General features: G+C 41.7%; 3 protein-coding genes and 1 long non-coding RNA gene across 4 annotated transcripts; 1 reads left to right on the top strand and 3 right to left on the bottom strand.

The window, feature by feature from the left end:
• Window positions 1-10,073: 10,073 nt before the first annotated feature.
• LOC146706646 (mixed lineage kinase domain-like protein) lies at window positions 10,074-22,780 on the bottom strand. Its single transcript, XM_085464839.1, has 11 exons — window positions 22,608-22,780; window positions 21,397-21,835; window positions 19,486-19,584; window positions 18,213-18,390; window positions 17,795-17,895; window positions 16,589-16,724; window positions 16,327-16,411; window positions 16,093-16,244; window positions 13,565-13,614; window positions 12,909-13,049; window positions 10,074-12,807 (listed from the first exon to the last, which is right to left on the bottom strand). Exons 2-11 carry the CDS (start codon window positions 21,827-21,829, stop codon window positions 12,758-12,760), a joined length of 1,425 nt encoding a protein of 474 aa, XP_085320965.1. The 5' UTR covers window positions 21,830-21,835; window positions 22,608-22,780; the 3' UTR covers window positions 10,074-12,757.
• A 6,250-nt stretch (window positions 22,781-29,030) lies between these two features.
• Window positions 29,031-34,836, bottom strand: LOC146706645 (uncharacterized). Its single transcript, XM_085464838.1, has 3 exons — window positions 34,765-34,836; window positions 31,826-31,927; window positions 29,031-31,223 (listed from the first exon to the last, which is right to left on the bottom strand). The coding sequence occupies exon 3, from the start codon at window positions 31,215-31,217 to the stop codon at window positions 30,231-30,233; it is 987 nt and encodes a 328-aa protein (XP_085320964.1). The 5' UTR covers window positions 31,218-31,223; window positions 31,826-31,927; window positions 34,765-34,836; the 3' UTR covers window positions 29,031-30,230.
• Window positions 34,837-38,285: 3,449 nt separating this feature from the next.
• Window positions 38,286-43,412, bottom strand: LOC146706644 (uncharacterized). Its single transcript, XM_085464836.1, has 3 exons — window positions 43,353-43,412; window positions 40,946-41,052; window positions 38,286-40,206 (listed from the first exon to the last, which is right to left on the bottom strand). The coding sequence occupies exon 3, from the start codon at window positions 40,198-40,200 to the stop codon at window positions 39,256-39,258; it is 945 nt and encodes a 314-aa protein (XP_085320962.1). The 5' UTR covers window positions 40,201-40,206; window positions 40,946-41,052; window positions 43,353-43,412; the 3' UTR covers window positions 38,286-39,255.
• Window positions 43,413-46,338: 2,926 nt separating this feature from the next.
• LOC146706643 (uncharacterized) lies at window positions 46,339-49,009 on the top strand. Its single transcript, XR_014921589.1, has 3 exons — window positions 46,339-46,413; window positions 46,929-47,069; window positions 47,171-49,009. It is a non-coding gene; the product is annotated as an uncharacterized LOC146706643 (long non-coding RNA).
• Window positions 49,010-56,121: the final 7,112 nt, after the last annotated feature.

Here is a 56,121-nt window from a genome sequence, read left to right as displayed (position 1 = left end):
TCCACCCGATCATGTGATTTCCTGAGGTCAAAAGGCTCAGAATGTGAGTGGCACCTGGGAAGGCATCTCAAAACTGGATTGTAGATGGCAGACAGTTGGTGTGGTAAACCACCATCTCTGTCCAAAGATTGTGTTCACAGTGGACATAGATGGCTTCTTTCACTCCTCTTTCATACCATCTGTCTTCTTTGTCCAAATAGGAGTCCCCAATCCCAGTCTACAAGGGCCAGTGTCCCTGCAGGTTTTAGATGTGTCCCACCACAGCTGATTTAAATGGATAAATTACCTTCTCAACATGTCTTGCAGTTCTCCAGAGGCCTGGTAATGAGCTAATCATGTGATTCAGGTGTATTGACCCAGGGTGAGAGCTAAAACCTGCAGGGACATCGGCCCTCGTGGACTGGGATTGGGGACCCCTGCTCTACAACGTGGTCTCTGCAGATAACCACACATCTTAAAACATCTTTATCTTATCTTATGTGTGTAATGAAACTGCATAAAAGGACTCCATTCAAAAGCTCTGCTCATCAAGGTCCTTAGTATTCATTGTTTTTGTCTGTTACATCGGTAAGACAAAGAATGTTTTCAACCCCCGTTATGTGAATCAAGCTGAACCTGTTGTTTACTACAAGCCACACCTCAGTGTGGGGGAAACCCTGGTCCCATTTTTCAGCAAGCAGCCCAGGTCTTTTATAAATATATTTATAAAAACATACTATAACTATAAACTTTAACAATACTCTTGAAAGGGTAGGGCAAAATGCAACTCCATAAAATCAGAACATAATGTCTTTGAAACACAGATGACAATAAGATAAACAATCATCTCGCTGTATTACTACAGTATCGGCAGCAGGGGAGTGTGTGAAGGAATATTTTCAAATATCTCGGTGACTCAAAAGCCCCGAGGCAACACAGGGTTTTAATTCTCATTTGTTTTTACATCAACAAGAAAAAGAATGTGAAGTTTTCACCCCTATTCTGTGAATTAGAGGAACCTCCCTGGATCCTTACAGTTTAAACAGATCTTTCAGGATGTAAGTCATGACTCAGAAGTCAAAAAACAAGGAGTGTGTATTTTTCATGTATCTTCCTTAATTTTCATGTCTTTCCGTAAAGGAAATCATGTCACACACCGAAAAACTTTTGGTCTTTGCAAACAATAGCCCATGTTAGAGAGTGTTCAAAGAGCCAGGAAAGTCATTTTTAAGTTGATGGTATGTGAAACAGAGTCAAATTGTCAAAAAACGGATTAAAAGCATACCACTACTCAGATTTTGAATAAATCCGTGACTTGTTTTGTTTTTGTCTTTTTGGTAGTTATGTTTGGTGCCCGGTACAGCTTTAATAAAAGTATCCATAAGAACATTTTATTCTGCATATGCATACAAATCATTTTTACCAGCCATGAGTAAAATTCATATTTATGTACAATTCAAAGAATCCATTATTAAATGAAACTACATATTCCTCATACACTCAAGTGATATAAAACCTGATGATGACTAGATAGATCTACATTTCTGAAAAGAAAAAAAAAAAACATCAGGTTTCTGGAGATTCTCTGGAGGAAAAAAAAAAAAAAGAAGTAATGTCTTCTGTACCAATGTCTGAGAGCCAGCGGATCTCGACTGGGTTGCCAAAACTCTGGACAAATAGCACTTAAAAAAGTCTGCGGTCCCTTGAATCTCCAGCCCCAGGAACCAACTTTTCAGCACCACGACGAGACAGACAGCCTGTTAGCTTATCAAACTCACCTCCGTTCTAAATGCAATTATCCAATGCACCACCAAGATATTTGCGTAAGGTGTAAAATGAAACATTCATGCCGTTCTCCACTTGAAAAATATTACTTTTTCATAGCTGACAAAAAGACTGGAATGGGTGTTTTTATACCTGCAGCACAGAAGATTCTGCATTTGGAGGGCTTCACCCCAGAGGAGTGGCAGAAGTCTACCTGTTTGAGTTAAAAGACACTGTCAATGTTGAACAAAGTCTTAGAAATTTGCAAGATAGTGTGACCACTGTGAAAGCGCATAAAGTACATAAAGTTGTAGATGACACATACAGACTGTGGTAGGAAAAGTAGAGTTCTCTAATGCAAGTTCATGCACTAACGGGTACGAGAACGCCTGAGGGGTGACTGGGGTGATACGCTTAAGTATCCTTCTTATTTCAAAGATTGAAACTGGTATCGAGCTAAAAATCTAAAAAGATCTTTATTAAATGCAAAACACTCAGGAGTGAACTAAATAAAAGTTTTAAACACGGCTTAAAATATCATTGCTGCTAAATATTTAGAAAGAGTGAGCATTAATAGACATGCTTACTGTTTGAAGGGACTGCAGGTGTCTTGGGTCAGAAAAACACATTACAAATCTTGTGTGCCTAAAGGCCCGGCTTTGACAAACTGCAGGACTGAGCAGCTCCGAGTACATCAACATCCGCGTGACATGAAAAAAAACAAATAACTATTGCTTTTTGTCACTAAAAGTAATACTAAGTTACTTTTTTTTAGTAATTCGTCTGCGAGTCCCGTTATATAACTTATCAAAGGTCAAAATATTTTCTGTATTTAAAAAGGTGCATTTTTTTTAAAACTGTCTGTAAATGATGATGAGAACTTTCACCACTAGGTGGGAGCATTTTACCAAAACTTTTAGTGTAGAAGTGCAGCTGAATCAGAATCAGAAAGGCTTTATTTCCAGATGTTTAACAGACTTACAACATTACGAAATTGCTGCGGTACCTTGTGTGAAACATACTACAAGACAAACACTTAAATAAAAAAAAATGCTAAGCAGATTGATACGTACATGAATGCAGGTGGTGATCAGTGCAAAAATGGAACAGATGCAGAGAACACAGTATAGGGTCATGTGTTTGTGGTGGGAACAGTCTTATGGTTATTGTTCATCAGTCCAACAGCAGAGGGGAAGAAATTGTTCTTATGACGAGAGGTTCTGGTCCGAATGGACTGGACCCTCCTGCCTGAGGGGAGCAGGTCAGACTGTGTCTACGGTGAGAAGGGTCAGCTGTGAAGCTGCACGCCCCAGTGTCCTAGAGGTATACAGGTCCTGCACAGATGGGAGTCTGGAGCCAATCACCTTCTCAGCAGAGCGCACAACATGCTGCAGTCTCTCCATTGTCGTCTGGGCGTTCAACACCAAGTTGTTGTGGCTGCACCAGGACAACAGACGTTATGTCAAATGACGGCATCTACTGCACTCAGCCCGACTGCCATGGTCCTTAAATCTGGGGATTGGGCGATGCGGTCGAGCAGGCTCACCATCCGCTTCATCTCAGCGTTGTACTCCGAGGTGAAAATGTCTGCGGGGGTCCATGTTCTGGTCGCGATCTTCTGTCAACCAAGGCTGGACTGGGACAAAAAATCGGCCCGGGCATTTTGACTAGAGACCGGCCCACCAGGATAAAGATTGAAAATGTGACGTCATTCAGGGATAAAACCGCAAAGGATTCTGGGAACTTGTGGCAAGAGGTACTAGCGCACGCAGGCTTTCAATTGAACTCAGTTACACAGCGATAAAAAGAAACCCAAAAAATGGCAAGAAGTTGTTGTATTATTAACTGCAATAGCCGGTCGCATGACAGCCACAGGAAGCCGACGGGTAAAGAGATCGTTTTTTTTTTATCGGATTACGTCGTTGAAGTGAAATTTTTTAAGCCATGTTTCCGAAGTAAGAGCCGATGGATGGTCTGGATATACCAAATATAACGTCCCAGAACACTCCAGCTCACATGTTAGTCTGCTCCAAGCATTCCCACAAAGGTCAGAGTTTTGTAGTAGTTAATACGTCATTTTTCTTAACATAATTGGTGATATAGGTTACAAGCAAGTCTGGCGCTGAACAGAAATTGTCGCGCTATGCTCCTTTGTTTATTGTGCATAAATAGTGAATTGTCCTGACACAATATTGCGTTTCACTCCTGTTATTACCATGGTACACTGACAAAAACATATACTTTTATTCACAGGATAAAACAGTTGTTTTGTATCACTTATTGTCCATTGCGATTACAATATACAATATTATTGTCACTGCTACATTTCTGTAATGCTACTGTAACCGGTTTCTGCTTCATCCCGCTGCAACAGTTCGGCCCAAACAGACTCCTCGACTCTGCGTTGTGTAGTGTTTTTAAAAAGACAAGGAGTCTCTGATTGATCGTTGCCACTTTATTTCCTAAATGGAAACAACTGTGTATTATCAGTGCACAGGCTCGCCATACACCACTCCGCACAGCACACTCTCGTATGGCTACGGCAGACTGGCAGCGATTACTGCAGCAATATTACAATTTCTAATATACAATAAAATAACAGCAACAACAAATGATGTACCTGAATGGAAACAACGGTGTATTATCAGTGCACAGGCTCGCCACACACCACTCCGCACAGCACACTATGGCAGAACATCTCATTAGCATTCCGCTTTAGCATACAGTTTCACACATTAATAAACAAATGAAAAGTACATAAAACTGGTGTTGGACATGTGTCCACTAAGCACTTATTACACTCGGTGCTCGTCAGCTAATCAAACATGTTTTATGTGTCTGTACTACTTAGCTATATTGTGTGCGGAACAATACAACTCACCTCTTGTATAGCTACGGCAGACTGGCAGCGATTACTGCAGCCAGCCACACCGAGAGGGGGGGGCGCTGTTTCCCCATTACACTGATATTTGTGGCAAGTGGAATAATACCACATAAACACTGTTACACTACCAGAAATTATTTCCACTACTAATTAATTACCGTTGAGCTCAAAGGTCCTATTAATAAACGGTTAACGAATGTGTATTTATGAAGACGATTTGTGAGACTGGTAACGTTCACAAGAACCAGACGGTTGGGGTCTCAGTTTGTCCGTTTATTCGGCACATAAGCCAGCGGGTTGTTAACTCAAGGGGAGCGCTCTCGAACTACCCCTCTCTTCAGCCTGGCACACACACAGAACTACCAGGTCCCCCCACCCCTTCCTGTACACCACCCTCACTACTTCCTGCAGCCCAACCAAACATGAATCTTAAAGGAACAACAACAGTGTGCAGAGAAAACCAACATGTCACTGTCCAGTAACACTTAACCATCGTTACACTGCCCCCCCAGCAATAAGTTCCTCGTCCCCGAGGGAACGACACAGTCTCTGAGGCGGGGCGGTAGCCTACGTTCCCTCCTTGACCTCCTGAGCCCCTGAGGAGGACGCGGAGCTTCGGGGCTTTGGGGTGAAGAGTCCGAGGGGGGGGAACGCAGCCCCGGTTGGGGGCCCCTCTGAGCAGGGTCATGGACGCTCTGTACACGTCCCTCTGGAAAGGAGGGGAGGGACTGTCCTCTGTAGGGGGCCATCCGGTCTCTGTGCAGCGCTACTATCCTCCCCCTAGGAGGCAACTGCACCCTGTAAACAACCTCCCCCACTCGCTCTAGGACGCTGCAAGGCCCCACCCAGCTGCTATCCAGTTTAGGACACCGTCCCTTCTTCCTCTTTGGGCTGTAGACCCACACCAGCTCCCCAGCACGGAAGTGCCTCCCTTTAGTGGTGATGTCGTAATTCCTCTTTTGGCGCAGGCCTGCCTTCGCCAGCTGCTCTCGGGCGTAGGAATGTGCAGAATCCAGCCGGTCCTGCAGCTTCCTTGCGTAGTCCCGGCCCGGTGGTGCCTCTGGCGCGTCCGGGGGTTTCCCAAAAGCCAACTCTGCAGGAGTTCTCAGCTCTCTCCCTAACATGAGCAGGGCAGGCGTACATTGGGTGGAGTCCTGCACTGCCGACCTGTAGGCCATGAGGGTAAGGGGAAGATGGTAATCCCAGTCCCGTTGGTGTTCTGAGGTAAGGATGGCTAGCTGCTGGGCCAGCGTCCTGTTAAACCTTTCCACCAGCCCATCGCTTTGGGGGTGAAGTGGGGTGGTGCGGGTCTTCTTAATCCCAAGGCGTTCACACATGGCAGCAAATACCTTGGACTCAAAGTTACGCCCCTGGTCACTGTGGAGGGTCTCTGCTGTCCCAAAGCGGCTGAACATCCCCTCCACTAATACATCAGCGACAGTCTCAGCCTCCTGATCTGGGATGGCGTATGCTTCCGGCCACTTGGTAAAATAGTCCATGGCCACAAGAACATAGCGGTTTCCTCTGTCTGTGCGAGGAAATGGGCCCATGACGTCCACAGCTACTCGCTCCATTGGAGCTCCTGCTGGTTGCTGCTGAAGCTGAGCCCGGGACTGGTCTTGTGGCCCTTTGTGTGAGGAACATGCATCACAGCTGCGGCAAAAGTCCTCCACATCCCTCCGCTGTTGACCCCAGTAATAGCCCTGGTGGAGGCGGCGAAGAGTCTTGGAGACCCCAAAGTGGCCAGAGCCAGTGCTCCCATGGCAGGCTCCCAGCACAGCTGACCTCAGCGACCTTGGCACCACAACCTGCCACCTCTCCTCCCCCGTGGCAGGATCCTTCCAGGCACGCTCCAACACCCCCTCCTTCAGCCTGAGAGCTGCAAACTTGGCCCACAGCCCCCTGGTACAGATGGAAAACCCAGTGACCTCATCCCAAAGGGGTTGCTCCCCCTTCTCCAGCCACTGCAGGACCGGCAGCAGGTCTGTGTCTTGTTCCTGCCGTGCCCTCCACTCCGCTGCATCCACCACCAGAAGAACCCTGCAGGCGAGCTGTGCTGCTCCGTCTATTGTCGTGAGTTCCCGCTCTATTTCCTCTCGCTTCTCACAGTAACGGCAGCCAGCTGCAGCACATGGGCGGCGAGAGAGGGCGTCTGCGTTAGAATGGTGCGTCCCTGCTCTGTGCTCCACAGTGAAATTGAAGGCTTGGAGCTCCTCCAGCCAGCGAGCCACCTGTCCCTCTGTCTCCCTGAAAGACATCAGCCACTGAAGGGCAGCATGATCAGTTCTGACAACAAATGCTGTGCCGCACAGGTAGTATTTAAAGTGTCTCACCCCCGCCACCACAGCCAACAGCTCTCGTCGTGTGACACAGTAGCGCCGCTCGCTCCTGTTCAGGACCCGGCTGAAGTACGCCACCACCTTCTCCCCTTCCGGTCCAACCTGCGACAACACCGCTCCCAGCCCCACATTACTTGCGTCAGTGTCCAGGACAAAAGGCAGGGCGGGGTCAGGGGGGGCAAGGACTGGGGACTCTGTCAGCGATCTGCGGAGGGTGTCGAACGCCTGCTGACAGTCCTGGGTCCAGATGAAGTCACGGTCCTTCTGCAGCAGGTGGAAGAGTGGTGCGGCTATGGAGGAAAAGCCCTTCACAAACCTCCTGTAATAAGACGCCAGTCCTAGGAAGCTTTTGAGCTGTTTCTGGTCTGCTGGTGTGGGCCACTCGGTAATGGTGTGAATTTTTTCCTCCAAAGTGCTGATGCCCTCACGACCCAGCTTGTGGCCCAGAAACTCCACCTCCCTCCTCATGAAGTGGCACTTGTCGGGATGCAGCTTCAGACCTGCAGCCGCCACCCTCTCCAACACTTGTCTCAGGGCATCCAGGGCAGCATCAAAGGAGCTCCCGTGCACTAGAAGATCATCCAGGTAAACCAGACACCGTTGCCGTGGGACGCCAGCCAGCACACTGTCCATGAGCCTCTCGAAGGTCGCAGGAGCGTTGCAAAGGCCAAAACTCAGGACTTTGAACTGCCATAGTCCCCTGTTAGTGCAGAAGGCTGTCTTCGGTCTGGATTCCGGGGACAGTGGCACCTGCCAGTAGCCACTCCGCAGGTCCAGGGTGGAAAACCAGGAGGACCCGGCTACTAAGTCGAGGGACTCATCAATCCTGGGAAGGGGGTAAGAGTCTTTCTTCGTCACTTTGTTGAGTGGTCTGTAGTCCACACAGAAACGCATCCTAGGACTTTTTTTCTTAGGCACCATCACCACCGCGGAGGCCCACGGGCTATCAGATGGTTCTATGATGCCCGCCTTCATCATTTCACACAGCTCCCTGTCTGCAGCCTCCTGAAGAGCCAGGGGCAGGCGGCGGGGGCGCACTTTAATAGGCTGGGCATCCCCGGTCTCAATGACGTGCTCTACCAAGTGTGTCAAGCCAACATCACTTTCTTTCAGGGCAAAAATGTCACTAAACTCTTTTAGTACCTGCCATAGACTCTCTTGCTGCTGTGGAGTCAGCCCCTCACAGTTCTTTGACCAGATACTCCTCACTGCTGAGAGCCTCTCCTCCTCCTCCTCCTCCGCTCGCTGTTCTGCTGGCGGGTCTGCAGAACAGCGGTGGAGGTGGACGCCGCGGCAGATGCTGTGCAGACCGGGGGAGGAATAAGCGGCACCTTCTTCCCATCAGGGAGTACGAGGAGGCCTTTGCCTAAGTCCAGTACACCACCAATGGCTCGTAAAAAATCCAGCCCAAGGATGCAGGCGTCCTGCACGTCAGCCACCCAGGCAGCATAAGACACACCGAGGTCCCCCACCTTGAACTGGAACACTCCCTTCCCTCTCATTGGGGCCAGATCACCGGTCACAGTCTTAAGTTGCACGTTAGTCGGTTGTACAGCAGCTCCGGTTGGGACAATATCGGGTCAGACCAGCGTTGCATTGGATCCCGTGTCCAGCAGGGCCGTACAGGACACCCCCGCAATCGTCACTGGAACATGGCAAAAGCCGCCAACCTGGGTCCAGCCCACAGTGATGGCCGCACCGGGTGGAGGTGGCGGTGGTGTGGGGATGTCGTTCTCCCAGGCCCGTGTACTCCCGCCTACACGGGCCCGTGGGCGTTTCCCTGAACCGCTGCAAGCTTGGGGCACTGCCTGATGAGGTGTCCGACTTGTCCACATCCCCAGCAGCTCTGAGGTCGGCGGTGTGGGCCAGCCCGAGGGGAAGGCGACTGCAGCGAAGCTGTCTGCACCAAACTGCACAGGCCCGCTGGTGTCTCCATCTGTTCCACAGGTGCTGACACAGCCCTCACCACGTGTGCGTCGTCAGCGCCCCCAGAGGATCCTGCAAGCATCTCCCTCTCCAACGCTAGCTCCAGGGCTGCACTGAGTGTGGCCGGCCGAGCAAGCTGAGTTTGCATGCGGAGCTCTTTAGGGCTCAGGGCCTGCAGGAACTGGTCCCGAGCTAACTCCGCCTGCACTGATGGTGGCATGCTGTCATACGCCCTCCGGCAAAGGCACTCGATTTCATGGGCCAAAATGCGGAGGGGCTCACCTGGCAATCTGCGTCTGTTGTGGAACTCCGACCTCAGCAGCACTGGTTGGTTATACTGCCCGAAGCGCCTCTGAAGTGCTCCGACCAGAGCATTATAATCTCCCCTCTGCTCCTCGGTCAGCAGCAGCAGGCATGCAGCTGCATCCTCACACAGGCACAAAGCCAATTGGAGAGCTTTATGTTCCTCAGACCAGCCAGCTGCAACAGCTAACAGCTCGAACTGTGCGATAAACACCTCCCATGGCGTCTTGCCGCTGAACTTAGGCGTTTTTATATTCGCTGCAGCTTGCTGGGCGCCGCCATGTTTGTTTACATCACGTGACGGCGCGCCGAGCGAGGTCGACTCCTTCCCGCCGGAATCGCGGCCGCTGTGCGAACAGTTCCCGAGCCTAGTCAAACCTGGAGAAAATCCAGCCTCGGCAGACAGCCGCAGCGCCGTTTCCCTCACTCCATGGGCGGGCGAGCGCGGACGAACCTCCCTCTCCTCCGTCTCCTTCTTAATCCTGCCCGGCAACATCCTCGTCTCGTAACGGCAAGCGTCGCCGGCAACAGGGTCTCGGGCGTTCTGGGGTTCTTTTTTCTTTCTTCACTTCTGACACCAATGTAACGTTCACAAGAACCAGACGGTTGGGGTCTCAGTTTGTCCGTTTATTCGGCACATAAGCCAGCGGGTTGTTAACTCAAGGGGAGCGCTCTTGAACTACCCCTCTCTTCAGCCTGGCACACACACAGAACTACCAGGTCCCCCCACCCCTTCCTGTACACCACCCTCACTACTTCCTGCAGCCCAACCAAACATGAATCTTAAAGGAACAACAACAGTGTGCAGAGAAAACCAACATGTCACTGTCCAGTAACACTTAACCATCGTTACATTATGTTACGTACAATAGTCTTTCGTTCTACACGGTGCATTTCAAGGTCCTGTACCCATCCGTCGGTAAACTGTACCTGGGCTTGTTGCAGTGACCTGAAGTTACTAAAGTTCATGAGTGTATGCACTCACTCCAAGAAGCGTATAATTATAAATCTGAGCGTGGTGAAAGTTGGGCAGCACGCTGACGTCTTTTGTCCACTCTTTCACTCCTTTGATTTTTTCCTCGTATCTTTTCTTTGTCTTTTCGTCGAGTCTGTCTTTGTACGGACCGGCATTGTTCTCCTTTTGTTTTGTACATTCCTTTTTTGTGCGGCAAAGAAAAAAAAAGAAGGTATTGGAACCGGAGAATGAATGTTTTGCGGTGCTGCAAATGTTTGCATTTGATGCGGTACTTGGATTGTTTTGCCACGAGTTCCCGGCATGCAATGCGCGAAAATCACGTGATTGCTAAAGAAGGGGGAGGGTGCAGCCAGCCTCCTCGGCTGTAATTGGTCCAGCCCAGAGTCGATCATGACCAATTGGCCAATCCAACACCTTTCATTATATATACCCTTCCTAAAAAAATAAAATAAAATAAATAAATAAATCCATCCGCCCATAAAAACAAAAAATCGCCAGCGGCCCACCGGGCAAATGCCCGGTATGCCCGATGGCCAGTCCAGCTATGCTGTCAACTGAAGGCTGTGTGCAGGCAGGAGTGGTGGTAAGGAGGACCCAGTGCACAGACACTCAGAGGCAGAAAGTAAACTCAAACTCAGATTTATTGCTACATGGCAAACAGAGAACTAGCAAAACTGAGAATACAAATACTAAACTGAAAATAACAATAACCTAGTGATGGGTCTAGCAACACTGACACACCGACGCTTGTATCAAGCTCACAGAGCAAACCTGTATCGGTGCGCGCGTCACTTTAAGAAAAAGTCACGTGATCGATACAGCTGCTGTATCGCTCATTGCCAACTCGCCAAAATGTGTTTAAAAGGTACCGCATCCGCATCTGCCAACGGAATGAGTCGCCAACAAAAAACCCCACAAAATTACTCTCGCAAGGGTAAAAAACAACAACAACATATCTCTCCATAAAAAAACGGAGCCCGAAAGAAAAAGAAATGTTTCTGCTGTGTGGGGTCATTTTGATCTTTTAACTGCAAATAAGGTAACTGTTTGTCTGTCTTTGTTTCAGTGTAATCTATCAGAACAGGAAAAACAGCAATGTGACCTGCAGTGTAAAATATTTACTTCATTTTATGCAGGTTAAATGTCGCATCTGTTCTGCGGAGCTTCTTACACAAACAAAAGCACCTCCTCAATGTTTAGGCATTACAGAGCCAAACATGAAAATGAGGAGACAAACACACCGAGAATGAACACAGGTTGTCCTATATAGACATTGAGCAGCATTATCATCATATATATATATTTTTTAAATATGTGTTTTATTATTTTGAAATCAAGCATCTAGGAAGACTGTTTTTGACCAGGCAGTCCTGAATTTTATTATAAAGGACAGCCAACCCCTTAGTATTGTGGAGAATGTTGGAGAGGAACATTCCAAGATCAGAGGATCCTTTAACGTACTGGGGGACTAGGAGGACGTCTTATCTGAACCTTTTCCACCTGGCTTTACAGTTTTTGTGTACCCCAGCTTTATCTGTGCCCTGTGAGCGTGTTTTTCCAAAGCTAGGGAGATGGTGTCCAAAAAACGCAATAGACTGAATGCAAAAACATTGGATAAACTTATTTTTCTGAATAGTCAATTTTCTGAAGAGTCAATTACATTTAAATGGGTAACATTACATTCATAATACTTTCGTTTTAATTTTCGCTTAATGTGATTCACAATATATTTAAAGATGTCTACAATATTTGCAATGTAAAAGATATAAAATGATTCCATGGACAGTGTATACAAATATGACTAGGTCATTGAATCAGTGTCTGTTGTGAGTCTCAAGTAAGTTGCCTGCAATGATATTTAAGGTCCAGCAGGTGTCAGTATGGAGCAAAATAGCAACACTGTGTCGACACAGTATCGATACGGTTTGGGGAATGTGCTGAAACACTTCACAAGGCCTCATCTACCCATCACTACGCTAGCTCGAGCGAGCGGACGGACGGAACACACAGCATGAAACGAGGGTAGATCGCAACCCGGACAAAGAGAAACACAGGGCTTAAATACACAGAGGGAGCAATCAGGGAATGGGAAACAGAAAGGAAACACAGCTGGGGCAAATCAGGCCTAACGAGACAAAGGAAGCAAAACCAGACACATTAACATGAGACACAGACTTTCAAAGTAAAACAGGAAACACAGACTGAACTTACAGACACAGACTCACAAGCAGGCACTGCAACAGAGGGAACAGAGACGTGGGATCAGGGCAGACACAGAGCCTGACTGGACACAGAATAGAGGGAATAAGGAAGCCAAAACTTGAGAACCACATAAACACACACCAAGAAGAACTGGGGAAAAAATAGAAATGCAAAACAAAAACCAAAATTTTCACAAAAATAAACTAAGATGAGAACACTAATAAAAAGGTACAAAACTGAAATCACTGTGTCAACGAACCAGGTACCCTAAAGGTAGAATATAAATACAATTTAGTGGCCCACAAGTTAAAGTCCAGTTTTATTCAAAGCTGCATTTCCTCCCCTGAGGATGAGCCTGGCCAGCAGAAAGGCAGATGAAGAGTTTCATTGGTCCTCTAACTGTGCCACCACACTGCGCAGTCTATCCACCAGTACTACAGAAGACAAAATATTGTTAGAAATTTAGTAAACTGAACCCCGACAGTCACAGAAAGATAACTGAACATACTGATGGAGTCATTATTATTATTATCACCTCCAGCTGAAGGCCTCTGGAAGCTATCGAAGTCTCGGCACTCGTTTATTAGCTGGCCCAGTTCTGGAGGACAGTCATCGGGAAGCGGCTCTTTGCACTTCTCTTCTAACACCTTCCTATAAATTTCTTCATCTGAAAAACCTGGAAAACATGTACAGACAACTTGGTACGGATGCCTGACTGCACAAGTTCTCAGTGATTCAGGTTCATGGTAGTGTTAGGCATTCAAAATGAAGTCGATGGGATTTCATTTTGGTTTGCGAAGACATTTCACTTCTGTATGCATGTGAGTCATTAAACTTCACATGAACCAAGGTATGAATCAAGGCCTGGGCCACTGCTGTCACATGTGCCAAGGTGTGACAGCTCTGTGAGACATTACCATGCCGTGCCATTATTTATTCAATTCGATTCAATTAAATTTTATTTATATAGCTCCAAATTACCACAGCAATCACCTTCACCTTGTATATTTTTAAGTAAAGCCCTTACAGTAATACAGAGACATTAAGATAGTAGCTCAATCAGCTTTTAGAGCAGAATAAGCATCTTGGAATACAGTTCAAATGTCTTCCCAAAAGAAAATGAAGTCCACCTGCCTTATTTGAAGTGTTTAATACCAGGATAATACAAGTTGATTTTCAGCAGATACAAACCTTCAAAGGGTTTCTTACGGGTTGCGACTTCCCACAGGACGATTCCAAAGCTGAAAGACAACAATGAAAATAGGAACGTTTTAGAAGGAACGTTTTCTAAAGCATTTGGGCATGATCAGTTCATGCCCTAAAACTCACCCAGGTTATGCAGCAGGATGATGTTGTGGAAACACACCAGCAGGTCCACCTTGTAAATCAGGGATATTATAGTTTTTCTATTTGGTTTCTATTTAGTTCAGTTTAATTTCATTTAGTTTCCAGAGTGAGTTTGCTTGTTTCAGTTTAGTTTCAAATTTTTATGTTTAGTTTCAGTTTAGTTTCTATCATCCATCCATCCCCTTTCGCTTATCTGAGGCTGGGTTGCAGGGGCAGCAGCCTAAGCAGAGAAGCCCAGACCTCCTTCTCCCCAACCGCTTCCACCAGCTCTTCCAGGGGAACACCAAGCTGTTCCCAGGCCAGCCGAGAGATATAAGCTCTCCAGCTTTTCCTGGGTCTGCCATGGGGCCTCCTCCCCATGAGACATGCCCGGAACACCTCACCGACAAGCAGTGATGGGAATAACGGCGTTACAAGTAACGGCGTTACTTTTTTCAATAACGAGTAATCTAACTAATTACTATTCCTATCGTTACAACGCCGTTACAGTTACTAACAAGAAAATGCGGTCTGTTACTATTTTTCAACAAACAGACGGTTGAAGCTGTGTTCAGCTCACCACATCTTATATCAGTTGCACGGAAGTAGCTGTAAGTAATCTGGGCGCTACAGCTTTAAGCAGCTGCGCGCTCCCGCGGACGGTAATCACGATCACTGTCTAGCACAACAGCTGGACATAAGGGGGCAAAACATTCGCATGAATGCTGCTGTTTGACTGAGGAAGAATAAAGTAGTCGTGGTGAGCCAATCACATGACCACTTAAAGACAAAGCAACAAGGTGATTTATACCAGTTTATAAATTGATCGGCCACGTAAAACCAGAGTCATGATAAACAAGATATACGCGGCGCTTTTTCCTCAATAGTTTCGTCACGTTTACTGTCTAAAGACAGCGCGGCGAGCACTCTCTGCTTATGAGCAAAAATTAAAAAACAAAAAAACGGGAAGTTTTAGGAGTGACGGAGAGAGAGAGAGCAGAAAAAGAGAGAGAGCGAGTTTTGAGATGTGAGAAATCTGTGACGTTTAGCGTGTTTGGGGTGTGTAGTTAATGTGTTGTCTTGTGTAGTTAGTGTGTAGTGTTGTGGATAGTTTTGTGTTGTGTGTCAGAACAATGAGGCGACTGCTGTCTCCAGGTAGAAACAGGAGTGATACACCTGCTGCTGTCAGACCTGCAGGTATCAGGCTGTGATGTTCTCCTTTATAGTGGACACAAATTTTTGGAGTGGCACAAATAATTTGTGGCATCTTATTGAAGAACAGCTGATTGTTCTGTAAATAGTTTGAAATGGTTATTAAAAAAATCAAGGTAAAAGGTAAATGGATGCAAATAACTTTGTTGTTTGCAAAACTTGTGCATAGGATTTTAAAATTGACATTTATATTTGCATTTAAAGTTATGAAATATGATCATTAAACATGTTTGTGGTTGTTACAGTAAAAATATAACTTTTTCTACTCTGAGTTTATGTTTTTTGTCTGATTTTAGATCAATTGTGTTAATACAGTATGTCAAAATGAAAACATAACTGTAAATTCAGACACGTGAGGTTGTGCTGAAAACAATGATACCAAACAAGGTAAAACGTGGAGGGAACATCAAAAGTAGTTAAAAATGGCCAATTATACCCTGGACCCCAGAGGGTTAAACATTTTTTAAAGTAACGCAATAGTTACTTTTCAAGTAATTAATTACTTTTAGAATATTGCAACTCAGTTACTTTTTTGGAAGAAGTAACTTGTAACTATAATTAATTACTTTTTATGAGTAACTTGCCCAACACTGCCGACGAGCCACACGGGAGGCATCTGTGTCAGATGCCTGAACCACCTCAACTGGCTCTATTTAATGTGGAGGAGCAGCAGCTCCACTCTGAGCCCCTCCCAGATGGCTGAACTTCTCACCCAATCTCTCAGGGAGAGGCCAGACACCCTTCAGAGGAAGCCCATTTCTGCTGCTTGTATCCAGTTACTACAGTTCTTTCGGTCACTACCCACAGCTTGTGACCATAGGTGAGGGAAGGGACGTAGATCAACCGGTAAATTGAGAGCTTCGCTTTTATACTCAGCTCTTTCTTCACCACGACAGACCGGTACAGTGTCTGCCTCACTGCAGCCGTAACACCAAACCGTCTGTCGATCTCCCGCTCCCTTCTTCCGTCATTCGTAACCAAGACCGTGACATACTTAAACACCATTTTGGATTTGCTCAACTTATCTTTGTCTAATATAAAATTTTAAACATGCCATTGTGACAAATATTCCAAAAATAATAAATCAGTAAGTGTGCTAAAACTTTTTCACATCATTTCAGCTGAACAAAAACTCATTTAATGCTGGTGTGAGTGGAAGCATATCCCAGGCTGGTGCTCACCTGTACATCTCACACTCTTTGCTGTAAGGATGGTTGATGTTGTTGAGCCTCTCGGGAGAGTAGTAGCACAGGGACCTGATTGCGTCGTCATTGGTAGATTTCTTCACCTTTTTCAGAGACGTCTCTGTTTTTGCCAGCTCAAAACCTCCGAGCTAAAAAGAACAACAACATCATCAGTGCTGCTGCTGTTCAATTTGGACTGCAAGGAATCCCAGCATGCACTGCCCTCAGTACCTTGACGGTGTAGCCTTCAGCCACCAAGAACTTGCTGCTGTTGATGCACCCGTGCACCTTAGATTTTTCTTCTGTATTGTGTAGTCTAAAATATGACAGTTAAAAACATTAGTGCATAAACTACACATTCTCATCTCAGGCTCAGCGACTCACCTGCTGTTTGGTTTGGACTTTTTTAAATGTGCTTTCTAAGATTAAAAAAAAAGCAATTATAATAATTATTTATAATATAATAATTTGTCAATAAAGCAGAAACACTGACCGATAGAGTCCTTGTGCTGCATCGAAACACATACGAGCTTTCCTGATCCAGGACAGCCTGCAGTCAGAGTCCAGAACCTGACGAAGACTTCCTTTCTCGCAGTACTCCATGATGATGAAGAACTGAGGGTTGGGTCCTACAGGTAGTCACAAGGACAAGTTATTACAAGTTCATAGCAAACTTTTCCCCATCTTTTGTTGTAATCTCTAATTTTCACTTCCTTCATAATTTTGAAAAATTGCTTCATTTTACTTCCTGTTTTACTTCCTGTTTTATTTTTACAGAAAGTCTTTATAGGACTGCACAGATTTCTGTGAAAACTTGTTTTTTAAGGGGACTGTAGCTTCTCATGTGACTTTCTTTGTTTTTACTTCTCTTTTTTGTTCTCCCCCAAAAGGGAGGGGGTATGTAATCAGTCCCATTGGCTTATTTCCTTATTTGTTTGCCTGTCTGTCTATTTGTTTAGATGAAAATCGAGTCAAGGCCACACCAAATGCAAAAATCAGTAAAAACTTTACCTTACCCAGATATCACAACAATATACAGGGACATGAAAACTGACATCAGCATGCTATAATAAAAACATTATAACATAAGATAACTTTAGTATAGCCACTGACCGTCCAATGTCTTAACATGCTACAAGGAACTGTGGCATATTAGGAAATTGGACGGTCCAATTGTTCCTTGTCTCTTGTTGTTGTTTTTTTAAACAGACACAGGACCACAAGAACGATTCAGTCTTTATCATATGCTCTGCCAAACAAGCACAATGTCTTGATTGAGTTTACGAATGCCTTGTTATCCCTGTTCCTGTATATAGTCTGCGTCTTCTCCCTGAGTCCTTGTCAGATAGTTGTCTCTTCACCTCAGGTTCCTGCAAACAGCGACCGACTGTGTAAATAAAGTTAATGCTAAAAAGCACGCAAACATCATCGGGTCTGCTGTGGTTTTGTTACAAAGTGCTTGTGCAAGCTCCATGGCACTGTTCCCTGCAGGAGACTCATCAGCTCTGACAGATAGCAATGACATGGGTACCTACTGGCACCAAATGACCTAGAGGATGCCACCAGAATCCTTCAATAAGAACATTTGTATGAGACCATATATTCCCAAACATCAGCTGGGACAAAGTAAAGACTTAGACTCTAAGTTTTACCACCTCTGTCTGTCTGCAACGTTACTGACAGGCTACATTCAACTCACCATTCTCACCCAGGATACTGATACCAAACATTCGCAGGATGTTGGGCGACTCAAATCTCTTCATGGTGTCGACTTCTTTGTTGAAAATGGACTGCACCTTTCTGCAAATGGTAAAAAAAAACCCTTTATGGTGTCAATGAATACATACCGATGTAAATACACATAAACAGTATTCTAATGTTTGAGCTCAAATTTAAGTTTAGTTTAAACTCCTTCATATCAAATTATTCTTTAATCCTTGTTTCTAGGAGACAGATTTCTCTTCTAGCCAATGTTTTAATGTATTTCTGAATAAACAAAGTCTGCAAATGAATTTAAGTTCATTGGTGGCTTCTGACTATATAGAACTGCTTATTTTATGTAAAAAAAAAAAAAAATCATTTTTTTTCTCAGTATGCAGCTGAACTGTGGCACAGACCCTAGGTTGGTGTTCACAGGGTCGATATATCTCTTGATGGCAACTGTGAATCCACGATATTCTCCTTTGTAGACCTCTGAGGTTGCTGTTTCCATGAAGGGCTTTTTGGGATGTTTGTACTTTAGCTCCTGTGGTTTAATCATTCGGATGTCCACACTAGTGATGCTGGGCTTATTCACTGTAAAAAGAAGAAAAAAAACTTGTCAGTAAATTATATAAATAATACATTTTTTAAAATTTATGTAGCACCTTTCTAGACAGATTCACAAAGTGCTACACATAACAAATAATAAAAAGGTAAAACAGACAATATAAAACAGGCAAAAAAACCAAAACATAAACCATTCACAGTTCAGCAGTTTGTTTATTTTGTTTGTTTTGTTTGCCCAAATTCATGGTGGTATGAGCCTTTTGGGAGTTTCCTCCAGTGATTAAAAATCCAGATTCCCAGTCGTTGTTTTTGTTTCTCTGCATCACAGACATTAAACTGCTGCAGTTTAGTCAGACACTGATAGAGCCCAATGGCCAAAGTTAGTTATGGAAAAATTGTCCTGAATACAGGACAAGTTGTTAATTTGTGACATGGATGTGAAGTTTTTAATCACTCTTTTTAAAAGAGCTTAAATGGCTTTTTCATCTGAATATTTAATTTACTTATGAAGTAAATTAAATACTTCATAAGTATTCGTATTACTAGGAGTAAGGTGAACGGCAACTGCAAGATATTATATCGCAGATCTACATTCGGTCAGTCAGCTTTTTCTATAAAGGCTCGCCATCTGTGGAGCACACTTCCAACCGATATCAAATTGATTACAGACATTAGATCTTTTACATTGAAGGTTAACGTGTGGTTAAAGGGAAATCAAAGATGTAGTCATTTTAACTAATGATTTTAATTTCATTTAAAATTATTGTCGAGTAGCTGTAATTGTATTTATGATGTAATTTGGTTTTATGAAAATGTATGTTTTATTGTAAAATGTATCTATTTAGATTGTAAGCCCAACAAGGGACAATTGTTGAAAATTAGCAGTAGCTATAAACCTGTGCGGCACATCAGTTTCATGGCTTGCACTTGAACTATGTTAAACTGCGCTGTCCCTTTTAAATAAATAAATTCACGTTACCCTATGAGGCTGACCCATCCCTATATACTCTAAGGGTCTGTAGATGTGAAATTCATCTGATTTTGACGGGGTCAGGTGGGCCTTTGTTTTTTCAGATTTAGTTGTTTCTATCCGTAATGAAACTCTATATGTGCTGCACTCACACATCTCCACGACTTTTTCCACGTTGACTTTAAGATGCTCAAACTGTTTCAGCATGGTGTTGGTTTTCTCTTGCTGATCCTTCATGTAGTCCAGGAGCACTGAAGAGCAAACAGAGAAAGCCATACTCTGATTCCCCATCCAAACTCTAGGATCTAATTTGACAACATTACTGATATCGTTACTCCTGCTTTACCTCAAATATTGTGAAAATGTTTTTTCTTGAAAGAAAAAAACAACTTCCTGTTCTCAACATTTTATCTGTGTCTTTGTTGAAAAATGTCTTTCAGGCTAGTGGTCCCTGAGTGCTCACTATAATCAGCACCTCACTGCTCTCTGGCCAAATCCCTCCTTATTTTAAGAATGCTGTCATCCACAGATAAAAAAAAACCCAAAACAAACAAGCTTGGTCCTTCACTTCTTGGCAGATAAAGACCAATCTCAAAATTACAGTTTATTGCTAAGATTTTATAAAAAGGCTGTAGCTAAGCAGCTTACAGCCGTTTTGGACAAATGCAGTATAACTGACACATGCCAATTTGAATTATAACCATCTAAAAGGCTCAACTTTGTTCATATAAGTTCTTCTTTATACAGTAAGGTTAATTATAGATGACCTCTAATTTGTTGCCTCTGATTCCAGATAAAACTGAGGTTATTTTACTCGGCCCAGAAAGTCTTAGAAATATGGTATCTAAGCAGATTCTTGCTCTGGATGGCATTACCTTGGCCTCCAGTAACACTGTGAGGAACCTTGGAGTCATTTTTGACCAGGACATGTCCTTCAATGCACATATTAAACAAATATGTAAGACTGCTTTCTTCCATTTGCGCAACATCTCTAAAATGAGAAATATCCTGTCTCAGAGTGACGCTGAAAAACTAGTTCATGCATTTATTACTTCCAGGCTGGACTTTTTAGTCCTGACAGGGACTAGAAAGAGAGAGCAGATTTCCCCTTCATTGGCTCCCTGTTAAATCCAGAATTCAAAATCCTGCTCCTCACTTACAAGGTCTTAAATAATCAGGCCCCATCTTATCTTAATGACCTTGTAGTACCATATCACCCTATTAGAGCACTTCGCTCTCGCTCTGCAGGCCTACTTGTTGTTCCTAGAGTATTTAGAAGTAGAATGGGAGGCAGAGCCTTCAGTTTTCAGGCCCCTCTTCTGTGGAACCAGCTTCCAGTTTGGATTCGGGAGACAGACACTATCTCTACTTTTAAGATCAGGCTTAAAACTTTCCTTTTTGCTAAAGCATATAGTTAGGGCTGGACCAGGTGACCCTGAATCCTCCCTTAGTTATGCTGCAATAGGTGTGGACTGCTGGGAGATTCCCATGATGCATTGAGTGTTTCTTCTTCAGTCACTTTTTTTCACTCACTAAATGTTTATACACCTCTCTGCATTTAATTATTAGTAATTATAAATCCCCAGCTCTCTTTATAAATCTTTGGTTCACTCTTGTTTATATCATGTAAGAAATATTGCAATGTTAAGTCCCATTATATCACTCTAGAATGGGGAAATGTTAGTAATGCACTTATTTCATCACGTTTGGATTATTGTAATTCACTGTTTACTTGTCTAAGCAAAAGCTCCCTGGATTGTCTGCAGGTTGTTCAGATCTCTGCTGAAAGGCTTCTGACCAAATCTGTTGCTGCTCCAGCTGCACTGGCTCCCAATTCACTCAAGAACTCATTTTAAGATTGTGGGTCTGACTTTCAGTCCTCTTCATAGACACACACTTGTTAGCTGTAAACAAAATTAGGAAACTTTCTGGTAAAGATCCTGCTCTCTTGGTCCACTTATCCCTGCATAACAATGGACAAGTATCACATTTGAGACCAAGTAGTTAATTGTTTCTGCTCAAATCTCTCTACAAAAGCAAATCCATAATCAGTTTCCCCTCACATGTCTTCAGTTCTGCGTCGTCCTCCCTCCCATCCAACTGATCTTCTTTCTCTCTGGTCGTCTGTTTAAATACCTCATACAGCATGTTCCCCTGCTCCACCTGCAAAGCTCCAGACAGCACCTGGAAGGCATCGTTGAGCCGTTCGTTCACACTGTTGAACTCGTCTCCATGGTTGCTGGAGTTTAGGATGCGCTCCACCAAATTGGCTGAGGCATATTTTCTGATAAGTTCCTGTGCTGATTGAAGAGTGACGGACAGTTCTCTCAGAGGTTTCTCTACCCCTGGAGGCGTCCGTTTGATGGACTTCACCAGCTTCTCCAAGGCTTTGACTCGGTTACAAACACGTCGGCAGCGCTTTTTATTGGCCTTCACATTCTCAACCAGGTCATAGATCTGTGAGGCGATGGACAGGATGGGATCTACAAAGTCCATGACAAGCTAAAGAGACAGAGAGGATGGACAGTTTATACAGAATAAACTGAAACTGAAAAAAAAATCTGAGTACAATATTATTTATTTTGAATGAGTTGAAGTAACAAGAAAAAATCAAACAAGTCTAACTTCGATCTAGAATCATAGCTCTTTTCCTTAAGCATTAGTATCGTTTTTGTAGAGAAACGTGATGCATCGATTTCCAGAGTCTGGAATGAATTAAAACTAAATTGAAATGAAGAAACCAACCATCATTTTAAAAATGGCTAATGAAAACTATTGAAGAGCTGAAATAATTTAGACTTTTTCAGACTTAACCACAGATGCGCCTGTAAATGTAGTCCCTCTGGATTTCTCTAACTTCTCTGTTTTGACCGCTCTTACACAATACCCAATGATTTTTGTTTACCTGAACCGTGATGTTTATTCTTAAACTGATCCAGTCTCAAACAGAAATCTGAAAGTAACAGGTGTCCAACACTTTGATGTACTCCCCCCTCATTCTTCCTCTGTGAAAGAGTTAAAACTGTGCTGCAGCAGACACTCAGAGAAGATTTCCCTCAAATTCTCACTGAGGGTTCAGTTTAAACAAAATCAAAGAACAAGAAAAAACGACCCTGGAGTACGCACACATCCTGACGTACACACAACAGAATCACTACACAGCAGGAAGTGCAGCTTTTCTGTAAATGTTTAAACTTGTTTCTTCACAGAGTCATCAAATGGGAAAAGACCTGCTGTGAGAGCAAGATAAGAAGAAAGCAGAAAGCTAGTTTACCTGTCTTCCTGTCTTTGTGCAGGTGTGTGCCGAGTTTAAATGCTATAAGAAAATGAAACCGCCTCTATCGCCTTGAACTGTGGCACTGCTCCTCGTTGCTTCCTGTTTCTGTCTGACAGATAAACACGCCTTTCCTGGTCCCCTGTGCTCCTCTGACAGGCCTGGATTACTCTGCTTTATCCTGGAAGCAGAAGTAGAAATCACTGTGGGGGATGGAGGCTTCCTGATTAATAACGATTTCAGTCTCTCAGCAAGTGTAGCAAAAGTGGTCAGCTGTGTTTTAGCCACACACTAAAACAATAAAAGGTCTGTGTCTGTACAAGTATTTCCTTTAAGCTAAATACCGAGGCTTCAGACTGCTCTAAGCACTCAATTTAATATTTAATTTCACATAAAATTAATATGGATTCTAACGGTCTCTTTGTCTCATACACACGCAGACACACCAAGAAAAGGATTTCCATTGAAAGTTTGGCAGTTATTTAGAAAGTCCCTATTGTTTCTGGACACCATCTATGATAGCGAGCAGCTGATACATGTTATGTTTGGTCACACAGGAGGAGGAGACCCCAGAAATGTCCTCAGAAGAGCTACTTTTTAATTTTCTGTACTTACATTACAGAACCTGTACTAAAATTAAAGGATCTGTTTAACACAAGTGTCTGCTAGAGTGAAAAATATCTGTACGTAAGTGCTGGATCGTTTTCATTTAATATCTCAGTGAATTTAAATACGGTCTAAGATATTAGGATACTTAAACACAGACGAATGGTGGTATATTTTAAATGTGTAACACTGACATTTATCATGTTGTGAATGTGTGTGTGAATGGGTGAATGACTGAATGTAGTGTAAAGCGCTTTGGGGTCCTATGGACTAGAAAAGCGCTATACAAATGCAGGCCATTTACCATTTACCATGTTCCGTTTCCGCACTGTGTCTTTATTTGATTATCAGCCTCCTCACTAAATAAAGCATAATAAACTGTTTTTGTTTTACTGTATGAAACAAAGCACATCCTTAATAAACAAACTAGCCTGACTCAGATTTGGCCCATGTAGAGATTTCATCTTTTCCTTTTTCTTCTGAACAACACTGTCATGGCTACCGGACGGACTCGACAGAGTTCTTTGCAAACAAAAGAAGACAGTTTATTTACAACGGGGAACATCTCAGTGCTATAGATATGTACAGTTAGTTGGGTGGGGGTCCAGGGCTCCAGGGAGAGGGGGGAATCAACATACACGCTTTCTCTTCAGCACAATGACCGCCGCAGCTCCTCCGCACAAACGCCACAACACACCGGAAACTCAGGAAAGGACCGTAACCTGGTCAGGAAGGGGGGGTTCAGGGTAATTAAATCAATGCTATTTAATCATTAAATAGCAACTGAGAGAATCAGCCAGATCCAGCAACAGGTGGTGACAATCACACAGGTGCGTGGGCCAAGAGCAAGAGCCTGTAACGAGCTCCGCCCAGGCAGACAGGAGCGAGGGAGAGAGAGAGAGAAAAACCTGTCGCCAGCTTGAGCCAGCCAGAGAGACACGGGGACCATGACAAGCATACTTTGGGGAATTTTCAAAGAGCACTGAAGTTTGTTGAAAATATCAGACTACATTGAATTACACTGACACACACACATGAACATAAATTTACTTTGTCACTATTTACTAATCTATTTGTATATTTAACCCCCGCTTAAAAGTGCTTTACTCCAAACATTGTGTTGCTCATGGATTTTTGTATAAGTAGATGGGTTCTTTGGCCAGCTGAATGACCATGAACCTAAAAGTATTTCATGTATTTAATTGTAAACATTGTTTTGTCTTTGTTGCTGTTGTGTCATTTTTCCTTTCACATATTTTCCTATAAAAGCAACGCGGTGGTGATGTCAGGAGGATTGGTTATCCACAGGAACACCACACACTTGACCATCAGTTGATCAAAAGGAAGAAGACGTTCAATGAACGCAAAGGTGTGCCAAAGACTCACAGGATTTATCTGTACAGTGAACTTGAGATGACCACCAACACTGGCATACACATTCACAGTGTGTATCAGTGTTGTTGAAGTGTGAAGATGTGGTTCAAGGGTCAATATTTACCAATAATGTTAGGATGCCTGGGTCGTCGACCCAGGGTTTTTGAGTTAATGTTATTATTTATAAATTCTAGTTTTTGGTTTCTTTGAGTTCCGTCTTATGGCTTATGTCTCTGTCTTCTTTAGTTGCTCTGTCTCCCCTATCACCTGCATCCCCTTGTCTAGTTTGCGTCTCTGTGTATCCTTAGTTCCTATATCCCCGTGTTCAGTCAGTGTTTGTGTCTGCCCTGGTCCCACGTCTCTGTTCCCTCTGTAGTGCCTGCATGTGAGTCTATGTTATGTGTTTCCTGTTTTACTTTGAAGGTCTCTGTCTTAGTGTGTTCAGTTTACGCTTCCTTTTGTCTCGTCAGTTCTGATTTGCCCCAGCTGTATTTCCCTCCTGTTATTCATTCCCTGATTACTCCCTCTGTGTATTTAAGCCCTGTGTTTCTCTGTGTCCGTGTCGCGATCTACCGGTTTCCTAGCTGTGTGTTCTGTCATTCCTCCGGTGTAAGTTTATTTTGATTTTTCCAGTTATGTTATATTTGAGTTTAACATTAAAGTTGTTTTGAGTTCACATCTGTCTCCGGAGTCTGCACCTTGGGTCCTATTCCTGCCTGCACACAGCCACACCTAACAAATAACCGTAAACAATGAATTTTAATCAAAGAATCAGATTGTCATAAAACCTTGAGATATTTGTAAGGAGAAAGGATTTCTTCATGTTTTGAGGAAGTGCTGAAGACTGAAGTGACACAACTTTATGAATGACACTGATTGATTTTATTATTTTGATATGATGTTGCATTTATTAATGATGGCTGCTGCTCCTGTCTCTTCCATCAGGTGAAGAATGCTGCTCATGCTCGTCCGGCAGGTCCTGCTTCTCCGGTCGCTTCTCCAGCCGCTCCTGCTCCTCCTTTAGTTCCTGTTGCTCCCGCAGGGACAGGAAAAACGCGTGGGAGCAGCGCCCTCTCGCTAATGCGCGAGAAGGCACCACAACCAGCCACCACTCAATCCAGGACACCTCTCGCACGCGCACTCAGGAACGTATGCGCGAAAAGGGCGCTGCTCCCACGCCATGATATACAATTCAAGCTCATCCTCGCAGGCATACGAGATTACCCACTCGGAGCCCCTCCTGCGCGTGCGAGAGGGTGCCACACCCAGCCACCACTCAATCTGGACCACCTCTCGCATGCACACAAGATTACGCCACCCAGAGTCCCTTTACACGCGCGCGAGAAGGCACCACAACCAGTCACCACTCAATCCGGACCACCTCTCGCACGATGTAATAAATGTGGAAAACCTTTCCTGTTATTTTCCTTAAGACATCTTGGGCTGCTCATCTTTTTGTGAATGTGTTGCTCATTAAATGTGGTTGGTTTAACAAATAATTAAATATTATGTTAATATTTACAATAAAAAGGCTCATATTTTTACTTCATATTCAGTTCTACTCACTGTCACAATTCTGCTAGGTTGCTAAAGTACTCAAAGTTTTCCCAAGTATTATGCTGATGATATTTATAAAGTATAAAATAATAAAGATAAATATAATAATCATGAAAAACTTTTACTTAATTAGAATTTTAAATGTCAGCTTCTTACTTGTAATGTATTATCTTAATGTCATATTAATAATTTTACTGAAGTAACTATATTCTCCTGTCATCTTATTAAGAATGTGCAGTCATGCAGGAATAAACAACAAGGTTGTTGTGTGCTGGGAAAGTACAGCTGGAGTGGTGACGGAAACTGCCAAGAAGGTGTTTATTGTATTCTCTGGACAGAGGAGAGAAGGCAAGGAAACTTGGTGGTGGAAGTAAAGTATTTAAAGGAAGAGGCTGAAAAAGAAGGAAGTAGACAGCACTACTGGGAGACTTGGCAATGAGAGTGATGGCAAAGGAAAATCCTTATAGTGAATGTGATGTGCATGTGAGGTTGGACAGTAAGGAAGGACATGCATCAACCGGCTATGCAGAAAGCCTGAGTCTGAATGGATGTGCAACAGATTAGAGTCATTAAATACAGAGATATGCTAACTGTTCACTTAGTATATTTGTTCAGTTAGTATATAGTGTTGGAAAGAGTACTTTGTCTTTTTACAAAAAAACAGCTAAACATGAGAGGTTTTTGGACAAAGTTTGTGTTCTCTATTCTTTAAGCACCGGTTCGAGCACCATTTAAGCACCGGCACCGTTTCAAAAGTACCGGTTTGGTACTGGTATCGGATAAAACCTAAACGATACCCATCCCTAGTGACACCGTCTTGTTTGTTTGATTTGATTTTATTGATTAGCATTCAAATATCTCAGTGAAGACAGAACAAAGATCTACCGCAAAGCAAGAAAGCATGAGACAAGGCTAATCAAAAGGTATCGGCTGAAGCATTTGCTTATTACGCCAACCCTTTTAACAAAAGATCTTTTTGCATGGAGCTCCTGTACACAGGGCTCGAAGCAAATAATAAATCAAAGCAAAAACAAACAAGAAAAACAAAAAACTTTCCACCTTAGTTAAGTAACTACATCAAAGCAAAAGAATCAAGAGTTGTTGTTTTTTTTTGGGGGGGTTTTTTTTGGTTTTTTTGCTCTTTTCATTCTTGATTTATATATTTTTCTAATACTCTATTTTTAAACATATTTTTAAACAAGGAAAATGAACTACACCTTTTTAAATCGCTGTCATAACTATTCCACAGGTTAACTCCTCTAACAGAAACACATCTCTGCTTTATATTTGTCCTTATCTTGTTTTTTTAAAAGAAATCTGTTCCCCTTAAGTCATATTGACTCTCTCTGACTTTGAACAGCTTCTGAGTACTCGGGCAAAGCAAGTTATTTTGTGCTTTATACATTATCTGTGCCATTTTATATTCAACTAAATCATAAAATTTCAGGGTATTCAGATTAATAAACAAAATGTTAGTTGGTTCTATATAGTTTGATTGGTTTATAATTCTTATAGCTCTTTTTTGTAACTTGAAAATAGGAAGAGTGTTCGTTTTATATGCATTAGCCCATTACCTTCTGTGTTATACATTTCATTATGTTCTTTGTGCTAACTGTTCTGACCTGTTTCCCCATTGTGATGTTTGTGTATTATATGTATAAAGAGATCTAATTTTGCTGGCAGGCAACTGCAATAAATTCTTCAATCCATCAATCAATTAAAGAAAAAGAAAACTATATTTTATTACTTAATTTGCTTAAGTGATATCAGCAAAATCTGCTTTTCTGATATGGAAAGTGAAACTAGTTTTCTTCACCTGCGTTTGTGATGGACACTAAGAGCTCCCTTGAAGACATGATCTGCAGACCTCGCAGGCCCATTTCATGCAGGGACATGAAGAGTTATTTGTTGGTCATAGGGCAGTTTTTGGGAGATACCCTCTTGGTGTCTGATGTGAGACTGTCTGTGTCTGATTGTTAGAGCTATATGTGCATTAGGAGGGGGTAATCAGGAGGGGCTGTTTAAATATAGATTACATCGATAAACTTGGAACATTTAAATGTTGAACTAGTATAAAACTAAGCAGGATACGTCACAGTGCTGCATGCACATTTGTACCTTTAAACTCTTTACAGTGAGTTTGTTTTCCGAAAAGAATGCCTTCACGGAAATGATATTTACCTTCGAGCCTAGAAATACCACCCATTTCTCCTAAATGCAAGCATACAGGAAGCATTCATGTTGGGAAATGTCAAAGAGTTTTAAATGACAAGATTGATTTATGAAAATGACAAGTATATGCATAATTATGCCGTCTGTCTTGTCAGAGTCAAATGTGGTGTAAAGACAAAAACATCCATAGTTTTCTTCATTATTCAGGATATATTACACCAGACACATCAGGCATTTCACTGACAGTTTGGTTCACGTAAAGTTCTCAACAGATAATCAAAAAGAGTATTAACTTTAATAACAAATGTTGAAGCAAAAATAATGTATTCTAGCATCCAGTTCACAACAACCTGTAACTCGCTACTGCAGGTGAGGCAATTCAACAAAACAGGTCGACTTACTGTGCAGGAAGTTTCATTTTAAAAAACTGGTTTGGTCATGTCGTTACCTCTGTCATTAATTTCATTCTTCATGAAACCATGAAACTGGCTGCACATAAAGAAACAGCCTTTTGAGCTGTAGCTGTTTTCTGTAGCCTCCATTCTCTGCTTCTTACTCTGTATTTCTGCTGCTGTCTTTCTGCCACCCTGTTAGCATTTTAACCACTTATGTTGCTGTTATTTTCAGAAGTGACCTTAATTGGATGAGAGGTGAGAGGATGTTCAGCTGAAGTGTTCAGATAAAACAGACAGCTTGAAGCTTTTGAGAACGATATGGAGATTTCTTGATTTATTATAGACTCACCAGCAAAACAAGTTGTAAACTTCATAAAAATAATAAAGCAAAATATATCTAATGGCAAAACAAATGCATCAGAAAAGAAGAGAAGCTACTTCCATCCACTCACTTATTTACAGCGGGTAGCTCCACATATTTGGTTTGGCAGATTTTTGGCAGCAGATGCCATATGTGACAACGGGGTTTATAATCCTCCCAGGCTTTAATAACGAGTCCTTTGCTTGTCTGGCAAACCTGCAAACTATCCTATGGAGCCACCAGAATAAATGCAACAGAAAAACAAACACTACAAATGTAACAAACATTATTATCAAAAAGAAACTATTGTTAATAGTGAAAAATTTAAAACAAAGAGGCTAGGATGTCACCAGTTGGTGAAACCCAGTCACCAAGCATAACTATGCTACACGCTGAAGACCTTCCAGGAGAGACTACAGAAGTGATTTTTTTTTTTTTTCCAAAATCCAAGAAGATATTTTCCCCAAAAAGTCAGTAATCTTTGTTTATTATGAAGTTGCTACTAGTCTTCCTGAATATCTCAAAATACATCATAAAAATACACAAGGTCATATAAAATAATCTTATTAAGCTGTAACCATAGACTGTATATAAACGATGGATGTGGACACCATGATGTCAGTTAGAGCCAGTTAGTATTTGGGCTGCTTCTATATTTGTTTTTTGCAGTCAGATGTGATCACTGGATGATCCAGTGAATGAGAGGGTGGAGGGCACAATAATCACCTCATGCTAGCTAGCTTAATTAGCAAGCTGTGTCCAAAGAGCGTGCAGGTTTTCTGTCATATATCCTGTTCCAATGGTGGATGTTCATTTCAAACATGTCCAAACTTTCAAATGTTGATCTGGGTATGTACAAGTAATCCCTGTAAGTCCAAAGCTCAATTAAACACTCAGTTTCACACAGTTTTTTTTCTATTCTTTGCTGCATAGGATACCAGTGAGAGAGAATAACCATAATATTTTCATGTCAGGCACAGAAGCCCCGGCTGCCAGCTACACAAACTTTGTGTTCACAAGGGCAGCCAACCAGGAAACATGTGGTTGATGTGAAGATGAGCAAGATGGTCCTAAGTTGAGCCTGACTGCACTCTTGAAAGCAGTATCTTAACTGTATTCAATGTAAGAAAATTCCATTAGCAAAACTTTTGTCTTGTTTTAACGTAAAAAAGCATTCTTGACCACATAAGCTGACACAATGGGCGTGTTTTGGGCTGGAAGAGTGATTGGAGCAACAGTTCTGATGCCAGTGACTGACCCCTGAGAAATGGCTTGCATGACAGGTCTGGAGGCTATGTTGTTGGTGACGATAAAGCGGGATGTTGTAGTATTGTAGACAGGCTGTCTCACATAAGGTGTAGGCACCGACATAGGGGACATAACGTAGGTGACAGGCATGGCAGCTGTAGGGTTAGACATTGGTATGGATGTAAATATAGGACCTGTAGGGCTAGAAATAGGTGTAGGAGGAAGCTGAGGATGTTGGGGGTGTGACACTGGAGCAGGCTGAAACATAGGAACTGAAGGACTTGACACTTGTGCAGGCTGAGGCATAGGAACTGTAGGACTTGACACCGGGGCAAAGGGAAGCATAGGAACTGAAGGACTTGACACTTGTGCAGGCTGAGGCATAGGAACTGTAGGACTTGACATCGGGGCAAAGGGAAGCATAGGAACTGTAGGGGGAAACATAGGGGTTGTGAGACTAGTATTAGCCATCATACTGCAAACCTCTTCCTCAGTACTTTGTTTTGAAACAGCTTCATACACCTTTTGCAGCATGGTGGTGTGCTCAATCTGCAGAGCACCAGAAAGGACCTGGAAGTTCTCTGTGAGCCTTTGGTTCACCTCGCTGAACTTTTCCTCAATGCTGCTAGACTTGAAGAAGGTCTTAACAGTCTTGGTTTGAGAGAATTTTGCCATCAGATTCTTTGCAGAGTTCAAGATGACGTAGAGTTCCCTCAGAGCTCCATCGACAGTATCAGAGATTTGGCTTGGATCCCTCTGTCTGATGTTTAAAACCAGTCCTTCAACAGCTTTGACTCTGTCTGCAATCCGACTGCAGTACTCCTTATTGGACTTCATAGTGTCAGCCATCTTTTTGATTTTTTTGGTAAGCGACAAGATACCTTCAGCGTAGTCCATGATCAGCTGCACAGAAAGTAAAACAGTTAACGTGATTGTAGTGGTGCTACGGTGAAGTAAACTCAAACAGACTGAGCTAAACTGAGCTGAACCTGAAATTTTCCAAAAGGATAAAGTTTGTATGTGCACACAACAAAAAGGGTTAAAATCTCATTTCAGCACTCATGATAAGCTGGGATGTGCCTATGTTAAGCCAATTAACGCCATAAACCTTCCAGTCAGACGTATTACGGTGTGTTCAGACTGAAAGTGACTGGAAGGATATGTTTTGTTTTTGCCACTGCAACCCTTTCCCCTTTCACCTTCTTGGAAAAATACAATGTGTGAATACAAAATGGGAACTACCAATACAAATAAAAAACTTTTTTTTTTTTAAAGATTTGATTTCTCTTCAAAGTTGTCTCCTTGTGCACCTCCTCCTCCTCCAGAAATCTTTCAGTTGGACGTATGAAGGTGTGTTCAGACTGAATGTGACAGCTTATATGCAAAGTAACTGGAAGGATATGTGACGTTTTCCACTTTTGTCTGGGAAATCCCCCAAATTTCTTAGAAAAATACAATGTGTGGTCATGAAGTGGGAAACTGCCTATACAAACAAAAAATCCTACCTTTTTAAAATTTGATTTATCTTCAAGGTTGTCCCCTTGTGCACTTCTGCACTCCTAGTCTGCTGTTTTTAGATCCCTCTGTAGAAGTCCAAGCCCAGAAACCTGGTGGATCATAAGAAGATAAGTTATTTATTTCCTAACCGCCCAGAGCTCATGAGCAAAGGCAAAGGTCAGAGTTGGTCAGAGATGGAAATACTTTTTTTCCAGTTTCAACCACAGCAGTCTTTCATTTATTTATTTTGTATGTGTGATATAGGCCACATCTATGTGGAGATGCCACTCATCTGCTGGACTTGTGGGCCAAAATCACATTTTGAGCCCGCCTGTATTCTTTGAAAAAAATTAGTTCTTCAGGACAAAGTGTACACAACGTTTCAAGTTATGGGGTGGTTTTGGCTCAGGTGGTAGAGCAGATCATATACTGATCGGAAGGTTGGTGGTTCGATCTTTGTCTTCCCAGTCTGCATGTCAAGTATCCTTGGGCAAGATACTAACCCCAAATTGCCCTCCGATGCGTTCATCGGAGTGTGAATGTAGATTAGTTTGCACTTGTGTTTAGAAGTGCTTGAATGGGTGAATGAGGCATGTTGTATAGAGTGCTTTGAGCACTCTGGGAGAGTAGAAAAGCGCTATATAAGAATCAGTCCATTTACCATTCAAGCATTCTCTTTCTCTTTTCCTTTAAAACCAACAGTTGTCACTCCACCCTTCTACTATATTCTCGCTTTAATTATTATGAGGAACTGGTAAGTTATCCAAGGTATTCAAAGCTCAACCCTGAGTCTGGTTTTGGAGGCATTCCTGGCATCGTATTAATTCTCTTTTGGGTGTCTTCATATTTTGTTTCACATGTTTTCTTGTATTTGTTCTCGCAGTTTTTCTTGCTCATCAGTTTAATCATCTGTCCTTGTTTTTTGATAACAACTTCGTTTGTACGCCTCCAATGTTTTTGCTTCCTTCGTCACTGTTCTTTATGATTGTCTGCAATGCTGTATACAGTCTTAACTCTTTCCTTGTCGGCTCTCAGTTCATCAGTTTGCTTTTTTACCTGTTTTGTTTTAGCCATTTGTACTTTGTGCAACTCAGGTGTTTTCATATTAGCCATTGAAAGTTCACTTTTTGTTCTTTAAGCGCTTCTGTGTGCTGCATTTGCGCAAACTTTCTGCAAATACTCGACTGCCTTTCGAATACTTTTTAAAGTTCTTGTCTGGCAAATGTGTGTTGAATGTTTTTTTGTTCTCAGATCTCTCTTTAAAGAGATTTTTACCTTCCTGCGGTTGCTTCAGCAAAGTCAGATTATATATTTTTTTGTCATTCTTTGGAGCAAATTGAATTCAACAACTGATGGGATTTTTCCCATCTTATGAACAATCAGCATCACAAGCTTTGATCTCAGACACATCATTTAAGTAGTCTTCACCAGAATCGGCTCTTCGGTCTGTCTGTGAGGACTGCCTTTAAGATAAGGTGGTTTTTTTTAGCATGAAAACCACAACAGCCTCCTGTCAACAGCTTATTTTTCATACTGGGGATAAAACGGTTTTGTTTAGATTAAAAACAGACCCAAACCAGAACCCAAATTTTGAAAAAAGCTAAAACAATAAACCACAGTGTAAGACATCTTATTCCCACAACAACAACATGAGATGTCACAGGAAAATTGGGTGCAGTTTCAGTCATAAATTATATTTTTTACTTTCATTTCAGCAGATTACAGAAGTACGAAACGTTTACTTGCACATCCTTTCATAATTGACCAGCACACCTGTTCTTTGTCTTTAGAATTCAAACAGCACATCTAGAGCTAGAGAGAAATTTCCATCCTGTGCAACAGCATCGTGCATTCAAAAAAAGACTTCAAGGCTTAGTTCAAATGAAAAGTGAAACTATGTTGTGAAAGGTTTGCTGGCCTCATACTGTCAATACGTGATCCATTTTCCCCACTTCATGAGTGGACATAAAGAGAGAATTTGGTGGTAAAAAGACAAACTTCAGAAGACACCTTCTCGATTTGTTTCTGTCTCTGATTGTTTAAGTGGGATTAGGACGGGCCTTTTGGATATAGATGGAAAAACTGAGTCAGTCCTTTAACAGTGTAGAAACTCTACCCGTTTCTTTAAAAAATGCAAGCATTAAGAAAGCATTCATGGCAGGACATGATGAAGAGTTTTAAATTACAAGACTGATTTTATTTTATTTTTTTAATGACAGCTACTCGATTATGCTATTTGCCTTGTCAGGGCCAAGACTGGTGTAAGAGTAAAAGGAATACATTAGCGATTATTGAAGCATTAAAGCTTCAAATCTGTGGAAGAAGATGACACAGTAAATAAAAATGTGAAGAATTTAATGGCAAGTTTTAGAAAATAACAGCTAGAATTGGGACTGTAAAGCTGTATCCACAATCAGATAGTTTAAAACAGGGGTGTCACCTTCAGTTTCACTGGGAAATGAGATTCTCATTGAGGTCCAGGCATGTATGCTTTATTGAAATGCTCCGATTTAATGCAAAATGTGTCTCACGCAGCTTTTTCCTCTCACAGTATTTCCCGTGTAATTCCCTGAAACAGTCAACAAACAGTGAGTCTCTACAGCCTCTGATCTCTGCAAAACTCTGCTTTTTGCTGCTGGGTGTATTAAAACAGAAAAAAAATAAAGACAAAAATATGTTCCCTGAAAAGAAAAATTGTCTCAAGGCAAATACATACACCTTTCTCTTTGCCCATTATAGTCTCATCTCTCAGTCTGCCTAGTGCACTGCCTCAGTACACCCGGCTAGAACCTGGCAGGCCAAAACTGATTAAAAATGGACAATATTAAAGTTACTGAAGGGCAGGATTTAGCTTCTTTAATAAAAATAAATACAATATAAAATCTAATGACATACAGGAGAAGATTAATACCATGCAGAAGATTAAAGATTGTGTTTGGTTCTTTACCGGTCAGTGTGTGTCATCAGCCTTCCTGCTCAGGTGTTGAGGAAAATGAAGCTCAATTTAATTTTTGCAGGTTTTAAAGTGATGTCTCAAACATTTCTGGCATCTGTGTTATGTCCGTCTACAGCGACAAACTTGACTGTAATAAACCTGTTTATCCTGTAAAAACCAACATGCGTAACCTTGTGTTCAGCATTCACAGGTAACGTGAGCAACAGCACTACTGCAAACAAACACAACTTACCAAAGGAGTATGCAGTAAATAGGTTTTGCACTGACTATGAGGTTGAACCATCTGTATTTAAATAATCTCTGCTGGGAGGATGAATTTTATGTGTGCAAGCTGTTAAGTTTGGGAACAGCTGCCACAAACTGTATATAAAAGACAGATCATCATCTAGTGGTTTTAGACACTGTATTAGCAGCCACCTTGTTGGTTTTTTGAATTTGGATGGGGCCATATTTACTTGAAAGGAGATCAAAAAGGTGCTCCATAAAGAAAGGAACAGAAAAAGATCTAGTATGACGCTAACATACTTCAGATATCCAAAATACCAAAGTGCATTACTGCATTACTGCATCACTCATCATGTTTTATGATGTTAGGCTGATATACACAGTAGGAAACACAGGGAGACTTCAAAACACGAGGAACAATGTAACACAGGTCAAAGACACACACACACACACACACACACACACACACACACACACACACACACACACACACACACACAATGACAAGACTGGAGGAACAGAATAGGAATATAAAAGGAGATTAACTAAATACTATATAGACGAGACACACAGAGGCCATAGCCAAACATAACCTAAGAAGCAGGACTTGGAAGGCAAAAGACAAACAGAGAGTGGTGGAGGACATAACAAATGACATCAGGATAAATAGAAACAATACAACCTATATTACAAACAAAACGAAGCTTAAACACAAATGATCCTTATAAACAAAAGGAATGACAAACCCACTAAAAAAACAACAACTATACAATGAAAAGAATGGGGAGAGACCAAGGGCACAAATAAACAGCATGGACAGACGGCAGGGGTACACACACACTCACAAAAAAATACACTTTTATGTGTTTGTTACTTTCCAGAGTTGAACCTCGTGCTGACAAAGGCCTGCAAAGTCAACATGCCAGAGTTCTGTCAGTCCATCCTTAACAAGGGGACACTTGAAAGTGAGCTGGAGGGTCAGGTCATCCCTGCCTCAAACTTAAATACGAGCCACGGCTGACTTTGCTTTTCCAGAGTCCCACCTCACGTCCAAGTTTTTCACTTGGCAATCAGGACCAGTTTTACTGAGCATTTCTTGTTATGTTTCATCTGTCAGGTGTAGGTTATACGTTTACAGCTAAAAATATTGGAGTTGGGGTTATTTTGCTCATTTCCAGGTCTGTATTTTTATTAGTCGAATCTACTATAGTAGCTTTGCATGGATAAGAGCTCAAGATCAACTTTTTTCTTATACTGGGCCTTGATGCAGCTGCTCAGTCCATCACCTAGCTGAGCTGACATGTTTTAGCTCCTCCCCTCTTTAAAGCAACATTCTCATTGGTTGCCCATTATAAACAGAGGGTTAAATAACTAGTTGGGGGGGGGCTTCTGTGCCTGTGGCATTGTGGATATCACTGATACTGTTTCTCTGTGACATCATTAAGATCCCAGAGAAGACAAAAGACAGACAATGAGAGTTTTTTGACCTGAAATTTGACCTTTTGACTTTTGACTGCTGCACATCCGATGTACAGAAGCTCTCCACTTTCACTGTGACGCACACACAAACAGTTTTGAGCACATCAATGATTTATTTAGCTGGTTTGTTCGTCCAGTCACAACATCCTAACGCAGGTTTTCTCTTTCTGTCAGAGCAAACGTGTTTCTGTTCTGTCAGCAGTTTATTTTGAAACTGGAATCAACTGATTTTCATTTGTTCTTGTGTCCAGCAGGAGGCCCCAGAACTGATCTTAGTGTCTAGGTTTTAACTACCACTTGGTTTTGCTAAAACAAGAAGTCTTTATTGTTACATTTTGGATCATTTAGAAAGGAGAAACATGTGACCTCCATTCCCACCTTAAAATATTGTCTCAGATTTCAATAGCCCCTCTATACATCATATATACAGTATATGAAAAAAAAAAAACACACATCTTGATTGCTTAGGTTAGAATCCACTGTGGTGGTGTACAGAAGCAAAGATGGTATACAGATGTCCAAATACTTATACTTACTAACTCCACACTATTTAGAAACAATTACAGTTAATATCCAAACTGAGATGTTATAAGATGTGTGCTTTTTGTGAATCACAGAAAGTATATGTTGATTTGCTTTGACTTTTCAGTCAGGCAACATCGGCGTTTCGAGAACATGGTGTGGGTGTACACTGACGTTTTCGACAGCTGTGAATGACACTGAAAGCTCTTAGCCTCATATCATCACTGACACACCTCATTGTTTTTGCATCATTCACTCTCTGCATGTGCAAACAGGATACCTCCCTCATCTTATAGACGTTTCCTGACTCAACTTTCTATTTCTCTGAAGTTCTTATGCGAAAGAAAAAGAAAGTCCTCTCATCCAGCCTTATGTGATTAAGAAAACAGAGCTTCTCCTTATTTCCTAATAATAAAGCATTTTTATCATTTATTCTTTGATCAGTATATAAATGAGAAATCTAGTTTTACTAGAAAAACTGAATGTTCACATGTCTGAATATTGTGTGTGCGCATGATCCAACTTCAACTTTGGTAGATTAGTGGGTGACAGTGTGAATGTGAGAAGATAACTCAAACCATCAAGCTGCATGATTTGAAAGTAGGGATATTGATGGTTGAACACAGAACCATAATTCCATAATGGTGTCAGTTATTTGTATGTGATTTTGCTGATAGTAAATTATGTTTAACACTGATCAGAATATCTCATTAACTTTTTGACAGCCAGCCAGGTGAGAGCAAAAATACACTGAAATACCAACAAGTCACATTCTACTTGGCCAAGATGTGTCTGTTAAACACAGTGAGTACCAAATGTTTCAGGAAAATGGTCACCAAAATATGTGTTATCCGCCATGCAGTGATTTTTCTAAAGTAGTAATACCTGTGATGTTTGCAAAACATTGCAATGAAAATCTCACAGCTGTAAGTGGTGTGCATAACCATCATGCAGGTACACTGAATGGAGTAAAAGATTACATTTAGCTTCTAAGAGATGGACTTAAAGATAACTGTAAAATCACTCCATGTAGAACAGAGTGCTTAACGTATTTAGACAGTATTTTTATTTATTGCAAAACTTTCTGTCGCTATAAACTTGAATGAATGATTGAATATAGGTTTGATTCATTCTGAAGCCTCAGTGTTAGTGTTTTAGCAAACTGGAATGTTGCTGTTATTTTGGCAGCAGAAGTGACTGTAACTGGATGAGAGGTGAGAGGATGGCCAGCTGAATCCATAAAGTCTTCAGATAAAACGCTCAGACAGCTTGAATTTGATTGGATGAACGTACAAATGATTTATTATAGGTTCACCAGCAAAAGAAGTTGTAAATTACTTAAGAATAATAAAGCAAAATATATCAAACTGAAAAGAAATGCAACAGAAAGCAACAGAAGCTACTTGCACTAGTTTCTTACACGAAACAATTTTCCAAGACTGAAGTTACATTCACTATTTCCCAGTCACCAAGCATAACTATTGTACAGGCTGAAGACGTTTCAGGAGAGATTACAGAAGTGATTCCCCCCAATCTAAGAAGATATTTTCCCAAAACAAAGTACTCACAACTCTTTTTATTATTATCTATTAGCTGCTAGCCTTTCTGGATTTTTTAAAATCATAAAATTGCCTTATTAAGTCGTAACCACAGACTGTATATAAAAGATGTAAAGACACACCATGCTGTCACTTAGAGCATCAATATTTGCATTTTAGCTGCTTGTATATTTGTTTTTTTGCAGTCAGATGTGACCACTTATATATCGCGTTTCGATGGTGGATGCTCATTTTAAACTTTTAAACCAAAGTTTCAAATGATGATCTGGGTAAGTACAAGTAATCTCTGTGAGCACAAAGCTCAGCCTTCATGATGCTTCACATGGTGTTTTTTCTATTCTTTGCTGCATGTGACACCAGTGAGAGGGTATAACCCTAATAAGGTCATGTCGGGCAGAAGTCCCAGCCACCAGCTGCACCAACTTTGTTCACAATGGCAGCCAATCAGGAGAAACACAGACAAATACAAATGAGTGATAATGGGTCCGCTTTAAAGATTAAAATGACCAAATAGTCACAAAACTCAGCATAACTGTGTAGCTGACATCGAAAAGAAGGCTTCGCTCATGATGTGGTTGATGTGAACCCATTGCAAGATGGTCCCAAATTGACCTTGACTGCAGTCTTATGTTTAGTTTCATTCTTAACTGTAAACAAGTTTAACAAACTTCCTTAGAAAAACCTTTGTGGGTTTTTTTTAGTTTAACATAGCTTCTTGACCACATGAGCTGGTGGGTTTTGAGCGAACAGTTCTGAAGACAGGCATGGTGTTCGTGTTGTCAGTGACTGACCCCTGGGAAATGGCTTGAATGACAGGGGTGGAGGCTATGTTGTTGTTAACGATAAAGTGAGATGTTGTAGTATTGTAGAGAGGCTGGGCTGCAAAAGGTGCAGACACTGGCATGGAGGGAAGTATAAGATTTGTAGGGCTAGACACTGGTGTGGGAGGAAGCTGAGGATATAGAGACCCTGACAACGGAGCAGGCTGACTCATAGAAGCTGTAGGACTGGACAATGGAGCAGGTGGAAGTATAAAACCTATAGGACTGGGCACTGGAAGAGGCGGAAGCACAGAAGCTGTAGGACTGGACACAGGTGTGGGAGGAAGCTCAGGATATAGCGGGCGTGACACTGGAGAAGGGGGAAATATAGAAGCTGTGGGACTTGACACTGGAGAAGAGGGAAGCATCAGGGGTGTGAGACTAGTATTAGCCATCATACTGCAAACCTCTTCCTCAGTACTTTGTTTTGAAACAGCTTCATACACCTTTTGCAGCATGGTGGTGTGCTCAATCTGCAGAGCACCAGAAAGGACCTGGAAGTTCTCTGTGAGCCTTTGGTTCACCTCGCTGAACTTTTCTTCAATGTTTCCAGCCTTGAAGAAGGTCTTAACAGACTTGGTTTGTGAGAATTTTGCTATCAGATCCTTGGCAGAATTCAAGATGACGTAGAGTTCCCTCAGAGCTCCATCAACAGTATCAGATATTTGGCTTGGATCACTCTGTGTGATGTTTAAAACCAGCCTTTCCACAGCTTTGACTCTTTCTGTAATCCTTCTGCAGCGCTCCTTATTGGATTTCATAGTGTCAGCCATCTTTTTGATGGTTGTGGTAAGCGACAAGATACCTTCAGCGTAGTCCATGATCAGCTGCACAGAAAGTAAAACAGTTAACATGACTGTAATGGTGCTACGGTGAAGTAAACTCAAACAGACTGAACTAAACTGAGCTGAACCTGATACAAACTTTATCCTTTTGGAAAGTATGTGTGTAAGGGGCTATTAGCCCCGCTATGTAGGGCTGAAGAAGTGCACAGGCTGCCCTGAACGACTAAAGGGTGGTGGGATCTGAGTCCACGACCCCCACCCCAGTACAGTTGACCCCGATACTTACTTCTATAAGAATGGTTTTAGCTGTCTGGCTGCTACAGGCACAGAAGAAGGGCTCCAGGGCCCAAACCTGCGAAACAGCGACTGCCTGGAGTGCACTGTACTGTCGAATATTCTCAATATGTCACTTCCTCTTCGCTTATTCATACAGCCCGCTAAAGGCCCTACATGGCAGTTTTCCACAAGTTATATGTATGTGCCCTCACGTGTGCACACAACAAAAAGGTTTAAAATCTCATGTCAGCTCTCGTGACACTACTAGCAGAGGCATGGCTGTGTCAAGCTAGTTAGGCAAACTAAAGTCATAAATCTTCCAGTCAGACGTATGAAGGTGTGTTCAGACTGAATGTGAGAGATATAATGCAAAGTGACTTAAGGATATATTTTACAATATCTTTGGTAACCTTTTCCAACTTCTCCTGCCCAAGACATTCTTAGAAAAAATAGAATGTGTGGTTACAAAGTGGAAAACTGCCCGTACAAGTAAAAAAAATCATACCTATTTTTTAGACTTGATTTCCCTTCAAGGTGGTCTCTTTGTGCACCTCTGCACTGCTTCCAGTCTGCCTCTTTTAGATCGCTCTGTGGAAGTCCAGGTGCAGCAGCCTGGTGGAAGAGCATCACAGTTATTTCCTTTATTACCACCCAGAGCTCACGAGCAAATGCAAAGGTCAGCTTTAGATAAGGGGGGTCTCGACAATAATAGCAATACAATGCTATAAGTATCCAAGTACTGCATACTTTTATGTATGCATGATATATACTACACTGATGAGGGAGTTCATTTCAATTCAATTCAATTCAATGTACTTTATATTGTGAGGTAAAGACCCTACAGCAGGGGTAGGGAACGTTGGTCCTTGAGAGCCGGTGTCCTGCAGGTTTTAGATCTCACCCTGGGTCACCACACCTGAATCAATTGATTAGTTCGTTACCAGGCCTCTGGAGAACTTCAAGACATGTTGAGGAGGTAGTTTAACATTTAAATCAGCTGTGTTGGATCAAGGACACATCTAACACCTGCAGGACACCGGCTCTCGAGGCCTGGAGTTCCCTACCCCGCCCTACAGTAACATATAGTGGAGCTTCCACTCGGGCCCTTTGTGATTGTCTGCCCCACCCATTCCACACATGTGTATAGAGTCCTGCGTCCTCCTTGTCAGCTGTCAGTTCATCTGTTTGTTTCTTGTGCTCACCTTTTGTTCTTGCACCTGCCTCTGCGTGCTGCATTTCATCATGCTCAGGGGGTTGGATGGGCTTTTCCCCGTCTTGTATACAATCAATTTCATAAGTACTGATCTCAGACATATTCTTTAACTCAAGTATTCACTAGAGCCTTTCATCACTGTGTCTGTGAAGATTACCTTTAAGGCTGTTTTTGCATCATGCAAACAACGAAATCTCGCCTATGAACAGCTGAACACTTTTCATTTTTCAAGTTGTAGATAAAACACAACATTTTTGTCTTTCGTTAAAAGTCAAAACAGACCTAAGTTAAAAAAGCTTAAACAATTATCCACAGTATGAGATGTCTTATGTGTGACGTCAGAAGAACATTTGAAATAAAATAAATTTCCACTGCTTCCATTACAGTTTGCAGATCACAGTGGTTTACTTGTGCAGTATTTTATGACTAACCAGCACCACTATTTGTCTTTAGGATTCAAACAATGTATCAAGAGCTATAAATACGTCTCCATCCTTTGCTAAGGCATGCTGCAGGCTAAACTGGAACCACTGGTGGTTCTGGCTCACAGGATGCACATTTATAATCCCTGTGTTAAAAACAAGTCTTCAACACTTAGTTTCACTTTTCATTTAAACTATTTTTCTTCATTAATGTTTGTGATGGACATCAAAAACTCCCCTTGCACTGGAGGATGTGATCTGCCGGCCTCACACTGCTATTTCATGATCTATTTTCCTACTTCATGTGCCGACATTAAGAGAGGAGTTGGTGGTAAAAAGACAAACTTCAGAAGACACCATCTTGATTTGTTTCGGTTGTTCTTTTGTGCTTTAGGAGCAGAATTATTAGGAGAGGCTGCTTGGATATAGATGATCTGGAAAAACTTTGAATCGATCATTTCAATGTTCAGATAGTGTGAAACTAATTAGGATGAGACACAGTGGTTCACTGTGAGTTTCTTTGTCTAAAAGAAGAATGCCTTGTAGGAAATTGTATTTGCTTTTGGGCGTAGACACTCCACTTGTTTCTCATAAACGTGAGCTTTCATGCCAATGACACGTTCTTAATTATGCTGCTTGCTTTTTCAGAACAGAAACTGGTGTAAAAATAAAGTGATATTGAAAAAAAACCCTCATTTTCTTTCTTATTGCAGTTACTGCAGTACATTATAGACTTTGGAGACATTAGCACTTCAATCTGTGGATGTAGACGGCACAGTAAACAGAAATCTAATGAACTCATTGACAAACTTTAATAAATAACATCCTGCTCCTTTTCACACATGGTTGTTGTGTTTTGTTGACAGAAGATGTGGTTGTTTTGTTTGATTGTAGTACCAAGTGTGAAATAAATAAAAATGAAATGAAATGAAATGAAACAGCTATGACCAGAACAGTAAAACCTGACATTGTTTACACATTCAGTTTCACTGGTAAATGAGATTCTCATCGAGGGCCAGGCATTTGTGCTTTACCGACATGTTCTGATTTAATGTCAAATGTGCATCTCGCACAGCTTTTTCCTCTCGCAGTTGCTCCCATGTAATTCCCTTAAACAGTCAACAAACAGGAGATTTAGCTCAAAGAAACAGCCTGCTTTTAGCTTTGAGATGCAGTAAAGAAGAAAAATAAATAAAATTCTTTAACAAAAGTAAATACAATACAAAATGTAATGTCACACAGGAACACAGGATTAAAGATTGAGTTTGGTTATTTACCAGTCAGTAGATGTCATCAGCCTCCCTGCTCAGGTGTTGAGGAAAATGAAAGTCATTTTCATTCTCGGTTTTAAAGTGATGTCTCTCAAACATCTGTGGCATCTGTGTTATGTCCGTCTACAGCGACACACTTGACTGTAATAAACCTGTTTATCCTGTAAAAACCAACATGCGTAACCTTGTGTTCAGCATTCACAGGTAACGTGAGCAACAGCACTACTGCAAACAAACACAACTTACCAAAGGAGTATGCAGTAAATAGGTTTTGCACTGACTATGAGGTTGAATTATCTGTATTTAAATAATCTCTGCTGGGAGGATGAATTTTATGTGTGCAAGCTGTTAAGTTTGGGAACAGCTGCCACAAACTGTATATAAAAGACAGATCATCATCTAGTGGTTTTAGACACTGTATTAGCAGCCACCTTGTTGGTTTTTTGAATTTGGATGGGGCCATATTTACTTGAAAGGAGATCAAAAAGGTGCTCCATAAAGAAAGGAACAGAAAAAGATCTAGTATGACGCTAACATACTTCAGATATCCAAAATACCAAAGTGCATTACTGCATCACTCATCATGTTTTATGATGTTAGGCTGATATACACAGTAGTAAAATGAAAGTCATTTTCATTCTCGGTTTTAAAGTGATGTCTCTGAAACATCTGTGGTATCTGTGTTTGTCAGTGTACAGCGACAGACTTGACTGTAATAAACCTGTTTATCCTGTAAAAACCTACATGCGTAAACTTGTGTTCAGCATCTAACGCGTTCACGTGAGAGATGTTACTACTGTAAATAACACGGGGCTGGAAACTAGAAGCTGGGAGTCAAATGTTGTGTTTTCATCAGAATGGTGCTTTGGCAATATAACAGAAGTTTAAATTGTCTCGAAGTTTTGACTAACAACACATTCCAACAAAAAAAAAAGAAAAATCTGAACTAAAACTGAAACTTTGAAAAGCTTAAAATAAACCCTGAATAATTTATTTTATTTCCTTTTTTCCTCAGCTAATAAAAGTTTCCTATGGCCATTAGTTGTAATTTTAATATGACTGAACTGCTGCGTTTTGATGTGTTTAATATTTGACTCGTTTTTAGTGATTTTTCAGCAGTGTTGGGCAAGTTACTTTGAAAAAGTAATTAATTATAGTTACTAGTTACTTCTTCAAGAAAGTAACTGAGTTAGTAACTGATATTCTAAAAGTAATTAATTACTTGAAAAGTAACTATTACGTTACTTTAAAAAACGTTTAACCCTCTGGGGCCCATGGTATAATTGGCCATTTTTAACTACTTTTGATTTTCCCTCCACATTTTACTTTGTTTGGTGTCATCCTTTTCAGCACAACCTCACGTGTCTGAATTTACAGTTATGTTTTCATTTTGACATACTGTATTAACACAATTGATCTAAAATCAGACAAAAAACATAAACTCAGAGTAGAAAAAGTTATATTTTTACTGTAACAACCACAAACATGTTTAATGATCATATTTCATAACTTTAAATGCAAATATAAATGTCAATTTTAAAATCCTATGCACAAGTTTTGCAAACAACAAAGTTATTTGTATCCATTTACCTTTTACCTTGATTTTTTTAATAACCATTTCAAACTATTTACAGAACAATCAGCTGTTCTTCAATAAGATGCCACACAAATTATTTGTGCCACTCCAAAAAAATAATTTCTGTCCACTATAAAGGAGAACATCACAGCCTGATACCTGCAGGTCTGACAGCAGCAGGTGTATCACTCCTGTTTCTACCTGGAGACAGCAGTCGCCTCATTGTTCTGACACACAACACAAAACTATCCACAACACTACACACTAACTACACAAGACAACACATTAACTACACACCCCAAACACGCTAAACGTCACAGATTTCTCACATCTCAAAACTCGCTCTCTCTCTTTTTCTGCTCTCTCTCTCTCCGTCACTCCTAAAACTTCCCGTTTTTTTGTTTTTTAATTTTTGCTCATAAGCAGAGAGTGCTCGCCGCGCTGTCTTTAGACAGTAAACGTGACGAAACTATTGAGGAAAAAGCGCCGCGTATATCTTGTTTATCATGACTCTGGTTTTACGTGGCCGATCAATTTATAAACTGGTATAAATCACCTTGTTGCTTTGTCTTTAAGTGGTCATGTGATTGGCTCACCACGACTACTTTATTCTTCCTCAGTCAAACAGCAGCATTCATGCGATTGTTTTGCCCCCTTATGTCCAGCTGTTGTGCTAGACAGTGATCGTGATTACCGTCCGCGGGAGCGCGCAGCTGCTTAAAGCTGTAGCGCCCAGATTACTTACAGCTACTTCCGTGCAACTGATATAAGATGTGGTGAGCTGAACACAGCTTCAACCGTCTGTTTGTTGAAAAATAGTAACAGACCGCATTTTCTTGTTAGTAACTGTAACGGCGTTGTAACGATAGGAATAGTAATTAGTTAGATTACTCGTTATTGAAAAAAGTAACGCCGTTACTTGTAACGCCGTTATTCCCATCACTGCTTGTCGGTGAGGTGTTCCGGGCATGTCTCATGGGGAGGAGGCCCCATGGCAGACCCAGGAAAAGCTGGAGAGCTTATATCTCTCGGCTGGCCTGGGAACAGCTTGGTGTTCCCCTGGAAGAGCTGGTGGAAGCGGTTGGGGAGAAGGAGGCCTGGGCTTCTCTGCTTAGGCTGCTGCCCCTGCAACCCAGCCTCAGATAAGCGAAAGGGGATGGATGGATGATAGAAACTAAACTGAAACTAAACATAAAAATTTGAAACTAAACTGAAACAAGCAAACTCACTCTGGAAACTAAATGAAATTAAACTGAACTAAATAGAAACCAAATAGAAAAACTATAATATCCCTGATTTACAAGGTGGACCTGCTGGTGTGTTTCCACAACATCATCCTGCTGCATAACCTGGGTGAGTTTTAGGGCATGAACTGATCATGCCCAAATGCTTTAGAAAACGTTCCTTCTAAAACGTTCCTATTTTCATTGTTGTCTTTCAGCTTTGGAATCGTCCTGTGGGAAGTCGCAACCCGTAAGAAACCCTTTGAAGGTTTGTATCTGCTGAAAATCAACTTGTATTATCCTGGTATTAAACACTTCAAATAAGGCAGGTGGACTTCATTTTCTTTTGGGAAGACATTTGAACTGTATTCCAAGATGCTTATTCTGCTCTAAAAGCTGATTGAGCTACTATCTTAATGTCTCTGTATTACTGTAAGGGCTTTACTTAAAAATATACAAGGTGAAGGTGATTGCTGTGGTAATTTGGAGCTATATAAATAAAATTTAATTGAATCGAATTGAATAAATAATGGCACGGCATGGTAATGTCTCACAGAGCTGTCACACCTTGGCACATGTGACAGCAGTGGCCCAGGCCTTGATTCATACCTTGGTTCATGTGAAGTTTAATGACTCACATGCATACAGAAGTGAAATGTCTTCGCAAACCAAAATGAAATCCCATCGACTTCATTTTGAGTGCCTAACACTACCATGAACCTGAATCACTGAGAACTTGTGCAGTCAGGCATCCGTACCAAGTTGTCTGTACATGTTTTCCAGGTTTTTCAGATGAAGAAATTTATAGGAAGGTGTTAGAAGAGAAGTGCAAAGAGCCGCTTCCCGATGACTGTCCTGCAGAACTGGGCCAGCTAATAAACGAGTGCCGAGACTTCGATAGCTTCCAGAGGCCTTCAGCTGGAGGTGATAATAATAATAATGACTCCATCAGTATGTTCAGTTATCTTTCTGTGACTGTCGGGGTTCAGTTTACTAAATTTCTAACAATATTTTGTCTTCTGTAGTACTGGTGGATAGACTGCGCAGTGTGGTGGCACAGTTAGAGGACCAATGAAACTCTTCATCTGCCTTTCTGCTGGCCAGGCTCATCCTCAGGGGAGGAAATGCAGCTTTGAATAAAACTGGACTTTAACTTGTGGGCCACTAAATTGTATTTATATTCTACCTTTAGGGTACCTGGGTCGTTGACACAGTGATTTCAGTTTTGTACCTTTTTATTAGTGTTCTCATCTTAGTTTATTTTTGTGAAGATTTTGGTTTTTGTTTTGCATTTCTATTTTTTCCCCAGTTCTTCTTGGTGTGTGTTTATGTGGTTCTCAAGTTTTGGCTTCCTTATTCCCTCTATTCTGTGTCCAGTCAGGCTCTGTGTCTGCCCTGATCCCACGTCTCTGTTCCCTCTGTTGCAGTGCCTGCTTGTGAGTCTGTGTCTGTAAGTTCAGTCTGTGTTTCCTGTTTTACTTTGAAAGTCTGTGTCTCATGTTAATGTGTCTGGTTTTGCTTCCTTTGTCTCGTTAGGCCTGATTTGCCCCAGCTGTGTTTCCTTTCTGTTTCCCATTCCCTGATTGCTCCCTCTGTGTATTTAAGCCCTGTGTTTCTCTTTGTCCGGGTTGCGATCTACCCTCGTTTCATGCTGTGTGTTCCGTCCGTCCGCTCGCTCGAGCTAGCGTAGTGATGGGTAGATGAGGCCTTGTGAAGTGTTTCAGCACATTCCCCAAACTGTATCGATACTGTGTCGACACAGTGTTGCTATTTTGCTCCATACTGACACCTGCTGGACCTTAAATATCATTGCAGGCAACTTACTTGAGACTCACAACAGACACTGATTCAATGACCTAGTCATATTTGTATACACTGTCCATGGAATCATTTTATATCTTTTACATTGCAAATATTGTAGACATCTTTAAATATATTGTGAATCACATTAAGCGAAAATTAAAACGAAAGTATTATGAATGTAATGTTACCCATTTAAATGTAATTGACTCTTCAGAAAATTGACTATTCAGAAAAATAAGTTTATCCAATGTTCTTGCATTCAGTCTATTGCGTTTTTTGGACACCATCTCCCTAGCTTTGGAAAAACACGCTCACAGGGCACAGATAAAGCTGGGGTACACAAAAACTGTAAAGCCAGGTGGAAAAGGTTCAGATAAGATGTCCTCCTAGTCCCCCAGTACGTTAAAGGATCCTCTGATCTTGGAATGTTCCTCTCCAACATTCTCCACAATACTAAGGGGTTGGCTGTCCTTTATAATAAAATTCAGGACTGCCTGGTCAAAAACAGTCTTCCTAGATGCTTGATTTCAAAATAATAAAACACATATTTAAAAAAAATATATATATGATGATAATGCTGCTCAATGTCTATATAGGACAACCTGTGTTCATTCTCGGTGTGTTTGTCTCCTCATTTTCATGTTTGGCTCTGTAATGCCTAAACATTGAGGAGGTGCTTTTGTTTGTGTAAGAAGCTCCGCAGAACAGATGCGACATTTAACCTGCATAAAATGAAGTAAATATTTTACACTGCAGGTCACATTGCTGTTTTTCCTGTTCTGATAGATTACACTGAAACAAAGACAGACAAACAGTTACCTTATTTGCAGTTAAAAGATCAAAATGACCCCACACAGCAGAAACATTTCTTTTTCTTTCGGGCTCCGTTTTTTTATGGAGAGATATGTTGTTGTTGTTTTTTACCCTTGCGAGAGTAATTTTGTGGGGTTTTTTGTTGGCGACTCATTCCGTTGGCAGATGCGGATGCGGTACCTTTTAAACACATTTTGGCGAGTTGGCAATGAGCGATACAGCAGCTGTATCGATCACGTGACTTTTTCTTAAAGTGACGCCCGCACCGATACAGGTTTGCTCTGTGAGCTTGATACAAGCGTCGGCGTGTCAGTGTTGCTAGACCCATCACTAGGTTATTGTTATTTTCAGTTTAGTATTTGTATTGTATATGTATATGTATAGACACATTCGTTAACCGTTTATTAATAGGACCTTTGAGCTCAACGGTAATTAATTAGTAGTGGAAATAATTTCTGGTAGTGTAACAGTGTTTATGTGGTATTATTCCACTTGCCACAAATATCAGTGTAATGGGGAAACAGCGCCCCCCCTCTCGGTGTGGCTGGCTGCAGTAATCGCTGCCAGTCTGCCGTAGCTATACGAGAGGTGAGTTGTATTGTTCCGCACACAATATAGCTAAGTAGTACAGACACATAAAACATGTTTGATTAGCTGACGAGCACCGAGTGTAATAAGTGCTTAGTGGACACATGTCCAACACCAGTTTTATGTACTTTTCATTTGTTTATTAATGTGTGAAACTGTATGCTAAAGCGGAATGCTAATGAGATGTTCTGCCGTAGTGTGCTGTGCGGAGTGGTGTGTGGCGAGCCTGTGCACTGATAATACACCGTTGTTTCCATTCAGGTACATCATTTGTTGTTGCTGTTATTTTATTGTATATTAGAAATTGTAATATTGCTGCAGTAATCGCTGCCAGTCTGCCGTAGCCATACGAGAGTGTGCTGTGCGGAGTGGTGTATGGCGAGCCTGTGCACTGATAATACACCGTTGTTTCCATTTAGGAAATAAAGTGGCAACGATCAATCAGAGACTCCTTGTCTTTTTAAAAACACTACACAACGCAGAGTCGAGGAGTCTGTTTGGGCCGAACTGTTGCAGCGGGATGAAGCAGAAACCGGTTACAGTAGCATTACAGAAATGTAGCAGTGACAATTATATTTTATATTGTAATCGCAATGGACAATTAGTGATACAAAACAACTGTTTTATCCTGTGAATAAAAGTATATGTTTTTGTCAGTGTACCATGGTAATAACAGGAGTGAAACGCAATATTGTGTCAGGACAATTCACTATTTATGCACAATAAACAAAGGAGCATAGCGCGACAATTTCTGTTCAGCGCCAGACTTGCTTGTAACCTATATCACCAATTATGTTAAGAAAAATGACGTATTAACTACTACAAAACTCTGACCTTTGTGGGAATGCTTGGAGCAGACTAACATGTGAGCTGGAGTGTTCTGAGACGTTATATTTGGTATATCCAGACCATCCATCGGCTCTTACTTCAGAAACATGGCTTAAAAATTTTCACTTCAACGACGTAATCCGATAAAAAAAAAAACGATCTCTTTACCCGTCGGCTTCCTGTGGCTGTCATGCGACCGGCTATTGCAGTTAATAATACAACAGCTTCTTGCCATTTTTTGGGTTTCTTTTTATCGCTGTGTAACTGAGTTCAATTGAAAGCCTGCGTGCGCTAGTACCTCTTGCCACAAGTTCCCAGAATCCTTTGCGGTTTTATCCCTGAATGACGTCACATTTTCAATCTTTATCCTGGTGGGCCGGTCTCTAGTCAAAATGCCCGGGCCGATTTTTTTGTCCCAGTCCAGCCTTGGTTGACAGAAGATCGCGACCAGAACATGGACCCCCGCAGACATTTTCACCTCGGAGTACAACGCTGAGATGAAGCGGATGGTGAGCCTGCTCGACCGCATCGCCCAATCCCCAGATTTAAGGACCATGGCAGTCGGGCTGAGTGCAGTAGATGCCGTCATTTGACATAACGTCTGTTGTCCTGGTGCAGCTACAACAACTTGGTGTTGAACGCCCAGACGACAATGGAGAGACTGCAGCATGTTGTGCGCTCTGCTGAGAAGGTGATTGGCTCCAGACTCCCATCTGTGCAGGACCTGTATACCTCTAGGACACTGGGGCGTGCAGCTTCACAGCTGACCCTTCTCACCGTAGACACAGTCTGACCTGCTCCCCTCAGGCAGGAGGGTCCAGTCCATTCGGACCAGAACCTCTCGTCATAAGAACAATTTCTTCCCCTCTGCTGTTGGACTGATGAACAATAACCATAAGACTGTTCCCACCACAAACACATGACCCTATACTGTGTTCTCTGCATCTGTTCCATTTTTGCACTGATCACCACCTGCATTCATGTACGTATCAATCTGCTTAGCATTTTTTTTTATTTAAGTGTTTGTCTTATAGTATGTTTCACACAAGGTACCGCAGCAATTTCTTAATGTTGTAAGTCTGTTAAACATCTGGAAATAAAGCCTTTCTGATTCTGATTCAGCTGCACTTCTACACTAAAAGTTTTGGTAAAATGCTCCCACCTAGTGGTGAAAGTTCTCATCATCATTTACAGACAGTTTTAAAAAAATGCACCTTTTTAAATACAGAAAATATTTTGACCTTTGATAAGTTATATAACGGGACTCGCAGACGAATTACTAAAAAAAAGTAACTTAGTATTACTTTTAGTGACAAAAAGCAATAGTTATTTGTTTTTTTTTCATGTCACGCGGATGTTGATGTACTCGGAGCTGCTCAGTCCTGCAGTTTGTCAAAGCCGGGCCTTTAGGCACACAAGATTTGTAATGTGTTTTTCTGACCCAAGACACCTGCAGTCCCTTCAAACAGTAAGCATGTCTATTAATGCTCACTCTTTCTAAATATTTAGCAGCAATGATATTTTAAGCCGTGTTTAAAACTTTTATTTAGTTCACTCCTGAGTGTTTTGCATTTAATAAAGATCTTTTTAGATTTTTAGCTCGATACCAGTTTCAATCTTTGAAATAAGAAGGATACTTAAGCGTATCACCCCAGTCACCCCTCAGGCGTTCTCGTACCCGTTAGTGCATGAACTTGCATTAGAGAACTCTACTTTTCCTACCACAGTCTGTATGTGTCATCTACAACTTTATGTACTTTATGCGCTTTCACAGTAGTCACACTATCTTGCAAATTTCTAAGACTTTGTTCAACATTGACAGTGTCTTTTAACTCAAACAGGTAGACTTCTGCCACTCCTCTGGGGTGAAGCCCTCCAAATGCAGAATCTTCTGTGCTGCAGGTATAAAAACACCCATTCCAGTCTTTTTGTCAGCTATGAAAAAGTAATATTTTTCAAGTGGAGAACGGCATGAATGTTTCATTTTACACCTTACGCAAATATCTTGGTGGTGCATTGGATAATTGCATTTAGAACGGAGGTGAGTTTGATAAGCTAACAGGCTGTCTGTCTCGTCGTGGTGCTGAAAAGTTGGTTCCTGGGGCTGGAGATTCAAGGGACCGCAGACTTTTTTAAGTGCTATTTGTCCAGAGTTTTGGCAACCCAGTCGAGATCCGCTGGCTCTCAGACATTGGTACAGAAGACATTACTTCTTTTTTTTTTTTCCTCCAGAGAATCTTGCACTCAACCTGATGTTTTTCTTTTCTTTTCAGAAATGTAGATCTATCTAGTCATCATCAGGTTTTATATCACTTGAGTGTATGAGGAATATGTAGTTTCATTTAATAATGGATTCTTTGAATTGTACATAAATATGAATTTTACTCATGGCTGGTAAAAATGATTTGTATGCATATGCAGAATAAAATGTTCTTATGGATACTTTTATTAAAGCTGTACCGGGCACCAAACATAACTACCAAAAAGACAAAAACAAAACAAGTCACGGATTTATTCAAAATCTGAGTAGTGGTATGCTTTTAATCCGTTTTTTGACAATTTGACTCTGTTTCACATACCATCAACTTAAAAATGACTTTCCTGGCTCTTTGAACACTCTCTAACATGGGCTATTGTTTGCAAAGACCAAAAGTTTTTCGGTGTGTGACATGATTTCCTTTACGGAAAGACATGAAAATTAAGGAAGATACATGAAAAATACACACTCCTTGTTTTTTGACTTCTGAGTCATGACTTACATCCTGAAAGATCTGTTTAAACTGTAAGGATCCAGGGAGGTTCCTCTAATTCACAGAATAGGGGTGAAAACTTCACATTCTTTTTCTTGTTGATGTAAAAACAAATGAGAATTAAAACCCTGTGTTGCCTCGGGGCTTTTGAGTCACCGAGATATTTGAAAATATTCCTTCACACACTCCCCTGCTGCCGATACTGTAGTAATACAGCGAGATGATTGTTTATCTTATTGTCATCTGTGTTTCAAAGACATTATGTTCTGATTTTATGGAGTTGCATTTTGCCCTACCCTTTCAAGAGTATTGTTAAAGTTTATAGTTATAGTATGTTTTTATAAATATATTTATAAAAGACCTGGGCTGCTTGCTGAAAAATGGGACCAGGGTTTCCCCCACACTGAGGTGTGGCTTGTAGTAAACAACAGGTTCAGCTTGATTCACATAACGGGGGTTGAAAACATTCTTTGTCTTACCGATGTAACAGACAAAAACAATGAATACTAAGGACCTTGATGAGCAGAGCTTTTGAATGGAGTCCTTTAATGCAGTTTCATTACACACATAAGATAAGATAAAGATGTTTTAAGATGTGTGGTTATCTGCAGAGACCACGTTGTAGAGCAGGGGTCCCCAATCCCAGTCCACGAGGGCCGATGTCCCTGCAGGTTTTAGCTCTCACCCTGGGTCAATACACCTGAATCACATGATTAGCTCATTACCAGGCCTCTGGAGAACTGCAAGACATGTTGAGAAGGTAATTTATCCATTTAAATCAGCTGTGGTGGGACACATCTAAAACCTGCAGGGACACTGGCCCTTGTAGACTGGGATTGGGGACTCCTATTTGGACAAAGAAGACAGATGGTATGAAAGAGGAGTGAAAGAAGCCATCTATGTCCACTGTGAACACAATCTTTGGACAGAGATGGTGGTTTACCACACCAACTGTCTGCCATCTACAATCCAGTTTTGAGATGCCTTCCCAGGTGCCACTCACATTCTGAGCCTTTTGACCTCAGGAAATCACATGATCGGGTGGATCTAGGTCACACAGAAGGTTTCCCCCAAAACCTTGGCTGATTGTGACCTACACACATTTTCACACCTTGGCTCATGTGATTAGGTAAACAGACCATCAGGGGGTCCATGTCTCTCTCCACCATTTGACCTTAGAACTGAAGAAGCTTCTGGGATGAGAGGTGAAACTATGTATTAGGTGCTTTTTTTCCTGAACACCAGCAGGAGACTGACTGAGAGAAATGCCTTTAGTCATCCACTTTGAGCATTCTGAACATTGAACATGGAATGTTCAAATCCATACTTTATTATTTTTTATAAATAAGTTAGAAACGATCTTCGTTTTATATTTTCATTTTGCTTTTCTTACTACATTAGTATAACCTCTGAATCGCTGATTCCACACGCTGACGCACGTGTGCAGGTGAAGAAGCCGAAACTTTCCTATTACTACTTTTAAATGCAAAATTTTTCCACATAATAATATAATACAGCGTTTCGTTATCTTTTGCTTTTTTATTTTCTATTTTCATTTAAATTTGGAAAACAATTTCAGGTCAGAAGGATAAAATTTGATACTCTGAAATCACACATCGACGATCCTCTGTTGACCGGAAGATAATCGTCTTATTTACAAACGATCTTCGGCAGTGACGTCGCGGCAGGCTGGAGCGGGCGGAGCGGACTGGCGCCGGGAGATTCGAGCTCTGAAGGCGGGTCTGCCTGACTGCATTAACCGCTGTGAGAAGAAGTAGTAACTCGTCAACACAGCAGCTGGACCCTCTAGATTTGCTTCTTCGACTTGCTTCTGCCATGTTGCTAACTACTGTGGTCACCTGCAGGTCGGACAGCAGCAGGTGTATCACTCCTGTTTCTACCTGGAGACAGCAGTCGCCTCAAATCTCTCACATCTCAAAACTCGCTCTCTCTCTTTTTCTGCTGCCTCTCTCTCTCTCTCTCCGTCACTCCTAAAACTTCCCGTTTTTTTGTTTTTTAATTTTTGCTCATAAGCAGAGAGGTCTCGCTGCGCTGTCTTTAGACAGTAAACGTGACGAAACTATGGAGGAAAAAGCGCCGCGTATATCTTGTTTATCATGACTCTGGTTTTACGTGGCCGATCAATTTATAAACTGGTATAAATCACCTTGTTGCTTTGTCTTTAAGTGGTCATGTGATTGGCTCACCACGACTACTTTATTCTTCCTCAGTCAAGCAGCAGCACTCATGCGAATGTTTTGCCCCCTTATGTCCAGCTGTTGTGCTAGACAGTGATCGTGATTACCGTCCGCGGGAGCGCGCAGCTGCTTAAAGCTGTAGCGCCCAGATTACTTACTGGGGAGAGGGCTCTGTAGTAAAGGTGAGGGTGGGGGGGTTGTGGGCTGGTCAAACCTGTTGAAGAAGTTAACAGTTAGTTTATGTTATATATTTTATGCTTTTTGTTGACTTTTGAGAGCTTAAGTTGATATTTTAAAGCAATCAATTCACTGCATTTCATTTATGACATTATTGTAGAGTCTATAAAGCTATAAAATGCACAGCTCCTTCCGGCATGGCCGAAAGAGAGCTGGCCTAGCAGTCACACAACACAGCTCATGGTTCTTTGTATTTGTAACATGGTAGACTAATGTGCCTGTGTTAATTCAGCTCCATATTGTTGTGTGAAGTTGCACTGGGTTGGGAGTGGTTGTGTGTGTGTGTCACATTTTTGGTGAGCCAATGGCTGTAATGGGGTCGGACTAATTAGAGGCAGGTGTACTTGACTGCACTGATACACTGGTCTACTTATAGCCCACACTACAAACACTGCTGTGCTTTGTCTCTCTGTGCAGGTATGTAATGTGATGAAATCTGATATGTTTGGGCTGGATGGGTTTTCTGTAGTGAATGTGTCATTTTGTCTCTCTGTGCAGGCCAGGGCCTATTATATGCCACACAGAGGCTGGAGTGACCACTGGCTATATACTTGCAGGGTGGTGGGTCTCAGAAGACAACTTCTAACCCTGTTGAGGTTCAACACGTGGAGTGCAACTGGCAGTGTGGCATAGCTGGCTCTGGCCTTGGGACTGTGCGTTTTACTTGATTCATAAATGGGACACTGGACTGTTTTATCTTTTATCTTTTGATTATTTGTCAATAAATTATCTTTTAGAATTTTATTGACTGTCATCTTT

The sequence above is a fragment of the Copadichromis virginalis genome, linkage group LG7 (genome assembly GCF_057382275.1).
Source record: "Copadichromis virginalis isolate Kocher_CV1m ecotype Utaka linkage group LG7, C_Virginalis_male_GT1.1, whole genome shotgun sequence".
Lineage (NCBI taxonomy): Eukaryota > Metazoa > Chordata > Actinopteri > Cichliformes > Cichlidae > Copadichromis > Copadichromis virginalis.
The sequence above is the reverse complement of the archived record's forward strand: the minus strand, read 5'-3'. Positions and strand labels throughout refer to the sequence as shown.

Coding starts and splice junctions, on each gene's coding strand:
- LOC146706646 (XM_085464839.1), bottom strand. CDS start 21,829: ATGGACTTTGTAGATCCCATCCTGTCCATCGCCTCACAGATCTATGAC. Junction 16,245..16,326: donor CTGAAGGCTACACCGTCAAG/GTACTGAGGGCA, acceptor TGTTCTTTTTAG/CTCGGAGGTTTTGAGCTGGC. Junction 13,615..16,092: donor AAAGAGTGTGAGATGTACAG/GTGAGCACCAGC, acceptor GTTGTCTTTCAG/CTTTGGAATCGTCCTGTGGG.
- LOC146706645 (XM_085464838.1), bottom strand. CDS start 31,217: ATGGACTACGCTGAAGGTATCTTGTCGCTTACCAAAAAAATCAAAAAG.
- LOC146706644 (XM_085464836.1), bottom strand. CDS start 40,200: ATGGACTACGCTGAAGGTATCTTGTCGCTTACCACAACCATCAAAAAG.